General features: G+C 36.0%; 4 protein-coding genes and 4 long non-coding RNA genes across 8 annotated transcripts; 3 read left to right on the forward strand and 5 right to left on the reverse strand.

Moving 5' to 3' along the window:
- Positions 1-16977: 16977 nt before the first annotated feature.
- LOC112714736 (uncharacterized) lies at positions 16978-20306 on the reverse strand. Its single transcript, XR_003159341.2, has 4 exons — positions 20136-20306; positions 19990-20043; positions 19756-19913; positions 16978-17255 (listed from the first exon to the last, which is right to left on the reverse strand). It is a non-coding gene; the product is annotated as an uncharacterized lncRNA (long non-coding RNA).
- A 1853-nt stretch (positions 20307-22159) lies between these two features.
- LOC112717189 (pathogenesis-related protein PRB1-3-like) lies at positions 22160-22684 on the reverse strand. Its single transcript, XM_025769289.2, has one exon. The coding sequence runs from the start codon at positions 22682-22684 to the stop codon at positions 22160-22162; it is 525 nt and encodes a 174-aa protein (XP_025625074.2).
- A 2633-nt stretch (positions 22685-25317) lies between these two features.
- Positions 25318-27530, reverse strand: LOC140175795 (uncharacterized). The gene is made up of 2 exons (XR_011866393.1): positions 27345-27530; positions 25318-27018 (listed from the first exon to the last, which is right to left on the reverse strand). It is a non-coding gene; the product is annotated as an uncharacterized lncRNA (long non-coding RNA).
- A 1791-nt stretch (positions 27531-29321) lies between these two features.
- LOC112717191 (pathogenesis-related protein PRB1-3-like) lies at positions 29322-29759 on the reverse strand. The gene has a single exon (XM_025769290.1). It carries the CDS (start codon positions 29757-29759, stop codon positions 29322-29324), a length of 438 nt encoding a protein of 145 aa, XP_025625075.1.
- Positions 29760-31619: 1860 nt separating this feature from the next.
- LOC140175450 (uncharacterized) lies at positions 31620-33168 on the forward strand. Its single transcript, XR_011866255.1, has 2 exons — positions 31620-31802; positions 32815-33168. It is a non-coding gene; the product is annotated as an uncharacterized lncRNA (long non-coding RNA).
- Positions 33169-39402: 6234 nt separating this feature from the next.
- Positions 39403-42370, forward strand: LOC140175539 (uncharacterized). Its single transcript, XM_072204043.1, has 3 exons — positions 39403-40388; positions 40461-41301; positions 41396-42370. The coding sequence occupies exons 1-3, from the start codon at positions 39403-39405 to the stop codon at positions 42368-42370; spliced, it is 2802 nt and encodes a 933-aa protein (XP_072060144.1).
- A 12334-nt stretch (positions 42371-54704) lies between these two features.
- Positions 54705-55616, forward strand: LOC112718127 (uncharacterized). The gene is made up of 2 exons (XR_011866256.1): positions 54705-55158; positions 55234-55616. It is a non-coding gene; the product is annotated as an uncharacterized lncRNA (long non-coding RNA).
- A 1848-nt stretch (positions 55617-57464) lies between these two features.
- Positions 57465-59043, reverse strand: LOC112717193 (uncharacterized). Its single transcript, XM_025769291.1, has 2 exons — positions 58120-59043; positions 57465-57719 (listed from the first exon to the last, which is right to left on the reverse strand). The coding sequence occupies exons 1-2, from the start codon at positions 59041-59043 to the stop codon at positions 57465-57467; spliced, it is 1179 nt and encodes a 392-aa protein (XP_025625076.1).
- Positions 59044-60516: the final 1473 nt, after the last annotated feature.

Raw genomic sequence — 60516 nt, forward strand, 5'->3', positions numbered from 1 at the left:
CAAACAACAAAGGATCACATTAATGACAATTACCAGAAATATGAAAATTATTAGCGGTTTCAAAGCTCTAACTTCAGCTTCCAAGCTACCCAGTTTTCGTGTCACCTTCACCCTCCATTCATCATAGTCACCTTTAACCTGCAAATCAGTTCTATAATCTTTCTTTGTTCCACCTTCAGCCACCCCTTGATAGTCATCATCATTGTAGCACCCTAATATTCAAATAGTTATGCTCGAGTCATAAGTCAATGATATTACGGTGGTACGACTCTCAGGTGGATTTTTAATATATAAATATAGATAAATTCGAAAGGAGTATTAATCGAGAAGTCTGAAAAGAGTAGAAATAAAATTGCGAAGACGTATCACTCACGTTTCGACAACAAAAAGATAAAACATGAAGGCGAAAGCGATATACGGACAAGGCATAAAGGAGATTAAGAGACAGATAACAGATAGATATATATAACATAAGTAAATAGCCACTAGTCGCGACCCGCGAAGTTTAGACCGGCTAGGGTACAGTATGAAAGTAGTTGACAACAGTATATCCTAATCTCTCCCAAAGGAAACATGAGAGCCTCTATAGGTGGAGAGATTCTAAGCAAAACACAAAGTAGAGAAAATAAAGATCTTCACCGTTTCTCAGATGAACCACATCTCACTTCTGAGCACTTGGACCTGTATCTGAAAAACAAGAGATATATACGGAATGAGAACCCCGGGGCCATGGGTTCCCAGTACGGTAAAAGTGCCAAATAAATACAATGCACTGCAATAAAAACACACTAAGCATCCTAAACTTCTTCAACAATTATCCATCCTAGGTTCTCGCTAATCCATGAATAGGCAACTGTCATAAAGGAGTGCTAAAACTAATTCATGTTTCACATGTTTTCCAACTCGTTGACTCTTCCACGAATCAAACTCAGAATCATAAACAAAACCATCACCAGTTATTCTACCTCAGCAATTATGTATCAATACATCATACTCTCGCCTGGAGCTAGTGAAACCACATCACTGCGTCTACCCAGGGAGCTCAAATTATCTCATCAAGAACAACCCTCAACATCCACCGACACCAGCATGAGGGGCCTCTCAGTTGTACAAGCACAAGCAATACAGGCAAGTAATACACAAATAAGGTACAAGTAGAACAAGTAGCACATAATCAGTTAACATAGCATATATGATGTAGAAATCCAAAATAAATAGGCAAACCCAAACGATTCAAACATATGCAAATGATGTATGCCTGCCCTATGGCTGATGATATCATCTGTCGATTATATAACCAACCCGACATGTCCTGGTAGCTAACCATTGGACAGAAATACCCCTTGCGGAGCAAGTAGGCTTGAACTACAACCCCCTTGCTACTACCCGCTCAACCCAAAGCCAGTGGAATAACTACTACTGCGGCTACTACCCAGGCGGGTGTTCAAAAGTTCAACCTGGAGCGAGTGGATTCACCACTATTGCTGCTACTACCCAGGCATCACAATCTCTGACCTCGAGCAAGTGGGACGAACCACAACCCTTGCTACTACCCAGGATCTCAGAATATACATTCGTTCAGTTTAAAAGCAATCCTCATTGTTATCAAATCTCAACATTAACCTGGAGTAAGTGGGACGAACCACCACCCCTTACTACTACCCAGGTATCACAAATACGTTCATTCAAAACTCCATAATTAAACTCATTTATCATAAACATTCTCATACCCGGAGCAAGTGGACAACGCCACTGCCTACTACCCGGGTTCACACATCATATTTCAACATTTTCCATTATTATCCATTTAACACATTCATTCAATAATCATATATGCATTTATACTCAGCCATAATCAATAATGGCTTTGCAGTAACCCGGCAATAACTCAGCCATCTGGCTCATGGTTCAATCAAGAACCAGTCATTTATCAATAAATATAGCCCTTCGGCTTATGGCATACACGGTACTTCCACCGTCATCCTCCATATCTCATATAATCATCTTTGATCATCATTGATCACAATTTTTCCCCTTGCTTCATTCGCAAGTTACCACATCCCCTAGCTCCTTCCTCATTGCTAGGCATATAATAAAGATTTAATACATCAGGGGTGAGATCGGAGGCTTAGAAGTATGAGATTTGGCTTTTAAAACTCACAAATCAACTTTGGCATGAAAACAGGGCCACGCGCACGCGTGGATGGCCACAAAGCTCATCGACGCGTATGCGTCATACACATGGACGCGCGGATTGAAACACAGCCAGACGACGCGTATGCGTCAGCCACGCGTACGCATGGGTGCATTTGCGCTCCAGGCACAAAATTGGCACAACTCTGGCACAACTCTCGGGAAAATGGCTGGGCATTGCGTGTAGCGCATCGACGCGCACGCGCACACCATGCGCACGCGTGGATGGTGCTTTCTTGAAGAACGACGCGTACGCGCCAAGTGCGCCTACGCGTGGAGGGTCATTCTGCTAAAAATTTTCTAAGTTAAAAGCTGCAGAATTCACAGATTCAACCCCCAATCTTCCGACAGACATAACTTTCTCATTTTAAATCGTTTTTTGCCCGTTCTTCGAACGGCATGGACATCTTGGATCCAATTTCACTTTTAAACAAGTTTGGCATAAAACAAAAATCTGCAGTCCAAGTTATGTCCCGTCAAAGTATGCCCAAAAACCATATTTTCACTCAAAACCGCAAAGTGCCATTTTCAAAACAAGCCATTTCCAACTCTTTTCAAAATCAACCAAAACATGCCAATTTCATCCCTTTTCTTTGAAATCAATCAAAGTATATCAAAATCGACATTAAGCCTCCTCAACTCATATACTAACACATTACCACAATTCACAAAACCGCCATATAACCCTTTTTACCCATTTCAAACAAATGGCTAAATTACAAACACATTAACATATCATACATCCTTCCTCATCCCAATTTCCAACAATACTATTTCCAATCAATCATCATTATACATAATCAATATCATACTCACTATCACATGGTTTCACCCACAAATCAACCTTAATCATTTCTCAAGCATATATCACAATATACATATCTCTCATGCATCATCATACCATCAAGGCATCAATAATCCTGATCACATATATGACCACATAACATACCTCAACCAAACCCAAACATACCTCATCTATACAACTTCACCCAAAATTACCAAATTCCACACTTCAACTTCTCAAACCTTATTATTCAATAACCAACCCAATCATTCATATATTCATTATCTGAAATTCATTCAATCACCTGTGTCATCATACAATGCACACATCAACTTACCTTCTTTACCTCTTTTCGGGCTCCGACCCAAGATTCACGGCCTCCGGCCCAAGTTCACAATTTAAATGCATAAACCACAAATCAATACTCGTTACCCAATACATCAAATTCTCAATATACCAAGCATACAAGGCCACACAATTTTCAACCTAATCATTAATTCACATTACATACCAACTATGCATATTAGCACCAACCATTTACATAATCCAAACTTAATCCTAGGGGCATCTAGCCTAGAAATTCTCATCACACCACACAGTACTTAAATGAAACTTAAACCGTACCTCTTGTAGCCAAACAATTGAGCATCTTCTATGGAAGTCTCCACCAACCCTTAGCTCCAAGCCTCACCAAAGCTCCACAAGCAACACCAACCTCCCAATTGTGCATCAAAATCACCAAATACACTAACATAACCAATTTCACATATATATATATATATATATATATATATATATATATATATATATATATATATATATATATATATATATATATATATATATCAACCTAAGGCTCATAAAAATGACAAATCACAAGGGTTTGAGCACTTCTTACCTCAGCCCATATGAAGTAGGGATAGAACTCACTTAGAATCCATGTTAGAGTATCCCTAAACACCCAAAATCACAAGATTTCAACACTAACTACCCAAAAACGTGTAACAGTGAGGAATTTTGAAAACTAAGCAGAGATCAATGGAATACTCACCACAAAACTTAGATAGAATTGTAGAGGATGAGAAGAGCAATGCGTGGCCGCAAACGGCTCGTCAATCGTTGTCCCGTAGCTTAAGTTATGGTGGTTTGAAGATCAAAGAGAGTTAGGTTTTCTCTCTTCTCTTCTCTCTTCTCAATTCAGCGCCCCAACCCTTCCTTTTAGGATAAAATGAGCTGAAATGCTCATAACTAATGTTTATATATGTTGGGTCTTGGGCCCACTTAGGCCCGGTTCACTTATTTTTGGACCAAAACCTTTAAGATTAGCGCTCTAAATCGCACTTCAAATATTTCTACCTCCCCTAATTATAATTCCTCATTTCTTAATCTTATTTACTCATAATCAATTTTCTCAACTGCAGTACCAGACAAGTTTCAGCCGGTACTGCCGGTCAAAATTCCACTGTGAGCTTTTACGCAGAAAACTATGTTTTCCGACTCGGAAAAATTCACTGAATCCAAATATCATATTTAAATCATCAAATTCCAATTGCCAAATCTTCCAACCATATTCGCTCCTATTTAACTTATTATTTAATTAATTTCGATTAGACCGGGTATTACATTCTACCCCCCTAACAGAAATTTTTGCCCTCGAAAATTCCATCCATTACTACGAGTACGCGAGTGTAGTTTGCCTTTATATCCAACACATAACAGTTCCAATGTCCTTTTACTCTGCACGCTTCCGGTGCCGTGCTATGATTTCTCTATCTCCGAGGGTCTCGGTCATTCGTTCAACGCCGACCAACAGCCTCGTTCCTTACTTTTATCGTCTCATCAACTCACACCTTATTAAATCTCAAATCATGTCATCAATAATATTGCCATCATCGTTAATCATAGCCATCATCCCACATCACTGTAATCAATCAAAGATCATCACCACACCTTAATCATACTCCATCATTATCCTTTCTCTCTGCCAAGCCAATTCCTCTAATCACAGTTCAACGCCAAGCATAACCTCCAAACTTACTTTCTTATTCTGAATCCCTCGAATTTCTATATGACTTACTGTTGTAAAGTCTCTGGCTCATAAATCAAAAACCCCTTTCATTTCTAAAAATCAAATGAGTTTGGAATAACAAGCTAACAAAATCATAAGAATTCGGCTTCCTTTAACAATCTATAAAGGCATTTGAAACACATCCCTTTTGTTAAAGTTATTCAAATCAAAGGTCATTCTCGAAACTATAACCAACACTCTTTCAAATTCTCGAGAAATTTTGACAGCACCTCTCCTAAAAACTGGAGTTTACCACCCGTCACGGGTTCCCTCAAACCAATCTCAATACCACATCAGCATTTCAATTTAATAGTTTTCACATTCGTTTCTCAAAACCAATCATTATAAATCTCAATCTAAATCCAAGGTCACTATGATCAAACATCATAGTACTCATCTCTCAAACACGACAACTTGCACTCTCTCGTCATCTAAATCCAATTACGCATCAATGATAATTTTCTCATCCGCTTTAGAACCATCAAAGCTCATAGCCGCAATCAATTCTAACTATTTGGGGATCATTACTTGCAGTAACCCGCTTAACCCTTCTAGTATGCAAACTTAAGATATTATAGTAAACTTTTACAGCTCATATTCGTAGCTATCCAGTGTTACTGCTTCCGCAAGTTTTTGCTGCTTTACTCTTATCTCTCGTCTAGTACTAGCTCTATCACTTACTTCCTCAAGTACTCAACCACAACTTAGTATGACTGGCATTTCAAATCAACATTTCCAAATCTATCATTTAGGACCATTCCTTATCTATTTAAATCAAAGGAACTAAAAGTCACGGGTTCAGTCCGTTTCACCAAAAATCCAGAAATCAACCAACTACATAACAAACACAACACATCATTCTCAACAGAAAATCATTTACATCACAGGCATTTATCCATTTGTATTAAGGCAAATCCTTAATCAGACCATCCGGTTTGCTTCTCAATCTAATATTAAGCTCGACATTCCCAGTTTTACTGTACAGGCGGTATTATAAAATCACGCACTATCCTTTAAGCTTGATCATTGTAATTACCTCAATCTTACTGTCGCAATCGGCCCGCATCCTGACTCTCTCCTTGTTGGCAATTTCTTGATACATGCCCTGGTAACCCGCACTTGTAACATACACCTAACCCCAATCGGCACGGCCTATTTGGGTGATGACTTCCACATCTCTGACAGCTTGAAACATCAGAAGCAGCCGCTGCCCGTTTTCCCTTATCGTTTCTTTGGGACTCCTCACTCGTCGCAAAGTTATTCCGTCCTTAGAGAAAGTGTTGTATGTATCCGCTCCCCTTAAACTCTCGACCCCTTGGTGCGAATCCTTGGTTGTACTCTCTATGACTTACTTCCTCTGTAACCCTCCTTTTCACACACTCTTCAGCAATTCTGCTCTTATTCACTGACTCTGAAAAAGTTCAGATCTCCATTGGTCCCACTGAACTTAAGATGTCGCTCCAGAGCCCTCCTTCATACTTAATGCATTTCCATTCCTCGAAGTCTCCTGGAGCACCCTGACACATACGGGAAAACCTGAATAGCTCCTCAAGTTTGTCTGTATACTCAGATACAGACATAGCACCTTGCTTCAGCTGCAGTAACTCCAATTCCTTGGCTGTACTGGCAGAATTCGGAAAGTACTTCTTATAGAATTCCACCTGGAAGGCATCCCAAGTGATAGGATCATTCCCCTATTGCAGGAGACGTCGAGCCCCTTGCCACCAATGCGATGCTTCCCCCGTGAGCAGATAGGTAGCAAATTCAACACGCTGCTTTTCAGGCACCAACTGCGCTTGCAGTGCTCGCTCCATGGCCTGAAACCAAGTATCAGCTTCAGTCAGATTGGTGGTTCCCTTGAACTTAGGTGGATTAACCTTTAAGAAAGTTGCTAGTGTCATCGGGCCCTGAGCTTCCCTTCCGCCATTGCCATTATTGTTTATCTGTTGCCCAAGAGCCTCCGCAGTGGCTTGCATAGCAGCAACCATATTCTCCAACGCCACCATAAGGGTTACCGAGTTATTTGGGTTGACTTCCGGTTCCTGCGTGCTAGTACGATCTCTCTCACGTCCCCGACCGGGTCCACGAGGCGCCATCTGGTTCCTATACACACCAAACAATCGATATCAAGTTGATCAGTCTCAATATCAGAAGTATAGTGCTTCAAAGTACCAAAGGTACACTAATGGAATTCATGCTAGATGTATCGGTTAGATACCCTAACTAGCACAGGCACAGACTCAGAGTATGCATTGAAGCATAAGCAGTTCCATCCCTCAGGCTCACAAGGACGAACTGCTCTGATACCATAATGTAACACCCTAATATTCAAATCCTTATGCTCGAGTCATAAGTCAATGATATTATAGTGGTACGACTCTCAGGTGGATTTTTAATATATAAATATAGGTAAATTCGAAAGGAGTATTAATCGAGAAGCCTGAATAGAGTAGAAATAAAATCGCGAAGACGTATCACTCACGTTTCGACAACAAAAAGATAAAACATGAAGGCGAAAGCAATATACGGACAAGGCATAAAGAAGATTAAGAGATAGATAACAGATAGATATATATAACATAAGTAAATAGCCACTAGTCGCAACCCGCGAAGTTTAGGCCGGCTAGGGTACAGTATGAAAGTAGTTGACAACAGTATATCCTAATCTCTCCCAAAGGAAACATGAGAGCCTCTATAGGCAAGTTCAAAAGAGTTCAATACATAATATAATCTTTTCAAAACAAAGGTGGAGAGATTCTAAGCAAAACACAAAATAGAGAAAATAAAGATCTTCGCCGTCTCTCAGATGAACCACAGCTCACTTCTGAACACCTGGACCTGTATCTGAAAAACAAGAGATATATACGGAATGAGAACCCCGGGCCCATGGGTTCCCAGTACGGTAAAAGTGCTAAATAAATACAATGCACTGCAATAAAAACTCACTAAACATCCTAAACTTCTTCAACAATTATCCATCCTAGGTTCTCGCTAATCCATGAATAGGCAACTGTCATAAAGGAGTGCTAAAACTAATTCATGTTTCACATGTTTTCCAACTCGCTGACTCTTCCACGAATCAGACTCAGAATCATAAACAAAACAATTACCAGTTATTCTACCTCAGCAATTCATTATCAATACATCATACTCTCGCCTGGAGCTAGTGAAACCACATCACTGCGTCTACCCAGGGAGCTCAAATTATCTCATCAAGAACAGCCCTCAACATCCACCGACACCAGCATGAGGGGCCTCTCAGTTGTACAAGCACAAGCAATACAGGCAAGTAATACACAAATAAGGTACAAGTAGCACATAATCAGTTAACATAGCATATATCATGTAGAAATCTAAAACAAATAGGCAAACCCAAACAATTCAAACATATGTAAATGATGTATGCCTGCCCTATGGCTGATGATATCATCTGTCGGTTATATAGCCAACCGGACATGTCCTGGTAGCTAATCATTGGACAGAAACACCCCTTGCGGAGCAAGTAGGCTTGAGCTACAACCCCCTTGCTACTACCCACTCAACCCAAAGCCAGTGGAATAACCACTACTGCGGCTACTACCCATGCGGGTGTTCAAAAGCTCAACCTGGAGCGAGTGGATTCACCACTACTGCCGTTACTACCCAAGCGTCACAATCTCTGACCTCGGGCAAGTGGGACGAACCACAACCCTTGCTACTGCCTAGGATCTCAGAATATACATTCGTTCAGTTTAAAAGCAATCCTCATTGTTATCAAATCTCAACATTAACCTGGAGTAAGTGGGACGAACCACCACCCCTTACTACTACCCAGGCATCACAATTACGTTCATTCAAAACTCCATAATTAAACTCATTTATCATAAACATTCTCATACCCGGAGCAAGTGGACAACGCCATTGCCTACTACCCAGGTTCACACATCACATTTCAACATTTTCCATTATTATCCATTTAACACATTCATTCAATAATCATATATGCATTTATACTCAGCCATAATCAATAATGGCTTTGCCGTAACCCGGCAATAACTCAGCCATCCGGCTCATGGTTCAATCAAGAACCAGCCATTTATCAATAAATATAGCCCTTCGGCTCATGGCATACACGGTACTTCCACCGTCATCCTCCATATCTCATATAATCATCTTTGATCATCATTGATCACAATTTTTTCCCTTGCTTTATTTGCAAGTTACCACATCCCCTAACTCCTTCCTCATTTCTAGGCATATAATAAAGATTTAATACATAAGGAGTGAGATCGGAGGCTTAGAAGTATGAGATTTGGCTTTTAAAACTCAAAAATCAACTTTGGCATGAAAACAGGGCCATGCGCACGCGTACTTCACGCGCACGCGTGGATGGCCACAAAGCTCATCGACGCGTATGCGTCATACACGTGGACGCGCGGATTGAAACACAAACAGACAACGCGTATGCATCAGCCACGCGTACGCGTGGGTGCATTTGCGCCCCAGGCATAAAACTGGCACAACTCTGGCACAACTCTCGGTAAAATGGCTGGGGATTGGGTGCAGCACATCGACGCGCACGCGCACACCACGAGCAACACGTGGATGGTGCCTTCTTGAAGAACGACGCGTACGCGCCAAGTGCGCCTACGCGTGGAGGGTCATTCTGCTAAAAATTTTCTAAGTTAAAAGCTGCAGAATTCACAGATTCAACCCCCAATCTTCCAACAGACATAACTTTCTCATTTTAAATCGTTTTTTGCCCGTTCTTCGAACGACATGGACATCCTGGATCCAATTTTACTTTTAAACAAGTTTGGCATAAAACAAAAATCTGCAGTCCAAGTTATGTCCCATCAAAGTATGCCCAAAAACCATATTTTCACTCAAAACCGCAAAAGTGCCATTTTCAAAACAAGTCATTTCCAACTCTTTTCAAAATCAACCAAAACATGCCAATTTCATCCCTTTTCTTTGAAATCAATCAAAGTATATCAAAATCGACATTAAGCCTCCTCAACTCATACACTAACACATTACCACAATTCACAAAACCGCCATATAACCCTTTTTACCCATTTCAAACAAATAGCTAAATTACAAACACATTAACATATCATACATCCTTCCTCATCCCAATTTCCAACAATACTATTTCCAATCAATCATCATTATACATAATCAATATCATACTCACTATCACATGGTTTCACCCACAGATCAATCTTAATCATTTCTCAAGCATATATCATAACGTACATATCTCTCATGCATCATCATACCATCAAGGCATCAATAATCCTGATCACATATATGACCACATAACATACCTCAACCAAACCCAAACATACCTCATCTATACAACTTCACCCAAAATTACCAAATTCCACATTTCAACTCCTCAAACCTTATTATTCAATAACCAACCCAATCATTCATATATTCATTATCTGAAATTCATTCAATCACCTGTGTCATCATACAATGCACACATCAACTTACCTTCCTTACCTCTTTTCGGGCTCTGGCCCATGATTCACGGCCTCCGGCCCAAGTTCACAATTTAAATGCATAAACCACAAATCAATACTCATTACCCAATACATCAAATTCTCAATACACCAAGCATACAAGGCCACACAATTTTTAACCCAATCATTAATTCACATTACATACCAACTATGCATATTAGCACCAACCATTTACATAATCCAAACTTAATCCTAGGGGCATCTAGCCTAGGAATTCTCATCACACCACACAGTATTTAAATGAAACTTAAACCGTACCTCTTGTAGCCAAACCAATTGAGCCTCTTCTATGGAAGTCTCCACCAACCCTTAGCTCCAAGCCTCACCAAAGCTCCACAAGCAACACCAACCTCCCAATTGTGTATCAAAATCACCAAATACACTAACATAACCAATTTCACATACATATATCAACCTAAGGCTCATAAAAATGACAAATCACAAGGGTTTGAGCACTTCTTACCTCAGCCCATATAAAGTAAGGATAGAACTCACTTAGAATCCATGTTGGAGTATCCCTAAACACCCAAAATCACAAGATTTCAACACTAACTACCCAAAAATGTGTAACAGTGGAGAATTTCGAAAATTGGGCAGAGATGAACGGAATACTCACCACAAAACTTAGATAGAATTGTAGAGGATGAGAAGAGCACGCGTGGCCGCAAACGGCTCGTCAATCAGAGTCTCGTAGCTCAAGTTATGGTGGTTTGAAGGTCAAAGAGAGTTAGGTTTTCTCTCTTCTCTTCTCTCTTCTCAATTCAGCGCCCCAACCCTTCCTTTTAGGATAAAATGAGCTGAAATGCTCATAACTAATGTTTATATATGTTGGGTCTTGGGCCCGTTTATGCCCGGTTCACTTATTTTTGTCCGTTGGCCCAATTTTGGACCAAAACCTTTAAGATTAGCCCTCTAAATCGCACTTCAAATATTTCTATCTCCCCTAATTATAATTCCTCATTTCTTAATCTTATTTACTCATAATCAATTTTCTCAACTGCAGTACCAGACAGGTCTCAGCCGGTACTGCCGGTCAAAATTCCACTGCGCGCTTTTACACAGAAAACTATGTTTTTCGACTCGGAAAAATTCACTGAATCCAAATATCATATTTAAATCATCAAATTCCAATTGCCAAATCTCCCAACCATATTCGCTCCTATTTAACTTATTATTTAATTAATTTCGATTAGACCGGGTATTACAATCATCGACCCACTTAAAGTAATTGTAGTGATTGCCCTTCTGCAAATTGAAAAATCAGAAAAGAAAAAATTGAAAAACACCCAACAACACGGAACAAGATGGAAAACCTTTAGCTTTTTCCACAACACTCACCCGATACCTTGGACTTGCATGGAATAAACTATCTGGGTTCTCCGCTGTCCCAGATTTTTTTTGTCACAGCCTTCAACCCACAGAAACATGATTCCTCATGAGTCTTCCTCCTGGTTCGCATTGAAGCGCTGGAACCATTACTGTCGTGCGACGAAAACGACACACCACCACTGCGACCTCCATTTCTTGCCTCCATCCTCACCGCGAACCAACAATTTCAAGTTCTACCTAAGCATATGGCCCTCTGGTTATTGACCGCGACTTATTTATCATCGAAATTAGGATTAGGGTTCATAAACTAAAGGACTGATTTGAACTATTTTAACATATTTACCTTGTCAGCAATAGCAGAGTACACCTAGGCGTCTGCCACGCTTGCAGTTAATGTCACATGTCAGCGAACGTTAGCCATCTCAGTGAAGAAGATGACGGAAGGACGAACGTGAACAACTCAGTTATCTTTTAGGGACAAAAATAGAGATCAAAATATCTTTCATGAACGATTTTAACTATTAACTCTTTTTAGAAAAATTTGAGCAAGCAATTATTATTTATTTACATAGATTCAAGTTTTGTGTTTAGTTCGTGCATTTAGGCGGGCTCATAAATTTTTTGTGAATTAAATTTGAGCTTACAAATAAATTTGATTATTAATGAGTTAAGTTTGAGTTTCTTTAAAAAAATATTAATAAAATATTTTAAAATATTAAATATAAATATATTATTTTTAAATTAACTCCTTAAGATAAAAAATTTTAATTTTAATTAATTTGTCTATTTTTATTATTCTAAAAAAATTTATTAATATTTTTTAAGAGCTAATCTATACGAAATATAATTCCTTGGAAGTTGATTCGTCACTTCCTCTTCGATTTATAAGAATAATTAAAATCCTGCTTCAATTATCTCGCTTCTCTAATAATTAACATTATATTCATTTGATTTGTTTTTGACTTCTTTAATGTATATTTAAGATCAATGATAATTTACGTATAAATAATTCAACTATTCAAGCACGTCAAATGTCAATACTACAGTATTTTTATATTTAATTAATAAAAGATCTTAATTTTTTCCTTCAAACACAAACATGTATTCCATTAAGAAAGAAGTTAGCTCCACTGCCCAGCTACAATGATATCATTTTTTTAATTATTCGTAATATTTTTTTAAAATTTATTATACATATAAGATATAAAATTATAATTTTCTGTATTATATATATTAATTTAAACGGTTCAATCTAGAACCGATAGCGAATTAGTGGTTCTGTGTCTCGACGTGATTGATTTCTGGTCCGGATACGTTAACTATGCATCACATCATCACATGACGCCTATAGGCTGGCCCCTAGCCCCTAATATCAAGCCTTATTAAATTCCAGCCCACTATATTTTCATGGGCTTTTGTTGGTCAGCAGCCGCCAATGGCCCTCCATAACACCACAATATCACAAGTCGATAAAACGGACTAAATTTATCGGATCAATCATTACCTAATTAAAAGAATAAATTTTATAAACTCACTTTGTGTGTTTCTGCAGTATTAAAGGAATTAGTCATTGGACTTCTAATCTAATAAATATCCTGATACAAACAAAAAAAGAATAAATTTTATTTTTAAAATTAAATCTGTTTAAAATTCTGACTAAATAAGCTAAATCCAATTAATCCAAAAATGATAACGAATTAAATAGACGGCACATTTATTTTTCTTTTACATTGCTTTTTAAAAGGCGGCCACTCAGATAAAGACGCCTAAAACGTTTTTTTAAAAATGTTTCCATGTTGTATTTTAATTGGTTTCTGTATAATTTATTCGGTGTGCCTCATCACATATTATTAAATTCCTCAAAAATTTTCTTTTCAAAAACAATAAAAAATATTTAGTTTGGATTAAAACAAAAAAGGTAATAGATTAACTATTAGATTTTTTAAAAGATTATTTACATAAAAAAATATCACATTCATAAATATATATATATATATATATATATATATATATATATATATATATATAAAACAAGCTCAAGCCTCTTAAAATTTTTATAAATAAAAAAATAATTAATTTATATTTCGTACAATATATAAAATAATTACTATATTATTATTATATTATAGATTAAGATTCACTAATTTAAATTTTTTTATTTTTAATATAAGCATTAGAAATAAATACAATTTTTATAACTAAATGTAGTGTAACAAAATATATATAATATTAATTAGTTCTTAAAAAATTCTAAAAAATAGTTTCTTTCATTTTAGTAAAATAACTATTTATTAAAGTAGACAACTTAATTATTTTCTTCTCATATACAGTTTTTTAAGACATAAAAATAATTAATTAGGACATTGGTTAAGATAATTAAAGTCACTATTTTATTAAATTTTTAATTTAAAGAAAAATACTAGTTAATTTTGGTATAGAAATTTCGAATTTGAAAACATTGATAAAAATTATGTTGAATTTTGATTTATTTGATTCTCATTTAAATTAATCACTAAATAAGTTAAAGTTCTGTTTTGAAATTATATTCGAGCTTTAATCTGATTTTTAAAGTTTCAATTTACTTAGTTTGATTTTTTAACTTAGATATCCATGACTCATATTAGGGTTTTAAGTGTTTAGTTGAAAAAAATAAGGTAAAAAAATTTCAATTGTCACATCAAATAGTCGCTAGAATGTATAATGTAGTAGTCGTTAGTCCATCTCAACATGTCGTTAACAATTTTGTGAGACAGTGACAAAAATAAGATTAGGAACCAATGTGAGTCATAACTATTAAGTTGGGAGACTAAATTGAGTAAATCGAAATTTTTAAAAAATTAGATTGGAACATAGTTGTTAGAACCGAACCAGTGATTGAACCGGTCATGCTACTGGTTCACTGGTTTATTGATTCAATCAATAAATTACTGGTTGAACCGATATAACCGGTCTCATGTAAATATAAAATATAAAATAGTTAAAAACTTAAAATTAAAATTTGAAACACATATCTTCACTAACATTTTATGAAGAATCAAGTCTCAACTTCTAAAAATAACTAATATAAAAAAATCATAAATATTTAATACTATAATAGTTTATTTTGACACAGTAAAAAAATAATTAATTCACAAAGCCTATCATCTAACTATAATATCAGTAGATTTTAACACTAACATAAAAACAAATAACCTTAATCACAATACTAGCAATAAAATAGATCAAGTAAATTAATAAATTTTTAGTGAAATTTATATTTATATTAATAATGGTATATAATTAAAATATAATTAATTTTAAAAATAAAAAAATAAAAATTAAATTAAATTAGATATTTATGTATACTATATAATTAGTATTTGTCAAATACAATATTTAGAAGTGCAATGGCTAAGTGGCAAGTAGAGGTTGTTTTTGCTTCAAGGTTCTTGGTTCGAGACCTTGTGGAGACATTTTAAAAAAAATTTCAAATCGGTTCACACCGGTTTTATTCCTTAAATGGTCCAAGGAATAAACCGAACCGATTCTAGTCCGGTTCTCTTGTTTTTCGGTCGAACCAGTTGATCCAGTTCGATTTTTACAACTATGGATTGAAATACGAACATAATTTCAGAGACCAATAAGTATTATCTCTTTGTTGACAATTAAGTTGTTTTAATGGTAATTAAGATCTAATAATAGTTTATAATAAAAGAAGCATTCTTTTGCAACAATGAATCTATAGCAGTAGTTAGGGGTGTTCATAGATTAGATCATATCCATATAAATCTACAGTATTTATCCGTATCTGATATGTAATTTGAGGATATGATCTGATCTGTGACTGTAAGATGATAGGATTGGATCGAATCGGATCCACACTCTAATCAGATAGAAGTAAATATGTTTAAAAAAGTAAACAAAAAAATTATTGACTTTTTTTATAAAAATAAAATTTTTTAATATTTTTTATTTTATGGATATATTTGATATCTGATCCAAACATAAAAGGTGCAAATATCGAATTTGATCTAATGAGTTTAGTGCGGATTGGATCGAAATTTTAGTCATATCCCATCTGTAAACACCCCTAGTAATAATAACTAAAAAATTATAATGATTATATTTTTAACTAAGAGGAAGTACCAAAAAAAAGTACTAAATATAAGAACATTTAATTAAATATTAAAAGAAAATTTTACTTTAAAACAGTTGGACTTTTTTTGCTCATATATATATATATATATATAATGTAATAATAATAATAATATGATAATTGTTTTATATATCACACAAATATAAATCTTTTTTTATGATCTTAAGAAAGGTTGTGTAAGTCCCTAACCTTGTTATCGATTTTTGTAGTGTTAGCCTTCATATTATGAATTTGATTCATATATAATTCGGATGATAAATTATTTGGTGACGTGCTTCCTTTTTTACTGTGATATACTTGTTTATTATTATTATTATTATTATTATTATTATTATTATTATTATTATTATTATTATGTACATTAAAAAATAACAGGCCAAATTATTGCCATAACATAATAGAAGTATGGAAGTTTATCATTCTTCTCTAATAGAGGAAACAAAATTCTTTTCAATAGTTTATTTAACGTTTAGTAGAATAAAAATAAATTTTATTAGAATAAATTTTAGTACGAGTTTAATATTTTTATTCATCATAAAATATTTATAGAATTACTCGTAGATAAATTTTGGAAAAAAACCATGATTTTTAATTTTATTTTTAAATAAACTTTATTTTTAATTTTATTTTTTAATAATATTAATTTTTTACCGTATATAATTATTCAGTTATTTTGTAATCATATATAAATAAATTACTCTTAATAAGTGTAACGCCCTATTACACAGAATTTTACGCTTAAGTCGTAGAACAGAGGTAATGTGGTATTACAGACCTCTAAACAACAAAATAAATACATAATAGAGAAGAAGATAATATAATAGGAGACTTGAAACAAAATGGTAAACAAAAATCGCAAAATGAAAAGCGCAACGCTCAACGGAAAGGATTACTTCCGTGCTAAGAAACCTAATAAGAACATGATGAAGATAAGCAAAGGAATGAAGGAAAGCAAGGAAACAGCATAACTAGCCCCTGACTCAACCTACGAAGCTAAGGCTAGCCAGAGGATATATATATACATATAAACATACATAGGTATTCTCAAAATACACCAAAATACCATGGTAAACTCCTATCTCTCCGTCAACCTCTAAGAGGAGCAGCATACATAAGTTACTTGAAGAGTAAGCTAAATACATATATACATATATACAAACAGAAACCAAAATACGCCCAGGGACTACTTCGCTTCCTAGAATCCAGACGCCTAGCGAGGAGCCTCTCGACCTACATCTGAAAAACAACAATACAATATGGAATGAGAACCGGAGGTTCTCAGCATGGTAAAAGTGCCACGCGTATAATAAATAAAGTCCTGAGAATGCCATAGGCAATCCTAGAACTCCGTTATTTAGTTATCCAACTTAAGTTCTAAACAGAAGCCATAAACTGGAGTAGGTATTCTATATCTACCTAACTTACTTAAGTTCAATCCTAACGTAACACCAAACTGTTTCTCCATTTTCTCTATTTTCTCCACCATTCATAATGCAATAGAAACAAGCAACCAAACAAGTTCACGCACAGGTAATGAGCAGATAGTACAAATAGCAAGTATAACAGGTAGCATGTGATATATATCAATTAGGCAAACCCAGAAAATACATAGCAATCAAAACAAACAAATGCATATAATGCATGCCTGTCTTATGGCTGATGGGGCCATCTATCGGTTATCCAGCCAACCCGATAAGTCCGAAAACCTCAGACTGTACCCCGTCGTGTATCCCCAAGAGTCTATGCATAGAGTTCACATTCAACTATCATATAATCACTCAATGGGGGCTATCCATACCCAGAAATTTATACGTGCCCGGTCACCCTTACGACGTAGGGTCAACAGAGTATCGAGATTCAACCTGGAACACGAGATGGCGAGCCACGGTTCTTACCCAGGGAAACTCGTATCTCAGATATCATTATTCATAAGCCATAGTAATTATTATCAATACAGCATCAAATATCAAGCCTTAGCGTTAAACTTTGTCTTCTCGGACCCATGATTATCACTAAGACATCCTCGACACTCTATTTTCTTTTCTGTTTTTAATATAACAAATGAACTCGGAATTAGCAAACTTTATGTCCAGAAGTTCACCTCGGAATAAACTTTCTAACGAACTAAAAATCATAATTTTCTGATTTAACTAGCCTCAGAAATAGAGGAAAAACTCTGACTGCTCTGCAGTGCATAGAAACCAGAAAACAGCAGCAGCATACGATATCTAAAATTTCATATAAAATTTAAATTAAATCCAATAGCCTTAAAAATTAATATGGTTCAATTTAACATATCCAGGTTTCTTTTCCAATTGATTTCAGGTCAAAAACATTTTTAATGAAGGAGTTATGTAACTTGGAAGTTGAGTAACTTTCTGCAGAATTCTGTTTTAAAAACCAATGAACATGTCCTTTTCCAAGTCCCATAACTCACTCATTAAAACATGAACAGCTCTACAATTTAAATCACAACTGTTAAGCATAATTAATTTTTATCTCCAATTGGTTGCACCTGAATATCCATCCATAATCAGAAGTTATAAACTCTCAAAGTTGCTGATCTAAGAAAACAGAATCTGGCTTTTATTGTATAACACATCGTAGTTCAAAAATTCATATCTTTAAAACCACAAGCCCAACCATTCTAAAATTTTATGACATTAAAATAATAGGACTAAAACTTTATTTAAAATTGGTTTCATTTTAAAATTCGTCTTGAAACATTCGCAGCAGAGCCAACAAGTTACTGCTGTTTTAAAAATCATGCAGTAAAAATCAGATTCCACGACTACAATTTGAAAATTTCCCATAAATCATATATTTAATGAAAAGATCCCAAATCCTCCAGTTTAGTTTCAAATATTCCGAGGTTTAACCAGGACTTGGTTTTACGCAATTCCGATCATCACAGAATTAGTTATAGCATATGCAATACCGCCACAACATAATTCTATATCCTTATTAACAAACACCATTCATCAAAAATTCATATCTTTAAAACCACAAGCCCAACCATTCTAAAATTTTATGACGTTAAAATAATAGGACTAAAGCTTTATTTAAAATTGGTTTCATTTCAAAATTCATCTTGAAACATTCGCAGCAGAGCCAACAAGTTACTGCTGTTTTAAAAATCATGCTGTAAAAATCAGATTCCACAACTACAATTTGAAAATTCACCATAAATCATATATTTAACGAAAAGATCCCAAATTCTTCAGTTTAGTTCCAAATATTCCGAGGTTTAACCAGGACTTGGTTTTACGCAATTCCGATCATCACAGAATTAGTTATAGCATATGCAATACCGCCACAACACAATTCTATATCCTTATTAACAAACACCATTCATAATCTTCGAATTCAAAAAAAATCCATTAACCCATTCCCTTCATTCATTCATAACCAATCATAAATCAACTTCAACCAATTAAACAAGCCATAACCACCAAATTCCATTAACATAATTCAACTCTCATTAATGATCTCAAGCTTACATATTTGACACTGGAAAATTATAATCATAACTTCCATCACTAACTCAATTTCAAGAGTGCACAATTAACAATTTCAACACCTCATAAATTCTAATACAAGTTCATCCACCATTTATGCCAACATCATCATAAGATTAATCATTAAATGCAATAATCAATTCAACTTATCCTATGGTTCCTCTAACCTAAGTTTTCACAACACCGTAAATATTAAACGTGCGAAACTTAAACCATACCTTGGCCGATCACTTAGTTCACCCAAGGCAGCCTCACAACTCAAAATTATAGCCCCTCCAAGCTCAATCAAACAGCCCCAAAACAAGCCTTGGTCACCAACAAACCTCCAAATAATCCCAATTCAATTCCAATGCATAAACACCCACTTAACCTACACCTAATACATATATATATGTTCCAATTCAGTTTTTCATTACAAATACAAGATTGAGCTAGAGTTAGGGCGTTCTTACCATATCCATATGCTCAATAGCTTGAACCCACAAGTTCCGGAAGCTAACTTGAATCTAGAACACAAAAATTTGACAAGATTCACCATAGGTTTTCAAGTTTACCAAAGAAAGAGGGATAGATATTCTGAACCTAATAGGAAGCTTACCAGTGAAATTGTTTGGATAGAAAGGTAGAGCTCGACGCACTGAGCGCGTGGCCGCAAACGGTGCGGCGATCGGAGCCCGGATGAAGGAGTTATGGTGGATCCAAGGTTGTGAGGGTTGAGAGCTCCTCCTCCCTTCCCCAATTCTGTTTATGTCCATTGCATGCAATGGGGAAGAAGGAGAGCTGCTGTTTTGTTTTAATATTCGGGTCCGGTTGGACCCACGGGCTCGGTTCAACCGGTTCGGTCCTTTCAGTCCGATTTTTGAGTTAAATTTTTGAAATTGATATCAAAATTTTCGTTTCGACGAGCTCTATCCTATTCTGATATTAGTTTTGTATTTTAGCTTTCCTAATTAAAATTCAATTTATTAACTAATAATTTACCGATTTTAGCGGGGTTTACAATAAGACTTTTTTGTGTTATTCAATTATCTTTTTTAAAAAAATAATTAATTATTAAAATAATTAAACTTTTCACAACAAAAATAATAAAAAAATTATGAACAAAAAAATTAACCATCCTGATAATTTTTGTATTTTTATTCATATTTTAATTATAAACATAAATATAATTTAATTATATTATTTATGAAATATGACTATAAATGTAGATAAAATTTAGTTATTACTTATATATAGTTTCATTGTATTGTATTGCTTATAAAGTTTGATTATAATTATAACAATAGAATTGTTCTTGTATTTTTATATGTGTGACTAATTGGTGGTGTTAAAACATTACTCTTAATTATAAATAAGGTTTATAATTAAAAAAATCAAAGATTCAATTAAAAAGATATGAAAAAAATGATGTTAAAATATTCTAACTCTTTAAAATAAAATTTTTTGAAATTCAATTAAAAATTATTTAAATTTTAAACTCAATAAAAATTTATATTCAATATGTTTTGTATTAAATATATTTAATAACCTATTATATCATATTGGTTGAAATTAGTTTTTATAATGTTAATTTTTTAATAACACTTTATTAGAAAAAACCATCTTTTTAGAATTTTTTAAAAACTAATTAATATTATATATATTTTGTTACATTACATCTTGTTATAAAAAAATTATTTATTTCTAATACTTATATTAAAAATAAAAACAAAATTTAAATTAGTAAATTATAGTAATTGTTTTATATATTATACGAATAAAAATTAATTATTTTTTTATTTATAAAAATTTTAAGAGCTTGTTATATATATATAGATGAATGTGATATATTTTTTTACGTAAATAATTTTTTAAAAAAATTAATAATTAATTTATTACTTTTTTTGTTTTAGTCAAAATTAAATATTTTTTATTGTTTTTGGAAAGAAAATCTTTTGAGGAATTTAATAATATGTGGTGAGAAATACGAAATAAATTATACAGAAACTAATTAAAACACAACATAAAAACATCTTTAAAAAAAAACATTTTAAACGTTTTTATCTGAGTGGCCCTTAAAAAAAAAGTAGCCCTATCTCTTCATAAGTCGAAAAAAAACCTCTATCTTGATTAAAATCTTTTGTTTTAAGTTAAAAATACTTGCCGTTTGTTTTCGAGTATACTAGCTAGGCGCTTTGTAGCATGCAAATTAAATTGCTATTATTTTTCCTTTAAAGTCCACGTTGTATTTTTCTTTTCTTTTTCTTTATTTTTTGAGTCAAATAATCTAATTAGTAATTACTATTAAAAAGTGTCCATCATGCATGTTCTTAATTCATCAATCCCATGGGAAGTTTTTATTAAGCAAAGCACTATTAATTCATAAACAACAAAAACTTAAGTTCGAATCATCACAGAGAGAGAGAGAGAGAGAGAACAAGCTAGTTATTTGGAAATTCGATTTTGAGCTTTTGGCATGATTTAAAATTTTTTTACATGAATGATTCTCTTTAATTTTATGGAATAATGACAAGAACCGATGAACCATGATGACAATATTTTCCTAAAAATAGCTGCTAGTATATATAGGTTATAGAGTATAGAGTATAGAGGAGGAATATATAGATGAGTTTAATCCGATAATTAATGCATTATTGAGTAGGGGCGTTGAGCTGGAAAGTTGCCGCCAGGATGATAATAACAAGCAACAAGGGTGCCTTCATTATTGTGGCAGTCACCTCTTGCGCAACCTAAATAAGTTGATGCACCCCAAACAACTTGAACGTAACAATGACAACTGGCAGGGTTACCATCAATGCATTTGTTAGATTTGGGGTCATAGTTTCGTCCCTGTGCTACCCATGCCTTCACTGCAGATGCTGCTGAAGCATGATACGGATTATATCCAGAGTTTCGGCCGTAGATACTATTAGACGAATAATGAGGCGTTGACATTAGTCCTCTACAATTTGCAATATGTTCATTCACAAATTCATGAGCAAGTGATTCTAGTTGTTTGTCCCACTTCAATGGCTTAACTCCAACTTTAGCACGTGCAACATTATGACCTTCAAGATAGTCCTCTGGAAAAGTTTGACTCGGTGAGCACAAAGGAATAATGCTTACTAAACTTATTACTATCATCGAAATCTTCAACAACCTTTTCATTCTCTTAGCTCTAAAGGGAAAAGAAATTCGATGATTATTGCAAAAATTAAATTGTCATTGTGTTTAGTGTTCCATTCATGGATATATATAATAACCATGCAATGATTTATTGGAGGTTCAAAAGGCCAGTAACAAAATGAAACAATATGTATAAATAATATAATATTTACCAATAGTCTAATCAAGTAAAAGTGCAAAATCAATGATAATAACGATGAGACATTTAGTTTTGATTATTTTTCGATGTTTCATAATAGCGATGAGACATTTAGTTTTTTATTCGACTGTATGTACACAAGTTTTCTTTTTTAATGCTTCAAGCTAAGGATCATAGGTTTTATTTGAATTGTTAAGCTCTTGGCTTGTTCATTTTTGCTTCGCCAATAATTAAAATTATATTAATTTTTCTTGTTATTAGCTTTCTAAAAATTATAATATTTTTAAAAAAATTAACTCAAACAATTTAAAATAATTTTATTTAATTTTTATTAATTATTACTAAAAAATTATATAATATTGATTATAATAAATATATAATTATGAATATTATACATATAAAATTATGAGTATTATGTCAAATGAAATAACTTAATTATTAGTATTCCCATTTTAAAAACATAGAACATACTTAAATAGATAGCTATCTTTACAAATACCTTTTCATCATCTATTTTCGACTATATATACATGGTATATTGTTAATTTGATCATTAAAATTTACTTGTCATTATCTTATTATAACTAAAACAGTTTTTTTAATTTATATAAAAGAGTCCCGCTAGAGAGACAATGAGTATCTATACAATATGTACAATGAGCTGTTTATTTGGCCCAATATATATTAATAATGTAAATTAAACATTATTATCCCTAATTTCTAGTTGCTTTTTGTGATATTTACCCCCAATTTACTCCAAATTCTTTCACATTAACCCTTCATCACCCACCATTACCTACTCTCCAAAAAACTCCATTATTTGTTCCGCAGAAAAACCACCATTTCTCCGCTGCCCTGCCATGTGCGCAGCAACCTGCGTTCTACCGCTCTATTTCTGCGCGACGTGTAGCCTCCGTTCCTACTGACCGGAACTGTCGCGCTCCGCCTCCTCGCGCCAATGCCCTCGCTGGAAGAACCTCCATCACTCCTCACGCGACCGAACATCCGTGACCTGCAACTGTCAGCGTCGCCGACGTGAGTTGCAGCCCCGAATCCCGTGCTCGCATCATCCCAGCGCTGCTGCCTGAGTCTTGTTGAATTACTCGAAGAATAAACATCCATGAAAACTGAGAAAGTGAACATCCAAAATCATACAAAAACGAACATCTAATGTGAACGTGTATAAATCATAACCAGCAATCATCGTCTACAACTAAGCACCCAAGAATAACCATCCACGTTCACAGAGAAAGTGAACATCCGGCGACAGGAAGAAGGCACAAACCGGTTGCAATGGAGGCGCTGGACGTCCGGGTTACTGCGGTGCTGCGAGGTCGACTCACACAATATGCGCGTCCTCCCTACGTACGGTGGCCTGTGTGTACAACGGTGCCAGTCGGAAGAGTGTCGGCGCGATGTCCGATAGCGACTAATAACCGTGGCGACACTGTACTGACTTTTGTTTCAAGGAGAGAGTGAGAGAAGAGTTTACACCATATTGAGAGAGAGAAATAATCCCAATTTGATTGAATCATAATTTGATTTAAATTTTAAATGGAAACTACTCAAAATTAATTAATTGCCATAACTATTCAAAATTAATTACTTGCCACCATAACTAACGGGAATCATGATTTAATTCAAATTTTAAATTGAAAACTACTCAAAATTAATTAATTGCCTCTAATTTAATTCTAATTTCAATTTTATCCCATTATACACGACTACACATTGTATAGAACATACATTACTCCTTATACTTTTCCTATATAAAATTATAGAATTCTCTCTCACTCTCCTTTTCCTCTTAACTTACTCTTACTCTCTTTTTTTTTTTATCTTCCATTCTATTTTATATATCATCTATTATTCTTTTCTATTATCTTAATCTAATATTTTTGTCTATTACATTTTACATATTACCAAATTAAATAATCAATATATAGCATATCTTATTTTATAATTAAAATAAAAAATTCCCAAAATTCATGCATCTTTCTCTTTTACTAATATATATCATCAAATAAAAAAAAGTATAATATACCATTTAATACCATAAAAAATAAAAAAATCAAAATAATAGGCCAAAATTTCAATAATATAAGAACACGTCAACAATATCAATTGATTGTCAATTTATTTTAATTATAATTGTTAAAATCAGACTGATCGATTTGACAAAAAATTCAATCAATCGAATTTTATATCAATCTAGTATAATATTTTGATTATTAAGAAAAAAAACTGACAGAATTGATTAAAATCAGACAAAATCAATATAAACTAATACAAATTAGTTAAAACTACAAGTCAATAATTAACAGAAAAAAACTCTTCCTAAGTTTAAATTTAAATCTTTTTATATTATTTTTTTTAAATATATAACATATGCAAAATAAATTATATTTTTAAAATTTATATTTATTAATTATAATTTAAACAGTTCAACTAATAACTTATTAATTAAATCAATAAATTAATAAACTAGTAATTTAATTACCAATTCATCAGTTCTGACAACTACAATCCTAACTAAGCAATCCCTGACCAACCCTGACTGACTACCAACCGATCTATTTCAATTGACTTTCGACCAATCTCTCCCAAACGGCTCCACTCATTAACCCACTAGCCTTATCACATTCAATTGCCTTCAGCCAAAACAATGAACAATTCATTCAAATAGTCTTTCCATAAAATTCCTTCCTCACCGAAAAGGTATCACTAACTATTCTTTATTGAATGTCATGGTAGCTGCCATACCTACTATGGAAGATTAGAAATCGAGTCTTGCAAGTAAACTCAGATTGAGAATTGACATTTTCTTCAACCTCTGAGATCCATAGCCTTTGAAAACTGCCATTGCCCTCTCAACTTTTTCTTGTATATGTGTCATTAATAATATATAGCTTATCATCTATATTAAGTTTACATCAAAATCAGTCACTAATATAAAATATACATTGAAAATAAGTTAATATTTGTCTCCATTATATATATACACACAGACATAAATCAAGCTTGATTCAAACTTACTGTTTTTGCTACTTTGTGAAATTAACTTGTTTGTGTAAAAACTCACTTAGTACATAAGGCAAAAAGTCTTTGGAGAGCACACAATCACAGTTTAAACTAAAATAATCATAAAAAGGACTACAAGGCCAACAATCTTAGTAAAATATGCACTTATATTATTAAATGTAGCGAAGAAAGCAATGAGTTTAATTTGGTTGTATGAGAAAAAATTGTATATTCTTGTTATATTTTAATGATTACAACAATTTAATATATACAAGAAGAAAAAACTATACAACTCATTAAAACAAACAAATCTAGAAAATGAATCTTATCCTAACAAAAAGACGAGTTACCTTATTCTAGAATAATTAGAAAAAAGGCATGAGACAAAAAAAAAAAGAAAAAAATTTGAAATTATTCTGATGGTTGATCTTCAGCCCGATTCTATTGGATTAATCATGATGATTGGTTCAATATGTCCTACAAGATGGAAGATGGTATAGATAAAAAATTCTTAACATGGATAAATTAGTGTAGAACAATTTAATTGGGAGAGGCTTGGTGAATATAATGGCAAATTGGCCAGAAGAAGGAACTGGAAGTAACTTCATGAAACCCTCTTCTGCCTTTCGATGGACCAAATGATAATTGACTTCTAAATACTTTGTATGCTAATGAAAAAAATAGATTGGTAGCTGTATGAAGAGCACTTATTTGATTGTTGTAGAATAAAACAAAAAGGCAGTCACATGAGACATGAAAAAAACCCAGCAAATTTAATATCCATAAAATCTCACATCTTGTTATCCAAGAAATAAGAGAGTTACCCAAGATCCGGACGATGAGTATCCGAACAGCCTACCCAGTCGGAATCACTAAAACCATAAATTTGAAGAGTTGGATCTTTGGGGAGGAGAAGCCCTTTGCCCGGACTATTCTTAAGGTACCAGAGAACCTGAAGAGCTGCCTTGTAGTGCTTCTAAGTTGGAGTCACCATAAACTGACTCAATTGTTGAGTGGCGTAATAAGTGATATCTAACTTTGCGGTGGTTAGATAAATTAAATGACCAACCAAGCAACAATAAACAAACGAATGTTGGAGGAGAGGGCTATCATCCTTAGATAGTTTGGTAGTACTGTCCGTTGGAATTCCAACAGGCTTGGCACCCAAAAGGCCACAGTCAGATAAAAGATCCAAACAGTATTTATGTTGTGATAAAGATATACCAGTACTAGAATGAGCAATTTCAATATCAAGAAGCTAAGTATTCCAGTGTCCCCAAAATTTTTATCTTAAAATGATCATCTAAGGTGTTAGCTTTTTTCTTTTTTTCATTTTAGATACTTAGTTATCAGTGAGCACAATGTCATCAACATATATCAATAAAATTGTAATTTCTTTGTCTTTAATCTTAATAAAGAAATTATAATCAAATAAGGTTTGTTAATATTCACATGAGATTAATAAAATAAAGCTTTTCATACCACATTTAGCTGGATTGCCAAAGACCATGCAGAGACTCTTGGTTCGTTCGACCAAATGAAAAACAGGAGGAAGCTACATATAAACAACCTCAAAAAAATCGCCAAGCAAAAATTAAAGGCATTCTTGACGTTCAGTTGTTGAATGGGCCATTTTTTAATATTGAAGTCAGAAGATGAGGAGGATGGAGAAAAAAAATTTTGAATTATACAGAACTTATTAGCATACATGCATCGAAAATTCTTAAACAATATACTTAAATATCTTCGTGTTACACCCAAATTTGTTGTAAATACAGAAAAATGTTTCCTCTAATGCTGCATTTTTTCTTTTTTTTTTTCCTTATTTCTTTCTTTCTTTTAGTTGAATGAACGTAAGTTCATCATCTTCCAATAAAATTTATAGCATTATGTGTTTCTTCTTCTTCTTTGTTTGATTTTTTTGTTTTTATTCTTGTTAAGAGAGTAAAACAAGAAAAAACTTGAGAAGGTAAAACAAAAAAAGATGATGATGATGATGATGATGATGAAAAAGAAGAAGAAGAAGCAGCAGAAGATGACGAGGAAGGAGAGGAAGAGTTTTGAATTATGTAGAACTTATCATCAGTACATATACACCGAAAATTCTTAAACAATACACTTAAATATCTTTGTCTTACACCCAAATTTACTGCAAATACAGAAAAATATTTTCTTTAATACAGAATTATTTACATTACATTCAATTCAAACCATCAATGATGAACAACAATTTTCACAAACAAAAACAACATTATTCACCTAGAAAATCATAAACTACTAACGAAAATATTAACTAGAATCGAACAACAAATTTTATGGCAAAAGTTTTGGATTAGGCAACATCATCAATATGGCAAAAATTTCTTCGATAACGATAACGACGCTACATATAAGAAGAAGACAACGATGCTATAACAATGATGATGAAAATGATGGAGAAGAAAGAAGATAAAAAAGAAGGAGAAAAAAGTTCAACGAGAAAACAAAAAGAGGAGGAGGTGGTGTTGGTAATGACGATAACAAAAGAAAAAAATAACGAAAAAAAAGAAAGAAGAAGAAGACGAAATGTCAGAAGAAGAAGAAGAAAAAGAAGAATGTACAAGATGTATGAATGTAAATGACTTGTATGTGGAGAATAATTCTTTTGAGTATATTAAGCACTTTGTAACATGCAAAGTAAATTGCTATTATTTTTTCCTTTAAAATCCACATTGTATTTTTCTTTTTTTTTTTTGAGTCAAATAATCTAATTACTATTAAAAAGTGTCCATCATGCATGTTCTTACTTCACCAATCCCATGGGAAGTTTTTATTAAGCAAAACACTGTATTAATTCATAAACAACAAAAACTTAAGTTCAAATAATCACTTTTCGTAAGAGAGAGAACAAGCTAGTTATTTGGAAATTCGATTTAGAGCTTTTGGCATGATTTAAAATTTTTTTACATGAATAATTCTCTTTATTTTTATGGAATAATGTAAAACTTCATTTGTTTTGTAGTTACCAATATAATGACAAGAACCAATGAACCATCATGACTTAATATGTGGATTTTGTTAGGTAGGCAGTAATTTTCATAAATAATAAATTTTAAAATTTGTTCAATAAAATAAAAAATACACTATCGTCCTACAAAAATTACAAAAATCATAATTAAAAAAAATTACCATATGCATAATTGCATTATTTACTAAATTTATTGTTTACTTATACTTTTCATAATATTTTCCTAAAAATAGCTAGTATAGGTTATAGAGTATGAATTTGAAATTCACTTTAAAAAGTAAAGTGTGATATCTCATCATTGATTTTATAGGTCGGACTAAAAATAAATATGAAAGAGAAACTATTCAATGATAGAAAATTATACTTTACTCTCTAAAATAAAATTCAAACTTTAGAGAATCCAAATTCATAGAGTACAGAGGAGGAATATATAGATGAGTTTAATCCGATAATTAATGCACTGAGTAGGGGCGTTGAGCTGGAAAGTTGGCGCTAGGATAATAATAACAAGTAACAAGGGTGCCTTCATTATTGTGGCACTCCCCTCTTGCGCAACCTAAATAAGTTGATGCACCCCAAACAATTTGAACGTAGCAATGACAACTGGCAGGGTTACCATCAATGCATTTGTTAGATTTGTGCTCATACTGTCGTTTCTGTGCTACCCAATACGCCACTGCAGATGCTATTGTACCACGAAACGGACTATATCCTAAGTTTTGGCCGTAGATACCACTATAAAACTCAGTCGGCGTAGACATTATTCCTCTACAATTTGCAATATGTTCATTCACAAACTCATGAGCATGTGATTCTAGTTTTTTGTCCCACTTCAATGGCGTAACTCCAACTTCAGCACGTGCAGCATTATGAACTACAAGATAGTCCATTGGAAAATTTTGACTTAATAAGCACGATGGAATAATGCTTACGAAACTTATTACCATCAACGAAATCTTCAACAACCTTTTCATTCTCTTAGCTCTAAATTAGGGAAAAGAAATTCGAAGATTGCAAAAATTAAATATCATTGTGTTTAGTGTTCGATTCATGGATATATATAATAACCATGCAATGATTTATTGGAGGTTCAAAAGGCCAGTAACAAAATGAAACAAATTGTATATATACATAATATAATATTAATTTTAGAACGATGATAATAACGATGATACATTTAGTTTTGATTATTTTTCCATGTTTCATAATAGCGATGAGACATTTAGTTTTGATTCGGCTGTATATATGTACACAAGTTTTCTTTTTTTAATGCTTCAAGGATCATAGGTTTTATTTGAATTATTAAGCTCTTGGCTTGTTCATTTTTGCTTCTCCAATAATTAAAATTATATTAATTTTATTTGTTATTAGTTTTTTAAAAATAATAATATTTAAAAGATAATAAAAAATGAACTCAAACGATCTAAAATTATTTTATTTAATTTTTATTAAATATTATTAAAATAATTATATAATATTTATTATAAAAAATATAAAATTATGAGTATTATTATATGTCAAATGAAATAACTTAATTAGTATTACCATTTTAAAAACATAAAAGATACATAAATAGATAGCTATCTTTACAAATACTTTTTCATCATCTATTTTCGACTATATACATGGTATATTGTTAATTTGATAACTAAAATTTACTTGCCATATCTTATTATAATTAAAATACTTTTTTTTATATAAAATTATAGAATTCTCTATCTCATTCTCCTTTTTCTCTTAACTTACTCTTACTTTTTTTTATCTTCCATTCTATTTTATATATCATCTGTTATTCTTTTCTATAATCTTAATCTATTATTTTGTCTATTACATTTTGCATATTACCAAATTAAATAATTAAAATATTCCATATCTTATTTTATAATTAAAATTAAAAAAAATATTTCCCAAAATTCATTCATCTTTCTTTATCTCTTTTTCTAATATATATTACCAAATAAAAAAAAGTTTAATATGCCATTTAATATAATAAGAAAAATTTTAAAAAGGAAATCAGAATAATAGTCTAAAATTCTAATATAAAAACACATTAACAATATCAACTGACTGTCAACTTGTCTTAATTATAGTTTTTAAATTCGGATTGATTGGTTTGACAAAAAAATCAGTCAACAATCGAATTCTATATCGATATAGTATAATATTTTGACCATTTAAAAAAATCCGACAAAACCAATTAAAATTGGACAATGCGTTAATATTTAACTCATCAATTATACTAAATTTATATCAAAATCAATTACTAATATAAAATATATATTTAAATATAAAATATATATTAAAAATAAGTTAATATTTGTCTCCATTATATATCCACAGACATAGATCAAGCTTGATTTAAATTTACTGTTTGTGCTTCTTTGTGAAATTAACTTGTTTGTGTAGTGAAAACTTTTCAATGGATCTTGGAAGCAGTAATTGTGATCGCGATCATATATACATATATAGAAGACGATGAATGCTTTAATATATGATTTGAGTAGTATTGATAGCAGACTTTTTAATTAGAAAAAAAAAGTTTCATGAAAAGGTACTCATTACATAAGGCAAAAAGCCTTTGGAGAGCACAATCACCGTTTAAACTAAAATAATCATAATTAAAGAACTACAAGGCCAACAATATTATTATATATGTGTACTTGTCATTTTGTCTGCATGCATTATCTTATTTTATTATATTTCACGCACGTAAGGACTTATTATTCCTTTTCCTCGATCTCTCAGTATGTTGTCCTTATTCAGTAGTAGGGAACATTCTAATTTAGTTTCTATTGCTCATCAGCTCCTTTGTTTTTCTCTAGAAAAACTTTATCATGATTGAGTAGAGAGACAATCTAAACTGATCCAAAGTGATTCTCTTTTCAGCGATTTTGGCTTGGTGATGACCTTTTGAAGTCTTTATACAAGCTGAGGTAACCTTTTAAAAACGTTGTCTATAATATAGAAAAGTGTTGTTTTTTATTAAACAACACTTTTTAACAAAATTTAACGTTTTTTGGGAGTTAGCTATACGATCGTTACTTTTGGTCTAAGGCAACATTTTTGTGTATTAAAAGAAATCCTTTTTATGACAACATTCAAAAAACGTACTTTAGGAGACCCAAACACAACGCTTTAGATAAGACTTTATGACAACACTTTTTACGAGTTGTATTTTCTAATACATAAAGAAACACTTGTCCAAATTTTTTTAAATTGCATTTTCATATACCTAAAGCAACACTTGTATAAGTTTTTTCTGATTATTTTTTCATATACCTAAAGCAACACTTGTCCAAATTTTTTTAAGTTGCTTTTTTCATAGACCTAAAACAACACTTATCTAAATTTATTTGCAGTTGTCTTTTTTTAATACCTAAAGCAACACTTTATTGAATTTTTCTTAGGTTATCTTTTTTTATATCTAAAGCAATATATTTTTTACCTTTATTATATGTATATGACATTTGAAAAATATATAGCACACACTAATAATATTTAAATATTTAAATTTAATTTAATCAATATAGAGAGAATAAGCTAATAATATATATTGTATATATATAGAAAGGTCTTCCAAATGCCAATTAACATACTTGCTAAGTTACCAAGTCAAATAAATAACAAACATAAGTAACAGAATACATATTTTTCTCATGATGAATTTAAACAAAAAAAAATTAGTTTTTTTATTTGAAACCAAAAAGACTTTGTACTTCACCATTGTGCCAAGAATTGCCTTTATCTCTTCAGAAAACTTCATCCAACCATAAGCAAGCTGCAGTCAAATCTAAATGGACAGCAGGAGCACTCTCATCAATCATCATCATATTAGCTTGGTGTATATTGATTGAGAACTTGTACCTATTGACAGTGCGAATTTGTACCTATTGACAGTAAGAATGCAGAATGTAATTCTAGCTTGGTGTATATTGATTGATGCAGAATGTAGAATGCAGAATGTAGAATGAAGAATGCAGAACATATAATCAAGAGTGTATCCAATTGAGACAAGAGCATTAACTAGGTTCTGATTTTCTTTAAGTACTCTATTGCAGTAATAAATAATGGTAATAGAACAATGAAATAATGTAAATCAATACTGATGATGATTTTTATCCAAATAATAATTTAGATGAACCTTCATTGAATGCGTGAGAATATCCTATCAAAACAAGACAAGATAGAATGGATTTTATATTTTAATTAGCATAAGAATATGAAGGCCTGTGTAAAGAAACTTCAAAATTATTCTGACATTCTGTGCTATTTAATCCTAAATATTCTCTCTAATTAGCACTTCTTTGTGTGTTGCTCTATACAGCAAGATTGTTTACAATGTTTGCGCAGGATTTTTAGCCTCTTAGTTAATCTCTATATCACTCTATATTATTATTTTTATTTGCTCATATATATATATATATATATATATATATATATATATATATATATAACACTTTTATTACACAGCAATAATAATCTGTAGATCATTACTAAGCTAGTACTATAATATGGGTCGTATTGCTACAAGTGTTGTCATGCTATTACTTCTTTTAGGCAACACTTTCTTATTAGCAACACATGTGAGCATCCAAAATTATTTGAAAGGAGCCATACACTAAAATACTGAAATTTAGTTTTTTCACAGAATAGCACATTAAAGAATAGTAACTCACGTTTTTTCAAAGAACAGCAAATTAGACAGTAGCAAAGTATACACATGAAGATGGGAATTGCGAAAGCTATTTATGAGCAACAAGAACAAGATCCACAGAATTCCAATAATGTTAAGAGCAGTAAGGATAGTTCAATATATTACGTATGCACATGAAGATGGGAATTGCGAAAGCTATTTATGTTATGAGAAGCACTAACATTGTCTTTCTTATTTTTTAAAATACAGCACTAACATAGATACACAGTAGTAACAAGTGCAGAAAATTAGCATTACCATAATAAACAAGTCAAAGAAAAGTTCTAACATTCATTCATTCATGGTTATGCTGAGTGAGGTTCCACCAACTGACCTTCCTTTACAACTTTGCGATGATCCAACCCAACAAAATCGAGATTTAGATGTGGGAAAAGGTACTGAACTTGATCAACAGCGTTCTGAAACGACACCTTCATCAATTTGTTCCATTTTTGAAGAAGAAATGTTCCACCACATCTTTATTATGAGCCAATGTTAAGCTAATATACAAAGGTATTTGTGAGAATAAATAGCATGAGACTTTGCAGTTCTTTTTTAAATTAAAAAAATAGAAAAAATGAGACTTAATCATCCATTTAGTATTCAAATTATAAAATGAATTTTTTAAATCCAAACAAATTAATAGTAAATAACTAGCAACAAACCTATGGCTAGTTGAAACCAATTAACATTCCAATTAATCACCATGCCATGACTAATAAACACCTATAAAAAGTTATTTTACAATTCAAAACACAGTTACACAAGTCCTATGTAAAATTTGCACATACTTCAAAAACATTAGAATACCTTAGAAGGTTTAGCATCCCATAAAAACACTCGCAATCGAAATTGAGGCAAGCCATATGCTCCAGCAGCCAGAATTCCCAAGCTACACCCAATATTACATCGGCATCTACCTACAAGACAACAATGATGATATATATGACATCCAATAGCATTTAGAAGAAAACTAAAGAAAAAAATAGACACCTTGAAAATTAAAATTTTAATAATGTCACAAACTGCTCTTTTTGTTCCTTCTTTCTTGTTCTTTTCCCTTTAACTTGAATCCTACTGAAAAGCAGTGAAAAACTTGAAATTCTACAAAATATCAATCAAACCATTCCAAACAAATTGAAATTCCAGACTCAAGAATCATAATAGCATGCGTAATTACCTATGAACTAAGACAAATGCTGATAAGAAAACCCTAATTTTAATCTAAATTAACCTAATTAGCAAAAATAAGTTTGACTAAATAAAATTACTAAGTAAAAATTAAAATCCAACTAAAATGTAATGAATTAAATCAGATAACAGCAAAATGGGTTTTTGCCAAAACCTGGAAATTGAAGAACAGAGTAACAAGAAGGCAGGGGTGAGGAGGTTACACTTGAGGGGGTGTCGCCGTGTTGCCAGAGCAATAGACCAGCGGAGGGGTGGTCGCTGTGTTGAGTGAAAGCTCGCCAGCGGAACAGAAGCTGCTACGGTTCTGCATGCATCTCTGGTTCGCGAAGAGGAGGATGCGATAAAAGAGAAGAAGAGGAAGAAGGAGAAGAGAAAGGAGAAAGGTTTCTCGCCGGTGGTGGTTCGGCGCAGAATGAGGAGCGCACCGCGCCGTTGCAGTGGAGGAGAGCACTGCGCCGTCACTGTGGAGGAGCTGCTGTCACCGTTAGCGTCGTCGATTATTGGAACTGACAGTGGAGAAAGGAGAGAAAGGGATCGTGCGTGGGTGCTACTGGAGTTTTCACCTACTGTGCTTCTTTTCAGGTATTTTGTCTTAACATACAAAAATAGTTAATTACTAATTCATTGCTCATTATATTGCATTTAATTTTCTTGCATGTCTAGGATCTAGAGTTTGATATAGTGCTAACTAACATATTCTATGAGTTTGACATGTGATTAAAATTCTGAATTTATATTGATCCAATGTGTTTTCATTGAAAATATAAAAAATTTAAATTTTTAATAAATTTATTTTATTTTTATTAAATAAAAATATTTAAATTCTTTACTAATGATAAACGAACTTCTAATTTATTTTTAGTGCACATGTTAACTAATTTTTTTTAAATAGCTAATATAGAGGAGAAAAAATAAGTTTAATCCGATAATTAATGTTAGGGGGCACATAGCTTAATTTGACTCGAAAACTCGGCTAGATCTTGAATATTTTATGAGCTAATTTAGTGTAATTTCATCAAGTTTAAGATCGGATAAAGATCTCAAAAATAGATCTTGGTCAATACGAATTCAGTTTCACTCTATCTATCTATGTGCATCCTAAAAGAACTAGAAAAGTATATATATTTTAAATTAATTTTAATATTATGTTATATTAAGGAATAAGTATTGTTTTGGTCCCTCACGCGTTGAGGGTCAGAATCAAAATCGTCCCCAATGTAATTTTCGATTTAGAATCATACTTAACGTTTTTTTTTCGTATTAAAATCGCCCTTTTAATTTTTTTTGGACAAAAATACCCTCACCACTACCAGTACAATTACCTCTTCCACCACCACCACCACCAACACCAACACTGCCACCACAACCACCACCAACACCACCATCACTACCACCACCACCACCACCACCAAGAACACCAAACAACAGTAACAACACCAAACAACACCAAACCACATCAAACCAAGAAGTAGAAACAGAAAGCAAGACTACCACCATCACCACCACCAACACCAACACCAAGACCAACACCAACACCACCACCACCACCAAGAACACCAAACAACACCAAACCAAGAAACAAAAACAGAAAGCAAGAAAGTAGAAGCAAGATGCAGAAGCAGAAAGCGATGCAGATGAGACGGCGAGGCGGAAGCGGCGAGGCGGAAGCGGCGAGGCGGAAGCGGCGAGGCGGAGGTGACGAGGTGGAGGGGACGAGGCGACGAGGCAGAGGCGGCGAGGTTGCGAGGCGGCAGTGGCTCGCGTCTCCTCTCTCCCTTGCGATCCCCAATGACGACGGCCACGACCAGGGGCGGAGCTAGAAAAAATATTAGAGGGGGCCAAAAATATTTACACACTAAAAAAAGACTAAAATAAAATTTTAAGGGGGGCTAAGTTGAAATTTACATATAATTTACATGTAAAAAATTAAAATTAGGGGGGCGATTGCCCCCCTTTCTATGTATGTAGCTTCACCCCTGCCCACGACGACTGCGACGGCGGCTAAAGCTTCGCCGCCGCCGCCGTCCCCCTCCCCCCTTTCCCCTTTCGCCTCCCCCTCCCCTTCCGATCTCCCCTTCCCCCCACCCCCACCTCGCGTCCTTTCCTCTTCCCCCCACCTCGAACCTACGTCCTTTTCATTTTTTTCCTCTTCTTCGTCGCCGACGCCGTCCCCCTCCCCCCTTCCCCTTCCCCTTCCCCCTTTCTCCTTTTCCTTCCCCTTCGTATATCCTTTTTCTCTTCTCCCAACGCGTTTTTTTTTATTTTTTTTAAAATTTTATATTTTTTTATTATAGGAGTAGTTTAGGAATAAATTAAAAAAATTTATTAGAAATGATGATTTTAAATTCAAATACGACTTTAAGAATGATTTTAAATCAAAATATACACCAGGAACGGATTCGATTCCGACCTTCAACGTGAGTGAGCAAAACAATACTTATCCCTTATATTAATTATAAGTTTATTGTTTTATTTTTAATCATATTTGTTGAAAATATTTAAATTTTATTAAATTTAAAATTAAATTAGAATAAAAAAATAGACCAGTATATATTTAGTAAGATCTCAATAAAGACAAATCCAATTTTACATCACCCATAAACCCTCCTAATTAATGCACTGAGTAGGGGCGTTGAGCTGGAAAGGTGCCGCTAGGATCATAATAACAAGTAATAAGGGTGCCTTCATCATTGTCGCAGTCACCTCTTGCGCAACCTAAATAAGTTGATGCACCCCAAACAACTTGAACGTAACAATGACAACTGGCAGGGTTACCATCAATGCATTTGTTTGATTTGGGCTCATACTTTTGTTTCTGTGCTACCCATGTGGCCACTGCAGATGCTGCTGAAACACGATTCGGATTATGTACAATGTTTTGGCCGTAGTTACTACCAAAATGATGAGGTATAGACATTCCATAACAATCTGCAATATGTTCATTCACAAACTCATGAGCAAGTGATTCTAGTTCTTTGTCCCACTTCAATGGCTTAACTCCAACTTTAGCACGTGCAGCATTATGACCTTTAAGATAGTCCATTGCAAAATTTTGACTCGATAAGCACCATGGAATAATGCTTATGAAACTTGTTACCATCAACGAAATCTTCAACAACCTTTTCATTCTCTTAGCTCTAAATTAGGGAAAAGAAATTCGTTGATTGCAAAAATTAAATGTCATTGTGTTTAGTGTCCGACGATTCATGGATATATATAATAACCATGCAATGATTTATTGGAGGTTCAAAAGGCCAGTAACAAAATGAAACAAATTGTATAAATAATATAATATTAATTATTAGAATGGAATAATCATCGAGCCAATGCAAGTGTCTAATAAGGTAAAACCAATGATAATAACGATGAGACATTTAGTTTTGATTCGGCTGTATGTACACACAACTTTTTTTTTTTTTTTAATGCTTCAAGGATCATAGGTTTTATTTGAATTATTAAGCTCTTGGCATGTTCATTTTTGCGTCTCCAATAATTAAAATTATATTAATAGCTCTTGGCATGTTCATTCACTATAGGTTTTTACTTGTTACTAGCTTTTCAAAAATAATAATATTTGAAAGACAATAAAAAATTAATTCAAAAACAATCTAAAATTATCATATTTAATTTTTAATAATTATAGTTGTTATATAATTATGAGTGTTTTGTTAAATGAAATAACTTAGTATTACCGTTTTAAAAAAATAGAAGATATCATAAATAAATAGCTTTTTTTTCAAATACTTTTTGGTCATTTATTTTCGACTATTTACATGGTATATTGTTAATTTGATCATTAAAATGTACTTGCCAATATCTTATTATAATTAAAATACTTTTCTTTATATAAAATTAAAAAATTTTCTTCCACTTTTTTTTTCTCTTAATTTATTCTTGTTCTTTTTTTATCTTCTATTATATATATATATCATCTGTTATTCTTTTCTACTATTATCTTAATCTATTATTTTTGTTTATTACATTTTACATATTATCAAATTAAACAATAAAAATATATATCTTATTTTATACTAAAGTTTAATTAAAATATTCCCCAAATTAAAATTCATTCATCTTTTTCTATCTCTTTTTCTAATATATATTACCAAATAAAAAAGTCTAATATGCCATTTAATACAATAAGAAAACTTTTACAAAGGAGATTAGAATGACAGGCCAAAATTCTAATATAAGGCCAAAATTCTAATATAAGAACACATTAACTGTTACGGCCTGGCGTCGACCCGACCCATTGAGAATCCGACCTGACCAGTCGGGTTTTCGGCACTCGCTACGATACCTGGACACGCGTCCTTACCATCCCTCCAATACAGCTGTGAGGAAGCTTCGAGGAAAGTGGGCCCGTCCCCACAGGGCCCACCTCTGACACGGTATAAATAGGGAAGGACCTGTCCTCCCCCCAAGGTACGTCACGTATTACATCTTATACCCACCTGCACACTAACTGACTAGAGCGTCAGAGTGTCTTTGCAGGTGACACCCCCTCCTTCCACAACGAGAGCTCGGCTACCCGGTAGACCGGATCCAAGCACGATCGTGATCGAAGCGTTCCCAGTTCCACATATTCCACCCGAACCGTCCGGTAACCGCTCAACCGAACATTGGCGCCCGTCTGTGGGGACGCCTAAATGGACGTCGTGCCGAGCATCGGAGACCAAGGCCGAGCAGCCGGCGCAGAGGGGGCAGCCTCCGTCGCCTCGCCAAGAGAACGACGAAGATCCCCCCGACAACGCACTGAACCACGTACAAAGACGCGACCCTTCGGAGGAACTGGCGGCAACAGCGCCAGAATAATGCAGGAGCTACGCCACAGGGTCCAGAACCTGGAACGACAGCTAGCCAATCAGGAGCATGATCGACGAACCACCGATCCTAGCTACTCCCCACCTCCTGAAAGCCAAGAGAGAGATTCCCGCCGAAGTCGTCTCCGACATGCCTCCGCATCCCGAACGGAAGCGGAGAGCACCCGAGAAGAGTCACCTATCCCAAGAAGACGAAACGACACAATCATCTACTCCCGAGGCAAAGAAACGCACCTCACAGGACGAGATCGCGAAGACGGGAAAGAGAGGGCTGAGAGGACACGGCGACCCGTGATAATGGGCGCCACCCCGTTCCATCGATCCATCCTTGAGGTCCGGTTGCCGAAGCACTTCGACAAACCAACGGACATGAGGTACGATGGAACCCAAGACCCTCTGGAACACCTCACATCCTTCGAAGCTAGGATGAATCTGGAGGGAGTAGGGGACGAGGTGAGGTGCCGAGCCTTCCCGGTGACTCTGGCAGGACCCGCGATCAGATGGTTTAACGGCCTCCCACAGGGATCCATCTATGGGTTTTCGGACGTCAGCCGTGACTTCTTAGCCCAATTCACGACACAAATAGCAAAGGTAAAGCACCCGATCAACCTCTTTGGGATAACCCAAAGACACGGGGAGCCGACCAGAAAATACCTGGACCGGTTCAACGATGAATGCTTGGAAATTGACGGCCTAACCAATTCGGTGGCCAGCCTTTGTATGACGAACGGCCTCCTCAACGAGGACTTTCGAAAACACCTCACCACGAAGCCGGTTTGGACAATGCACGAGATCCAAACGGTAGCTAAGGAGTACATAAATGACGAGGAAGTCAGCCAAGTCGTGGTTGCCAACAAACGACACTTCGGCTACAACTAACCTAGACAACAAGGTAACGGAGAGAGACAGAAAGAACAAGCTAGAGAGGGAGGGCCGAGTAAGGCACCCAGACCATTTTCCCGGATTGGGAAATTCACCAACTACACTCCGCTCACTCTTCCCATCACGGAAGTTTATCAGCAGATTGCCGAGAAAGGAATCCTGTTGAAGCCCCGACCACTCAAGGACCGTACGGGGAGAAACAAGAACTTTTACTGTGACTATCACAAGGGCTATGGGCACCAAACACAGGACTATTTTGACCTGAAGGACGCACTAGAACAAGCGATAAGGGAGGGTAAGCTAACAGAATTCTCCCATCTTATAAGGGAGCCGAGGAGGCGACATCGCGACCAAGACAAAGAAGGCAAAACCCGGTCGGCAAAGCGGCGACAAGAGCAAGAAGATAGAGACCACGGCCTCACCGTGATAAATGTAGTAACAGCCAAAAACGCCGCGCCAAGGTCGCGATCGGCGCATAAGAAAGACGCCAAAATCCTGGCGGTCTCCTCCTCGCTGGTGCGAAGTTCTAAAAAACCCCCATCCATCTCTTTCGGTCCGGAAGACCAGTGGTTCGATGAGGCCCCCGAAAACCCACCCATGGTCATCACGGCCAGAGTGGGAACCGGCCTCGTCAAACAAATCCTTGTCGACACGGGGGCAGACTCGAACATCATGTTCCGCAACGTGTTCGACGCATTGGGGCTAAGGGACGCCGACCTATCGACTCACCAGCACGGGGTCATCGGGTTGGGCGACCACTTCATCAAACCTGATGGAGTAATATCCCTGCCGGTCTCTGTGGGACAGGCTCAAGGCCGAAGATCGGCGATGGCCGAGTTCGTGGTCCTCCGAGATTCCACGGCCTATAACATCATCTTAGGAAGGAAGACGATTAACGATATTGAAGCGATAATCAACACAAATCTGAGTCATGAAGTTTGTTACCGACGACGGATCTATAGGGTCCATAAGAGGAGACCTCGAGACGGCGGTCACTTGCGACAACGCCAGCCTCTCCCTAAGGAAGAAATCCAAAGAGTCAGGGGTGTTCCTGGCTGACTTGGACGCCAAGGTTGACGACAAGCCCAGACTGGAACCAGAGGGAGACATGGAGAAGTTCAGGGTCGGTGACACAGAGGACAAGTTCACATTTGTCAATAGAAACTTTTCGCATGAATTGAAGGAACCCTTGGTAGAAATGATCAGGGCCAATGGGGACTTGTTCGCCTGGACGCCGGCCGACATGCCGGTGGCTCAGAGGAGGAGAAAGATGTCACGCGAAAGGGCGGAGGAGGTGGCCAGGCAGACGGCCAGCCTTCTTGATGTGGGCTTCATACGGGAACTAGACTACTCGACCTGGCTCTTAAACGTAGTTCTGGTAAAAAAGCACAACGACAAATGGAGAATGTGCATAGACTACTCTGACCTCAACAAGGCATGCCCTAAGGATTGTTTCCCCCTCCCCAACATAGATGCACCCGTCGACGCGGCAGCGGGCTACCGGTACCTGAGCTTCATGGATGCCTTCTCCAGCTACAACCAGATACCGATGCACCGGCCCGACGAGGCTAAAACAACATTTATAACGCCAGGAGGAACCTTCTGCTACAGGGTAATGCCGCTCGGCCTAAAAAATGCGGGAGCAACATACCAAAAAATGATGAAAAAAATATTTGGCGACCTCATAGGCAAGACGGTGGAAGTCTATGTAGATGACATCCTCGCGAAGACTGCGCGACCCGATGACCTTCTGAATGACCTGAGAAGTGTATTCGCGTCTCTCCGACAACACGGTATGAGGCTCAATCCCCTGAAGTGTGCCTTCACCATGGAAGCCGGGAAGTTCCTAGGATTCATGATAACCCAAAGGGGAGTAGAAGCCAACCCTGAGAAATGCCGAGCGATACTCTAGATGAAGAGTCCGGGTTGCGTCAAGGATGTCCAAAGATTGGCAGGTCGACTAACCTCGCTATCCCGTTTCCTCGGAGCTTCGGCAACAAAAGCCCTACCCTTCTTTAACCTCATGAGAAAAGGGATAGCGTTCGAATGGACACCCGCATGCGAGGAAGCTTTCAAGCACTTCAAGGAAATCCTAGCAACACCCACCGTACTCGGAAAGCCAAAGGCCGGAGAACCGTTATACCTGTACCTCGCCATAACAGGAGAAGCCCTGGCCACGGTCTTGATACGAGAAGAAGGAAGGGCTCAGCAGCCAGTCTATTTCGTGAGCAGAGCCCTACAAGGGGCGGAACTAAGGTACAACAAACTGGAAAAGCTAGCTCTGGCACTCTTGACCACTTCGAGGAGGTTAAAACAATACTTCCAAGGCCACCAGATTGTCGGAAGGACGGACCAAGGAATCCGACAAGTACTCCAGAAACTCGATTTGGCAGGAAGAATGATGACTTGGTCCATCGAACTCTCCCAATACGACATACGGTACGAGCCTCGACAAGCGATCAAGGCGCAAGTGATGGCAGATTTCCTGGTAGAAGTAACGGGAGAACCAACCGAAGAGACGGGCACACGGTGGAGGCTCCACATGGACGGGGCCTCCAATCAGACATCTGGGGGGCGCCGGGATCATCCTGGAGAGCCCGGCCGGGGTCGTGTACGAGCAGTCGATCAAGTTTGAATTTTCCGTTTCGAATAACCAAGTAGAGTACGAAGCCCTCATAGGAGGCTTAGCCCTAGCAACGGAGGTCGGAGCGACAAGGTTGGAAATATGCAGCGATTCACACCTCCCAAGTGAACGGGAGCTACCAAGCCAGGGACTCGCTACTACAAAAGTACTTGGAGAAAGTCAAGTATTTGAGCCGGAAGTTTGAAGAAGTCACGATCCACCACGTTCCGAGAGAAACGAACATACGGGCAGACCTCTATCGCAGTTGGCTAGCACAAAACCGGGAGAAAGCAACCGATCTCTCGGATGAGGAATGATGAAGGAGCTGGCAGTCACTCTGCACCTCTCAAAGCTAAGCCTCTCATGGTTGGACCCCATCACCGACTTCTTAGAAAACGGCAAACTTCCCGATGACGAAAAAGATGCTAAGAAACTGAGAAGGGAAGCAACCAGGTATGCGATCATCCAGGGTCAATTGTTCAGGAAAGGATTCAACCAGCCCCTACTGAAATGTCTGCACCCCGACCAAACGGACTACGTCCTCAGGGAAGTCCATGAAGGGTGCTGCGGCCATCACATAGGAGGCAAAGCCCTAGCAAGAAAATTAATCCGTGCCGAATACTATTGGCCGTCAATGATGGCAGACTCGAGAGAATTCGTTAGAAAATGTGTCAGATGCCAAGAAAATGCCAATTTCCACAAAGCACCGGCCTCTGAGCTAAGCTTGTTAACGTCTTCCCGGCCATTTTCACAATGGGGAGTCGACCTCTTGGGGCCCTTCCCGGTTGGTCCTGGACAAGTCAAGTACCTCATAGTCGCCATTGACTACTACACCAAATGGATAGAAGCCAAGCCGCTAGCCAGCATATCCTCGTCCAATTGTAGGAAGTTCATATGGAGGCAAGTGATAACACAGTTCGGTATCCCGGAGTTCGTTATCTCAGACAACGGAACACAGTTCACCGACAAGAAATTCACGGAGTTCCTCACCGGCCTGAGCATAAGACAGAGGTTCTCCTCGGTGGAACACCCCCAAACAAACAGACAGGTTGAGTCCGCAAACAAGATCATCCTGCTAGGACTTAAGAAGCGGCTGGACAATAAAAAAGGTGCTTGGGCCGACGAGCTCGCCTCGGTCCTTTGGTCCTACCGTACAACCGAGCAGTCTTCCACTAGGGAGACCCCCTTTCGACTAACGTACGAGCTAGATGCGGTAATACCTGTGGAAATCAGGGAACCAAGCCCACGACTACTTTTGAAGGGAGTAGAGGAAGCTGTGGAGAAAGATCTAATAGATGAAGCCAGGGAGATGGCCCACTTGACGGAAACAGCGCTAAAGCAAAGAATGGACCTGCGCTACAACGCCAAAGCACTCAAAAGAAAGTTTGAAGCAAACGACCTCGTCCTAAGGCGCAACGACATCGGCTTACCGACCCCGGGAGAGGGCAAACTGGCAGCAAACTGGGAAGGGCCCTACAGAGTCAAAGAGGTGATCGGTAAGGGCGCATACAAATTGGAAAAGCTCAATGGCAAGGAGATCCCAAGGACATGGAACGCAGATAACCTAAGAAGGTTTTACTCCTAAGTCGTTTACTTTGTAACAACACCTCAATATCTTTGCTACAACGATAAAATCTGCTTGATTACCAATTGTTATGCTTGCCCATATATATATTTTTTTCTCTATCTTGTGTTTACTTTCTTTTTTGAGCAACCACCATGCAAATGAGAATACACGGCCCCGGGACTGATCACCCCGGGAGCCCCTAGGCCAAGGACATATCAAACGGCCATAATAAAAAATAACGCGACCTCAAAGAAATGCCGACGTAACGGTAAAGGAGAGTAAACCGGCAAACATTGAAACGAAACCAACATAGTAAGCAAGCGTACGTACAAACCAACAAACCCACTAACGGTTTGATACGAACACAATTCTACAAAAAGTTCAAAAGTTACAAAAATCACTTCTTCGGCATGTCGACGACCTTCCCATCCTTAATGGTTTTGAAGACTCTAATTGCCAATATATCGAAATCAGGAGCAATAACCTTAACTTGAGCTTTGAGGGCCTCTTCGGTCATGAAAATCGCATTCTTGCCCTACTCCTTAACCTCCTCGTGTTTTTCTTGAATGCATCGGCCTCGTCCCAAGCGGTCTTAGCAGCCACAACTGCGTCATCACAGTCTTTCTCCAATGTGGCCACCCGATTTTGTGCGGCGCTAAACTGGCTCTTCAGGGTCATCTCTTGCTCCGTCAGACAGGACACAGACGCATCGGCAGTTTTTAACTTCTCTTCGGCCGACGCAGTCTTTTTTTCGGCGGCCTCGAGCTTATTTCCCGCCTCTGCCAGCTGCCCTTGAAGCGTTTCAACTTGAGCTTTAAGCTTGTTGTTGGCTGCGACCGCGGTCTCAAGCTTCCGATGAAGCGAGGCCATTCCCGAAAGTTCGAACTCAGCCTTCTGGGCTATGGCCGCGCCTCGAAGGAGGGTACGATAATCCATCGTGCCTGCCCGGAGAGGTCGGTACCATGGAAATGTTCCTCCGTGCCAAGAAGCAACTGAGCATCTATGAACGACCCGGCATCAAAGTTCCTTTCCATGACAGTAAGGACCCCTTCGGGACTAGACTGCGACCTCTGTCTCTTGGGGGTGGGGATGACAGACAACTCCTCGTCCTCCTCCTGACGAGCCGAAGACAAGTGCCCATGAACGGCCACTTCCTGGAAAATAGGGGACGCGGATGTCGGAGTGGCAACCTTTGAGGTCGTGGTGACGTCGGGAGGCGTGGGTGCCGTTTGGGCTGCCTCACCCTCAGGAACCGCCACCGACTGTCCCCCAGCCTCTTCGCCATCATCCTCCTGGAGGAAGGTATGGAACAAATTCTCCATGCCGGTCACTTCGGCAGACAGTCCCACTACAAACAAGAAATGAACAAATTAGCAAATTAGCAATCAGCACAGCAAGGCAAAAATAAACAATCATGCAAACGACGACACGACAAAGGCAACTCACGAATATAATCTCGGGCGGCCTCTCGGCTACCCATAAGAAGATGAGGATTCACATTATTTCTCCCAAGAACGGCCCACAGTATGTCGGCTATCTTCCGATCCACAGCCGACATCCCTTTGTAAGTAACCTTGATAAAAGGATTGGACCCCGCCCCGAAGCTCCAGTACGTTGGGATGAGGCGCTCCTTTTCCAACGACAACCAAAAAGGGTGACGACCCTTAACCGGCCGAACTTTAAAATACTTGTCCTTGAACCCATGATAAGAGTCCTCGAACAAGCCGAAAATCCTCCGACCTTGGGCAGACCGGAAGGACATGAACCCTTTTTTATGTTTCCCTTCCTTCGAAGGGTTCGTAAGATTAAAAAAGTATAGGAAGACGTCGACAGAGATCGGCAGCTCCAAGTGCTCGCACACCATCTCGAAGCAGCGGATTGAAGCCCAACTGTTCAGATGCAGCGGGGATGGTGCCACCGAGATCCGGTTAAGAAGGCCCATCTGAAAGGGAGAGAAAGGGATGCGAACCCTACTTGGGTGAACATGGCCTTGTAAAACCAGATCCAGTCGGCAACCCGGGGGGCATTGAAGTTAATCTCATACAACCGCTCGTGAGGAGCGGGGACATACACGTCATAATTAGCCTCTTCATCGGTACCCCCACACAAGTACTCGGCCTGACGGAATTCCGTGAGCTCCTCCTCACCCATCTGGTTGGGGGAGTCCCTGAGGTCGGAAACAACCCAGGCATACGGGTCGTAACCCGCAGCGGAAGTGGAAGCCCGGCCGACGACACGAGGCATACCTACAGTGGGGGCACCGCTCGGTTAGTCCATGAGGTCGGAAGCCTGGAGAAACCTAAAAACCCACACATCACCTATCCTACAACCTAAACTAAGCATAGCTAAAAGGGAGACCAAATAAGACCAAGTCCAGAATGGTAACCCCCCTTGGCACACCATACTCGATAGAAAGAAAATACATCCATTCGCAGAAATAAAACAACAAGCAACAGATACCTATAACAAACGCGCAGAAAACCATTGAGGCAGAGGGAAAATGGTGATTACCTGGATTATTAGGAAAATTCGGAAAGGAACGAGACACGCAAGAATACTGAAAAGAACTTCTGGATGATGGGAAATGCAGGAAAAAGGAGGAACAAAGACGATCAGGAGGAACAAGAATGGAAGAGGAAAATGTGAAACTGTTTAAAACTACCTTAGGGAGAGCGCGACAGGCCTGGGGGCAAAATGGTCTTTGTGTACGGGGTTTTTCAACCCATTATGAGCATTCAATGCCCCGTGCGAGAAACAAGGCGACGAATGAACGCCCCGAACTACAAACGGGCACGCACGCGAGTGGCGCGTCTTCCACATGAACGGCCGACCTAGCGACTATGAATAAAGAGACAACCCGCCGCCAACGGCCCATGCGGTTGATTGCCGGCACGTTGGGGGCACTGTTACGGCCTGGCCCAAACCACATACGGGTCGACCCGACCCATTGAGAATCCGACCCGAACGGTCGGGTTCTCGGCACTCGCCACGATACCTGGACACGCGTCCTTACCATCCCTCCAATACAGCTGTGAGGAAGCTTCGAGGAAAGTGGGCCCGTCCACACAGGGCCCACCTCTGACACGGTATAAATGGGGAAGGACCTGCCCTCCCCCCAAGGTACGTCACATATTACATCTTATACCCACCTGCACACTAACTGACTAGAGCGTCGAAGTATCTTTGCAGGTGACACCCCCTCCTTCCACAACGAGAGCTCGGCTACCCGATAGACCGGATCCAAGCACGATCGTGATCGAAGCGTTCCCAGTTCCACATATTCCACCCGAACCGTCCGGTAACCGCTCAACCGAACATTAACAATGCCAACTGATTATCAATCTGTTAAGATAAGTTTTAAAATAGTATTTAAAGTTGCACTCAAATTTTAAAATAATCTCTGAAATTAATAATTATTCAAATTTATTTTCAAAATTATTATACTCCAAAACTCATAATAATTCCTAAAGTATTTTTCGTCTATTAAAAAGCTAAACTGGACTGATTTATGTTAAAACGTCGTCATTATATATATATATATAACAATCCCCTTCCAAAACCCTAATCCCTTCTTCTTTAATTCTGTTCTTCTTCTTCAACAGATCACAAAAATAAAATTCAGTAACACAAAATATCACAAAAAAAAGCAGCATCAATCAGAAAAGATCAATCAACCTAAATAGCAAGCATCAATCAACCTAAACAACAAGTACAAAAAATAGTAACAACAAAAAAAGCCAACAATAATTACAGAATAGAAAACAGCTAAAATTAACCATTGTTGTTATATTGAAACATGATCAACTGTAGCAATCACCTAAAACATTAAAGAACAATAATTGAATATCTAAAAAATTTAAAAAAACTCACCATGGATGTGAGAGAGAACCGAGCCAGAGGAGAGAAGATGGAGGCAGAGGGAGACAGAGAGGAGACAAGAGAAAATCGCCGATGCACGAGCAGTGACAGTGACGACTAGACAGGGAGGCAGAAGCGAGCATTGACGGCAAGAAACGAGACGATGTGTTGACGCAAAGGGGTTGACAAGCGGCGGATGACGAGATGGAGGCTAGCGAGTGGCGCGGCAATAAAACGAAGGCTGGCGAGCGGAGTAGCGATAATAAAGAAGGTTGAGGCTTTATGCTCTGTCTCTGCCTCTACTGTGTTTGAGTGTGAGCGACTAGGTTAGAGAGGGGGTGATGAGCGGCGCGACACTAAAATGGAGGCCGGCGAGAGGCGGTGACAGCGAGGGTTGAGGAGAGCTTCGTGTGTTTAGTGTTGTGAGTGTGAGAGTATAGTTGGGGAGGGGGAGGGTTTCAGGTTAGGGAAGGAGAAGAGAAAGGGAAAAGGTCTCAGAATGGAAAAGCAGAAGGAGAAGAAGAAGGAGAAGGGCATTAGGTTGGGGAAGTAGAACAGAAATGGGAAGGGGACGGGTTGGGGAAGGGAAAAGGGAGCGTGTTTTCTTCAATTTCCCTTTTTTTTTCAAAATGACGTCGTTTCAAGGTTCCGATGAATGGAAAACGTCTTAGAGACTAGTATAAGTCTCGGAGTGCAAGTTCAAAGACGAAATTGGGTAGCTATTAACTTCAAGGACTACTTTAAAACTCAAATGCAATTTTAGAGACTAATTTAAGACTTAACTCTCGGTCTGTCCTAATATAATTGTTAAAATCAAATTGAACTGCTCGATTTAACAAAAAAAATTAACGAATCAAATTCTAAATTGGTTTGGTCTAATATTTTGATCGTTTAAAAAAATTGGTTAAAATCGGTATATATAAACCAATTAAAACCGATACAAACCGGCAACAATTAACAAAAAAAAAAAACTTTTTTTAAGTTTAAACTTAAATTCTATTCTGCATGTGCAGTTTGATTGTTTGCGTGCCATTAGGCCAAGCTGCTTTTCATTATATTTATTTTTTTAAATATATAACATATATAAAATTAAATTATAATTTCAAATTTTATATTTATTAACTGTAATTTAATGATTTAATCAATAACTTACTAATTAAACTAATAAACTAGTAAATTATTAATTTGATCGATTTGATTATCAAATTTAATTCTAAGAACTATTGTCTTAACTAAACAGCCACACATTAATAATGACTGATTACCAACTGATCTACTCCAATCGAACTTCGATCAATCTCCCTCAAACGGCTCCACTCATTAACCCACTATCCTCACTCCAATCGAATAATCAAGTCCAATCGCCTTAGCTTCAACCGAAACAAAAAACAATCCATTCAAATAGTATTTCCATAAAATCCCTTCCTCACTGAGAAGGTATCACTAACTACTCTATCTTAAATGTCAATGTAGCTGCCATACCTACTATGAAATACTAGAAATCCAGTCTTGCAAGTGAACTCAGATTGAGAATTGACATTTTCTTCAACCTCCGAGATCCATAGCCGTTGAAAACTACCATTGATCTCTCAACAATTTTTTCTTGTGTATGTGTCATGTTAATAATAACTCATCAATTATGTTAATTAAGTGTACATACATCAAAATTAATTATTAATATAAAATATATATTCAAATATAAAATATATATTAAAAATCAATTAATATTTGTTTCCATTATATACACAGACATAGATCAAGCTTGATTCAAATTTACTGTTTTTGCTTCTTTGTGAAATTAACTTGTTTGTGTAGCGAAAACTTTTCATTGAATCTTGGAAGCAGTAATTGTGATCGATCGTATATACATATATAGAAGACAATAAATGCTTTAATATATGATTTGAGTAGTATTAATAACAGACTTTTTAATTAGGAAAAAATGTTTCAAGAAAAGGTACCCACTTAGTACATAAGGCAAAAAGCCTTTGGAAAGTACCATCACAGCTTAAACTAAAATAATCATAAAGAAAACTACAATGTGAACCATCTTAGTAAAATTCACTTACATTAAAGTTTAGTGAAGGAAGCAATGAGTTTAATTTAGTAATTAATAAATGGTGGGTTTAACCAATTGCAATATGTGTGTTAAAGACACATGAATTTATCATGAGAAGTTTTAAATTTTTTATTTAATAAATATAAGATAGATGTCATATTAGAAATTTAATTTTTTTTATTTTCAATAAAAACATTTTCAATTTATAATTTTAATATATGCTCTTAAAGTATAAGATAGATAAATCTTTAATGAATTAAGAAAGGACTTTGACCTGGAAAATGACACCGAGGATAATAAAAACAAGTAATAAAGGTGCCTCCATAATTACGACACTTGATTCTAGCACAACCTAAAAAAGTAGTTGCACCCCATACACTTTGAGCATAAAAAATACAATTAAGGGTACCATCAATACAAGAGTTGGATTTATAGTCATAGTTTGTTTTTTGCTTCAGCCATGCATTCACAGCATCGGCACCTGATACAGATTCTGGATTATATGCAATGTTTTGGCCATATTTATTACCAGCAATAATGGTCATATCATGAATCCCCTTCTTGCAATCAAAAATGTGTTTTTTCACGAACTTACGAGCATGCGATGCAAGCTGCGGATCCCACTTCAATGGCTTAACCCCAATTTCTGCGCGTGCATCGTTGTGAGATTTAAGATAGTCTTTTGGAGAGTTTTGATGAGCTATTAAAAATAATGGAACTATACTTATAAAACTTATTATCACTGTCCAAATTTTCAAAAGCTTTTCCATTATCCAACTTTTTTAAAAAAGTCCTTTGACAATTGCAAAAATTAAATATCACTATAAATATAAAACATGGTTCGTTGCAGTTAAATGTACTTGAATATATATACATACAGGTATATTAATTTAGAACAATGCTAGAAACCAAAAGAGTATTAATAAAAAATCAGTCAAATACCTTTGGGTGAATCCAAAATTTCTACGAGTTAATATATATGGATGTTTCTTCTGCTAAGTATCAGAATGTTTCTTTTTCATACTAAATGGATGTTCTTTTATATATTTTTCGAATTTTTTTATATTGCAAATGTGAATGTCTCTAGTTTTTTAAGAATTATATATATTTTTTTAAAATTTTATAGATATTTAATTATTTTTGCTAAAATATAATTGGATATTTCTTTTGTTAAGTATTAGGATGTTTTTTTCATATTAAATGAATATTTTTTTATAATTCTGTAATTATGTAGTTTGTAGTCTCTTTAATCATCAAAATAGCACCTAAGATCCCAAAACGCAGAGAGCAACATCTGCAACAAACCCCTAATTACAAACATGTGTGTTGAATACAAAATAGGAACTCCATCATCCACCATCCTTCTCACTAGCATCATAGCACCATCCATCTTCTGATCTTAACCTTACACGCGCCCAACACAAGCGCGTCGAACGTATGAAGCCACGTGCAACGAGGAAGTAGTTGTGTCCTGTCAGATCCAGATTCACGCCAAGCGTGGACATAAAATCCACCACGCGCCGCGCGTGGTCTATGGCTTTCTGGCGCGTTAGGATGTTCGGGACGGGGTAGAAGGTGGTCGCACTGGGGCGGCAGCCTCTGGCGTCAATACGTGCCATATATTCGATAATGTGGAGCGCGTCATCGACGCGTTGGAGCTTGCAGAGGCGCGTGATGAGGGAATCGAACGCGTTCTTGCGAGTGACGCCGCGGTTGAGGGTGGATAGGATTTGAAAGAGGTGGTTGAGGAGAGAAGAGGAGAAGGTTTCGTTGGTGACAAAGTCGAAGGTGGACTTCGTGTTGAAGCAGTTGTCTTGGATGCGCTTGTTGAGGGCGTCGCGGAGAGCATGGAAGTCGCTGGCGCTTCCAGCAGTATTGGTGAGAGAGAAAGGTATATATGTGTGATTGTTGGAGGTGGGTAGGTTAATGTGAGAGAGAAGAAGAATGTTTTTATAGGTTTTAATTAGGTTTACTTAATCAATTTTAAATTTTTTTAAATTTTGAATTTAAAAAATTTAAAATTATTAATTAATATAAATTAATGTAATTTTGTTTAATTTTTGGCTGATAACCTCTTAGTTCCATATACTTTTTCATTAATTTATGAAAAGATTGATAAGCTAATAATAAGTAAAAATAATAATAATAATAAGAAATTTTTTATTTAATTTATAATTTAAAATTAATTTCTTTATTTATTTATTTTTTATTTCTTCTTTTATTCTTGTTACTTCATTGAAATGAATGGCTAAATGTTTTCTACGAAATTCAAAAATTGGACTCCGTAAAAAAATTTTAAAAATATATATAATAATATAATGTCAATCACTAGACTAATGGAATAATGATCGAGCCAAGAGCCTGTTCAAGTAATGCTAACGACAACCTTTGGTTGCGCTCTTTGATTGGGTCACTGGTTTTATTTGAATATAATTAAATTCATAGTTCGATTATTTATTCATTGCTCTAATAATTAACATTATATTCATTTCACTTGTTACTGACTTCTTTATTGCATATATTTAACTTCAATAATAATTTGCATATAAAACAATACACATTATTCAACTATTCAAGTACATCAAACGTCAATTGCGGTATTTTATTAATAAAAGGTGATTTTATACAAAGGAGCTATTTAGATAAAGACGCTCAAAACGTTTTTTTATAAAGATATTTTTTAATAATTAAAATTTAATATATATAATCGATTAAATTCTGTTATTTTTGTCAAAATTAGATTAGACAAATTGATTTGATAAAAAAATAGTGAATCAAATCTTAAACTGATCTAAATTAATATTATTTTTTATAGAAAATAACTATAATATCCTATTATAGAAAATAACTAAAATATTTTTATTATATACATTAATTTTGAAAATTTTAAATTTTAGTCCTTTATTTTTCTATCGTAAGATTATAATTTATAATTTTTAAAATTAATATATATATATATATAATAAAATTATTTTAATCATTTTCTATAATAAGAATATTGTAGTCATTTTTTATAAAAAATAATATTAATTTAGACTAATTTAAAATTTAATTTATTATTTTTTCAATTAACTCAATTTATCTAGCCTAATTTAATAAAAAAATATAATTTAATCGATTATATATATTAAAATTTAATTACTGAAAAAATATCTTTAAAAAAAAATATTTTAATGCTCCTTTAGTCCTTTATACAAAATGCGTGGGTGGCTGTCAAGATACCTTCGCAATTCGCATAGCACATCAAACAAGTCATGGATTTATCAACGCTTTGCTTCTGTAACGATGCCTTTCAATGTTTTATTTTGAGATTAAAAATTCTTACCATTTCTTTTCAAGTATATTTGGAGCTTTGGAACATGCAAAATAATTGAATTTTTTATTGTATTTCTTAGAATCAGATATAATCTAATTACTATTGTAAAATAAAAATATTAAGTGTATATATAAAATCAGTAATTATGTATTTATATATAAATATATATTATTTAATTATTTTTAATGTATATTTTATATTTTAATATATATTTTATATCAATTACTAATTTAATAACTGATTTTATATATGTAACATAATTGATTATAATGTATCTATCAGGTTCTTAATTATCTCGCAATAATCAATTTAAAAATGAAAATGATTATTTTTCTGCTAAAAAGTTTTTCCTATATAAAATTAAAACATACGAATAACAAAACTGTAAATAATTAGAATTTAAATATGGAGACTACTTTAATAAAGATATTAAAAATATTTTTTTTTAAAGATGTTTATATGTGTCGTGTTATTATTGGATATCTTTATTAAACCGGTTAGTAATTTATTTTTTAATAAACCCAATTGTCCGCATTATAATTATTAAATCCGGTTTGATCCGATCAAATTACATAATCTAAATTGAATATTTTTAAATTTTTTGATAAAGAGACAAATATATCTCTGACTTTTTGTTTTGCAGATATTTAAATCCCTAAAAATTTAAAAATACAATTAGATTCCTAAAAAAAATTAGATTTATTGTTATTGTTATAAAAAAATCGATTTTATTCTAATTTATTGAAAAATTCAAAAATAATTGATTTATTAATATATTCAATAATAATGCAGTACGTAAGCGTCTTTATAAAAAGATATTTTACGCGTCTTTATAGAAACATCCCCCATTAAATATACATACATCACGATGATGAATACTTTAATTGATAGCCGCATAATACGAACACATAAGGCAAAAGATCAGCCTTTGACAAACATAAACAACCATATTGCAAGACCCACAACTCTAATGGCGCAAATTGCAAACTTATATATTAAATTCATATATATTGGTATATGACAGAATGTATGTTAATGGAGGAGTTCAACGTGCATCAACTATAGCTGTTAATGGAGCATCAGCAACGTCGAAAAGAAGCCGCAGGGGAGTAAGAGAGGAAGATTCTGCTTTAAGCTCAGACACTTATGTTGTACACGATGGAGATCTGAAGGACGATGTCGCCCAGAGATGCTTCTGTGGAGTTTATGCGATAATGTATATGTCGAGGACGATTAGCAACCTAAACAGAGTCTTCTTGGGTTACCCATTCTATAAGGTAAGATAAGAAACCTGGGCATTTTGTTCTGTTTGAATGGTTTTATATTGTACCTTATTTTGAAAATTTTGATAGGGAAACCAACCGCACTGCAAGTTTTTTCTTTGGGTCGATGAGCATCTTGCTAGAATTGGAAGCAGTGATTGCGTCTTTGATAAAAGAGCTCTGGTTGAGAAAGAGCCAGAAGTTGTTGAAGAGGATGAGGGATTTCATCATAGGATTGTTATTCTGGAGGAGAAGGTTACCGTGCTAGAGAAGAAAAAAAAATCCATTAGCTTGTTGTGTTGTTATAGTTGTATGTGCTGTTTTTTTATGTATGTAGTGACTGAGAAATGATTTTTAGAAAGTAGAGTTGGAAAATGTCTTGATCCTGGTTTTTGTTGTGTATTGAAACATGGTGTTTAGGGAATTTTTGTATCCTATTATTTATCTAAATGTAATTAAAGTTATGATATCAATAGGGTGTTGAAATTATGTTGTCAATATCTAAAGAAGCATTGAATAATTGAGAAAAGTAGGCATAAAAGTTGTATACTTAAACACATAACATATATTGAAAGTTTGGTAAACATCTTTGCGACAGGCACATTTTCTAAAAGCTACCCAAAAAGAATAAATCTGCTCAAGTGTATAGTATTATGAAGCTTAACATCACAAAAGTAAGCCTCAAACACCTAACAAGTTTGAAACAGTTTATAAAATCCTAAGAGCTTCTTCAAAAAGCCACCAATTCTCCCAAAAAAATATTGTTGTCACATTCAAGTTTCCTAAATGCTATTACAAGGCATAGTGGGATGCCCAAGATGTCATATTTCTTCATGTCTTTGGATTGATGGATGGTGGATTAGGAATGAATTTGAACAGTCTTGTTGTTGCTGTGCTTGCTGCTGCCAATGTCTCCTTGGAAGCTGCTGTACTCGGTCTTGGCCTGACTTGAGATGGTTGAGGCTGTGGTGGTGCAGGCTGACTTGGAGGTGGGAGTGAAGTGGGGCAGGTGGCCTGAATATCTTCTGTTTGGGCCTGATCTTTGAAGTTTTTGGTTGAAACATTTGGTGAGCTGTGGATGGAACTTGAAGTGGAGGCCTAAATGGTGTACCTCTAGTTACACGACCTGGCTGGGGTTGGTCTGCCACGGGAGCTGGTGTTACAGGGTTTGGTGTTGCTGGCACAACACTTAGAACCTGGTTGTGATACATAAGACAATATTCATGAGACTTAGGATAAATAACAGTTTAAATGGTCAACATTTCACAATTATATATTATACTTACATCTGGAGCCTGGCTAGATGCAGCCTGGGTAGATGCAGCATGGCTAGAAGCTGCCTGGCTAGATGGAGCACTTTGGGTGTTAGGGGCATCCTGTAAGTTTAAGTTGACTACTGTTACTCATTACTATATGAATCCTCAAATATTTAACTAAACAGAGACATACACCAATATAGTAGATTACTAACAATAAATACAATACTAACATCATCCTATAGTGCTGACTGTGATAGTGGAAGGACAACTAGTGACTGACTTGTCCGACCTTTCTTGGACTTCTTGGTCTTAGGTTTCCAGTTAGGGTTAGATGGAGCACCCTTGCATGTCTTGTAATTATGTCCCTCCGACCCACATTTACTACAAGTTACCTTAAAGGATCTCTTAAGCTTGGCACATTGCTGCATCATTGGTTCAGCCGAATCCTTTTGTCTGTTGTGTACCTTTGGTCTGCCTATTGGTCTCTTTATGATGGGAGGATCTGGTCTCGAATACTCACTCCGTGTCCAAAATTTCTGACTAGGCACCGGTTGGATAGAATATGCATATGTCTTATGGATTGACTCCATGCATAACCATGAGTGCACATATTTTTTGGTTGATCATGTCTTTTCCTTATTGCTGCAACTGCATGGATACAGGGCATGCCTAAAACAGAGCAACATCATGCACTTGTAAACAATTAAACCAGATAATTCAGAACAGTAAACCATATAAATCAGAATAGATTTAATAATGCTATTAAAACTAACCAGTCAGCTGCCATTTGTTGCATGAGCAAGTTTGCTTGATGAGATTCACATCCACCTTTGTTGTCCTACGACTCACTTCGAATCTCTTTCGTTCCTCGTCACCTGTCCACTCTGCAAGCCACTTGTTGCTGGGCCTTATAAGACGATCCAGCCTCTTTTGCTGAATAGATGCGAGCTTTCCAGAAACATTTTGTAGTAACTGCTTATGCTTGACCATTCTCCGCATCAAATAGCACCTAATTTCTTCACACATTGTGAGAATAGGCTTGCTTCTATAGTTTACAATCTTCTAGTTAAACACCTCACACATGTTATTTGTGAGGTTGTCCACTTTTGGTCCATGTGAGAAATAGGCCTTCACCCAAGTTGCTGGCTCAAATTTCGATAGATACTCCCATGCACCCTGGTTAATTCGCTTGAACTTTTCCATTTGCTCCTTAAATTTTGGTATGTTAAATCGGTTGATAAAATTTTTCCAAATGTACATCACACAATTTCGGTGATGGGCATTTGGCATAACTGCCTTCAATGCAGGTAGCGATCCCTACATAGTAGTTTAACAATCATATCAAGTAACATAGCAGTCATCATACCATCTTTGTTAACCAAAATAGTATTCAACTACATACTTAGTTAATTCATACTAACTTATGTGGCAGTAGTACATTCATAGTAAGCTAAACAGCATCAACTCATATTAAGCTATGCAGTAGTAGTGCATTCATAGTAACTAAAACAGCAGTAATTCTTCCTTAACTTATGCAGCAGTTGTACATTCATACTAACAGCACTAATTCATATTAACTAAAACAGCACTAATCATATTAACTAAAGCAGCAGGTGTATAGAGCTAATAAGAAATAACATAGTATTCAACAACACTAAGTAGTTATGAAGTTTACCTTTTGTTGGTCGGACATAAAGTTTCAACCATGAGTCCGCACATCCCCCAAATCCTCTTCGAGAAGGGTTAAGAACCACTTCCAGGATTCCATAGTTTCAGACCTAGCTACTCCATAGGCAACCACGTAAAATTGGTTATTGGCATCCTGGGCCACTGCTGTGAGGAGTTGTCCACCATAATAAGTCTTTAGAAAATAGCCATCAAGATGTATCAATGGCCTACACCCACTCTTGAACCCCTGTTTGCATGCTTCTAAGCATATGTAAAGCTTATTAAAATAGGGAGATTGAGGTATAGGAGTGACACACAACTCTACCCTAGACCCTGGATTGCTTCTTAATATCTCAAACAAATAACCTCTAACATTACTATACTGCTCCCTCTCATTACCCATGATTCTCTCTCTTGCCTCTCTAACTGCTTTGTAAACCATTTTTGGATGTGCAGTGAGTGAGAATTCTTCTCTGAGAAAGTCAATAGCCTCACTTGTCCTCACATGAGACTGTGTATTCATTCTCTTCTCAACCTTCAAACTAATCCAATGTTGATCAGCCGCATTACTTTCCATGTCCCTTGCACATGTATGGTCATTTTTGTAAGTCTTCACCTGGTAGCATTGCAAAGACTTATTGTATGATAAATGAACCAGGCACGAACACTCATCATCCATGCATCTCATCCTCACTCTCTCTTTGTCATTCTTAATCCACCTAAGCTCCCTACCCTCAGCAATGAATGAGTCTTTTACAACTTCCTTAAATCTTTCTATGGTGGCAAACCTAGTTCCTAACTCAAACCTCCCCTCTCCATGCTCATAATCATCATTAAACTCAGGGAATTTATGCTTGCTTGATTCATCATCTGATGAAATAGGTGTATGTAAAGTCTCAGATTCATAATCATATACCGGGTCATCATCATCATCTTGGATCAGGCTCACATAGAACCTAACATCTTGGTCCATGTTCGATTGTGGGCCTCTGTTGGGCTGCACATTAGGATCAGGCCCAACATTCTTTCTGGTCTGCTATTCATTGGGTCCACTACTTTGTCCTATCTTCTTCCACGTCTTCCTCTTTCTTTTAGCACCTGTCTTCGTTGCAGATGTCTTCTTTGGAGAACTGTAAACAATGATCAAGAATTACTCTTTTCACATTTTAAAAGGCAAGAACCTTCAACATCCATAAACAAAAAATCACCAAGAAGCTTTCTTTGCCCTAACGGTAATTCAATTTCAATCGAAAAACCCCAATACTTTTTTGACAACTTTGATCAACATGCACGATTAGTCCTTTCACAATACAGTTCAGACTTGCATACATATTTAACCTCACAATCAACTAACTAAGGTGCAATACAGACTTCTTACCTTCGGTGACGAAGACACCAACTCAGACAACAATGGAGGCCTCTTCGATAGCCACTGTACACGGCAAACGTCTCAGCCTTGGGTGGTGATCTTTTTGGAGGGAGAAACAGAGTATGATGATCGTTGGTATTCCTTAGGGTTTATTGTAATTCAGAAAGGGAGGTATGGGTGTAATTGGCATTGTAAGGGACTTTGTAAGGGTTGGATGGCAAAACGACGTAGGTTAGTGGTGTAGGGACTTTATTATCCAATTTCTGAATGTAGCTTTCCACTCAGCAGTCCAGGTGTCAACCATGCATGCCACGTCATCCGCACGGGAGCCACATCAGACTTCTCCGACGGGTCCGACGGAGGCAATTCGACGGAGGGACTCATCCGTCCAAGATTTGTTAAGTTCAGAGATTTAAAAATATTTTCAAATGCTCAGTGACGGTGCCTCTGTTTTTGAGGAGCAATCTCCGGAAGGACAAATTCCATCGCCTGATGCAGTTGTGAAGAAAAATAGGAAGGGTGTGGGGGGGCAATTTGGTAAATGAAGAGAACGGAGGTTCATCAGGTGCTGTGTTGAAGGATTATGTGATGGATTAGATTGAGAATGACGTTGGAATGCAGAGACCCAAAGCTGAGTTGACTGCTTCTGCTTCTGCTGCTTCTACCAATGCAAAAGATGAGAACAACAACAAGAAGAAGTACAAGAGTAATAGCAGTAGTAGTAGGAGAAAACTGGAAAGGGTTGGAATCTATGGATGAGGACGGTGATGTTTTGAAGAAGCAGAGAAGAAGGCCTGTGAGAGAATGGTGAAAGGAGGAGTATTCTCAAGAGTTTGCTTAATTAATATATGCTATTTTTAGACAGAGGGAATTTTTTGTCCATTTTCCAAAACCGACCTTTCACTAATATGCCACATGGGCAGCCTAATTTAATGCCAGGTAAGCAAAACGAAGCCACGTCAGATTTTTCCGTTGAGTCTGACGGAGGTATTTGCACGGAAGGACTAATCTGTCCAACTTTTAAAGAGGTGAGGGACTTAAAAGTATTTTTCAATGGTCAGGGACGAAAATGTCTGT

The sequence above is a fragment of the Arachis hypogaea genome, chromosome 10 (assembly GCF_003086295.3).
Source record: "Arachis hypogaea cultivar Tifrunner chromosome 10, arahy.Tifrunner.gnm2.J5K5, whole genome shotgun sequence".
NCBI lineage: Eukaryota > Viridiplantae > Streptophyta > Magnoliopsida > Fabales > Fabaceae > Arachis > Arachis hypogaea.

Excerpts from the sequence above, each read along its gene's own strand:
- LOC140175539 (XM_072204043.1), top strand. The coding sequence starts at position 39,403 with ATGGACGTCGTGCCGAGCATCGGAGACCAAGGCCGAGCAGCCGGCGCA. Across the intron at positions 40,389-40,460 it reads ATCCAAACGGTAGCTAAGGA|ACAACAAGGTAACGGAGAGA; the intron begins GTACATAAATGA and ends CAACTAACCTAG. Across the intron at positions 41,302-41,395 it reads CGGCGATGGCCGAGTTCGTG|TTTGTTACCGACGACGGATC; the intron begins GTCCTCCGAGAT and ends TGAGTCATGAAG.
- LOC112717189 (XM_025769289.2), bottom strand. The coding sequence starts at position 22,684 with ATGAAAAGGTTGTTGAAGATTTCGATGATAGTAATAAGTTTAGTAAGC.
- LOC112717191 (XM_025769290.1), bottom strand. The coding sequence starts at position 29,759 with ATGGACTATCTTGTAGTTCATAATGCTGCACGTGCTGAAGTTGGAGTT.
- LOC112717193 (XM_025769291.1), bottom strand. The coding sequence starts at position 59,043 with ATGGACCAAGATGTTAGGTTCTATGTGAGCCTGATCCAAGATGATGAT. Across the intron at positions 57,720-58,119 it reads TCGAAGAGGATTTGGGGGAT|GGATCGCTACCTGCATTGAA; the intron begins GTGCGGACTCAT and ends ACTACTATGTAG.